Source organism: Alnus glutinosa, chromosome 4, assembly GCF_958979055.1.
Source record: "Alnus glutinosa chromosome 4, dhAlnGlut1.1, whole genome shotgun sequence".
Classification (NCBI taxonomy): domain Eukaryota; kingdom Viridiplantae; phylum Streptophyta; class Magnoliopsida; order Fagales; family Betulaceae; genus Alnus; species Alnus glutinosa.
Window position 1 is genome coordinate 13,019,560 of NC_084889.1, and position 71,208 is coordinate 13,090,767.

At 36.1% G+C, this 71,208-nt stretch overlaps 4 protein-coding genes across 7 annotated transcripts; 3 read left to right on the forward strand and 1 right to left on the reverse strand.

Moving 5' to 3' along the window:
• Positions 1 to 12,192: 12,192 nt before the first annotated feature.
• LOC133866786 (O-fucosyltransferase 7) lies at positions 12,193 to 18,833 on the forward strand. 2 transcript variants are annotated; one of them, XM_062303421.1, is made up of 12 exons: positions 12,193 to 12,628; positions 13,007 to 13,102; positions 13,561 to 13,660; positions 13,746 to 13,813; positions 14,496 to 14,584; positions 14,729 to 14,909; positions 15,055 to 15,183; positions 15,286 to 15,419; positions 15,543 to 15,756; positions 17,070 to 17,254; positions 17,366 to 17,461; positions 18,187 to 18,833. In XM_062303421.1, exons 1-12 carry the CDS (start codon positions 12,473 to 12,475, stop codon positions 18,338 to 18,340), a joined length of 1,602 nt encoding a protein of 533 aa, XP_062159405.1. In that variant the 5' UTR covers positions 12,193 to 12,472; the 3' UTR covers positions 18,341 to 18,833. The 2 variants fall into 2 exon arrangements, with proteins under 2 accessions (XP_062159405.1, XP_062159406.1); XM_062303422.1 differs by having other exon boundaries at positions 12,595 to 12,628; positions 13,552 to 13,660.
• A 2,399-nt stretch (positions 18,834 to 21,232) lies between these two features.
• On the forward strand, positions 21,233 to 28,201 carry LOC133865342 (thylakoid lumenal 29 kDa protein, chloroplastic). Its single transcript, XM_062301734.1, has 11 exons — positions 21,233 to 21,588; positions 21,829 to 21,933; positions 24,566 to 24,650; positions 24,724 to 24,758; positions 24,897 to 24,962; positions 25,068 to 25,108; positions 25,584 to 25,714; positions 25,951 to 26,057; positions 27,144 to 27,281; positions 27,640 to 27,774; positions 27,895 to 28,201. Exons 1-11 carry the CDS (start codon positions 21,481 to 21,483, stop codon positions 28,003 to 28,005), a joined length of 1,062 nt encoding a protein of 353 aa, XP_062157718.1. The 5' UTR covers positions 21,233 to 21,480; the 3' UTR covers positions 28,006 to 28,201.
• Positions 28,202 to 29,036: 835 nt separating this feature from the next.
• LOC133865730 (serine--tRNA ligase, chloroplastic/mitochondrial) lies at positions 29,037 to 33,947 on the reverse strand. 3 transcript variants are annotated; one of them, XM_062302179.1, is made up of 10 exons: positions 33,644 to 33,947; positions 33,381 to 33,529; positions 32,823 to 32,916; positions 32,589 to 32,737; positions 32,395 to 32,487; positions 31,808 to 31,987; positions 31,270 to 31,436; positions 29,765 to 29,899; positions 29,590 to 29,683; positions 29,037 to 29,464 (listed from the first exon to the last, which is right to left on the reverse strand). In XM_062302179.1, exons 1-10 carry the CDS (start codon positions 33,867 to 33,869, stop codon positions 29,189 to 29,191), a joined length of 1,563 nt encoding a protein of 520 aa, XP_062158163.1. In that variant the 5' UTR covers positions 33,870 to 33,947; the 3' UTR covers positions 29,037 to 29,188. The 3 variants fall into 3 exon arrangements, with proteins under 3 accessions (XP_062158163.1, XP_062158164.1, XP_062158165.1); XM_062302180.1 differs by lacking the exon at positions 33,644 to 33,947 and having other exon boundaries at positions 32,823 to 32,923; positions 33,381 to 33,520; XM_062302181.1 differs by lacking the exon at positions 33,644 to 33,947 and having other exon boundaries at positions 32,823 to 32,923; positions 33,306 to 33,433.
• Positions 33,948 to 34,196: 249 nt separating this feature from the next.
• On the forward strand, positions 34,197 to 35,440 carry LOC133865731 (histone H3.3). Its single transcript, XM_062302183.1, has 4 exons — positions 34,197 to 34,356; positions 34,716 to 34,787; positions 34,868 to 34,944; positions 35,047 to 35,440. Exons 2-4 carry the CDS (start codon positions 34,716 to 34,718, stop codon positions 35,306 to 35,308), a joined length of 411 nt encoding a protein of 136 aa, XP_062158167.1. The 5' UTR covers positions 34,197 to 34,356; the 3' UTR covers positions 35,309 to 35,440.
• Positions 35,441 to 71,208: the final 35,768 nt, after the last annotated feature.

A 71,208-nucleotide genomic window follows, 5' to 3' on the forward strand; every position in this document is an offset into this window, starting at 1 on the left:
CGTAACAAGTGAAGTACCTTGATAATATGAAATAGAGGAATCCTAAATACTTAACTTTTATCTCACTGCGTTGATGTGGTATGCCTATTAGCCCTTAAATTTTTTATTTTTTATTTATTAAAGGCCGTTCCCAAGACTAATTAACACTGTCGCATTAGACCAATGAAATAATTTTTTTTATTTTTTATTTTTTATTTTTTTTTACATAACAGTGAGATGGAAGATGAGTATGTGTGGCATTACTTTATGAAATATCAATGAAATCTTGGAGTCAACCCATAGAGGAGAGAAATTCGAGTGAGTAAAAATATTATTTTACACGTTTCTGTTTCCCAAAAAGAAAAAAAAAAATCTATGAACTCACAACTTGGGTCATGAATTTTGAGAACTCATCAGTTTGATCCATCGATTCAAATTGATTTACTAAATTGGGCCTTCTGGGATTGGACCATTTTCAATTTGTTGCTATCTAGGGGTTGGGCCAGTCTCTTGTTTATGTTGGTGGCCGAAACAATTTTTGGAGAGGTGACTCCTACAATCACTACAGCCCGCCCAATTTTTGCTCTGGGCGTTTAAGGAGAGAGATATTTATGCGCCCCCCATGATCCCATCCCCCGGCCTCTTTTTTTTTTTTTTTTTTTTTTTTTTTTTGGGTGGGTTTTTAAATGTGAGGAATGCTTAAAGTAGGATTTTTGTCATTCATTTTATCATCAAAGGTAACGTGACTTTTAAAATAATAATTAAATTAAAATTTAAAAGTGTTCATTATAAATTCTTGTTCCTCTAAAAATTGTGTGGTTTTTAAAATTATCATTGGATTTGGAATGAACAAGAGAGAGACAAAACTCTTCTTTTAAGAATTACTCCAAATTCACTGGTAAGTTTAAAAGCTATATCACTATTAGAGAATAAAATGGGAACAAAAGTCTTACTTCTAGCATTACTCAACAAACCATTATCTGTAAAGAGTAATGAAATATACTATATCTTCATCCCACTTCTATGATTAATATAATCGTGTCTGCCAGTCATTATTTAAAAAAATAAAAAATAAAAAAGGCTGATGATTACTATCAATCCAATAAAATGAGAATGTAGTATATAGCATTACTCACACATAAATAAGTGAAGCTCAAACAACCTAACATTACAAAAATGAGAAACGCTACATACTATACTCACATTTCACTCTCATTCTACAAGGCGATGTCGCAATACCTATTAGTCTTTGCTAAAAATCAAAAATCAAAAGCTGATGAACACGGCCACGTCAATCAATGAGAAGAAGATGTAATCTTACAAAATTAGAATTTGGAAGTAATATTGGAGGGACCCTAAGTGTATTGTTTAGAGAGATAGTAATAATATTATAATAAGGACGTGACTAGTGCTACACTCCAATTAAGTTGTCCTTTATTATAATGTGAATGCAGAATTATTGTAATTGACGAATAGGGCCGTTTGGTCCCGGAAGAGGTTCTCAACGACACTCAATACAAGACACAGGCTACACTATCACAAAAGTGGTTGCCGGACTTGGCCTGGAAATGAAATTGGCCAACCCCACTTCCCATCCTCCAATCACAAACCATGTTCCATGTCTTTTTTGTCCATTTTGTGTTTTATTTTCTTTCTTATTTTGCATTATTTAATGAGTCGTCTAAGTTAGGTGAACTCAGTTTACAGTGGACAATAACTCAAAAACCCCCGATCTCGCAAAGGGCGGAACCAGCATTTGAGATTTGGGAGAGCAAAATTGAAAGAAAAAAAAAAATTGGGAGGATCAAACCCCCAAGGCCCTTAGCAGCTACACCCCTGGATCCCGCCCCGCCTCCGTTAATAATTGACATAACGTACGTATACTGTTAGATACAACAACTTTAAACTATCTATTTTATTTGAAGACGACTGATAATTTTCTTCGCCCTTTCTTGCTATGCACAGCTACTCTTGGACTTATTGAGACCTAAGAGTCTTCTTTTCAATAATCGAAAATGACTAAATTAAGAACGTAGAGTCTGACCCTGAAATTATTGAGACCTCAAAGTCTTCTCTTCAATAAGTTTCATTTTGTCTAATCATAAATCAAACACTACTGACTTTGATGGTGGCAAATTAATGAGTTGATCCACTTTGTAGGTTGCCGCTTATTTAGGGCAGAGAGTGTTATCTGCATTCATTGGAGAGTAGATGAGATTCAGGCAATTTGGTCATACAAGACTATAAAGAGGGGCACATGCCTTTGATTTATGCCGTTAATGGGATGAGTTGATTTTAAAAAATAATATATGCCTTCCACTACCGTGGCTATTAAGTTTTATTTGTGCTTTTTTTTATTAAAGATGAGAGAATTCAGACCCTACCAACCACAGAAACAAAAAGAAAAAAAAATGTAATAGAATTAATAACTTTTATAATCGGACCTTGAAACGCTGGAAGGGCTAATTTGGGTGTATTTTGATGATTTAGAGAATACGAGACAAAATTTTTTTTAAAAAAAATTAAATTAAATTGATAAAACTTTAGGAGAATTTGAATTTAAAAAACTTACCTAAACATGTTTTTAGAAAATAAAAAAAAAAAAAAAAAAAAAAACAAAATGCTACCCAAACATGCATGTTTTTTTCCAAACGGTAATGAAAAATTTGAGAACATAATAGCTAGCAAGCGATGACTTGTTATGATATTAAGTGTCGTACATGGTTTAAGTATCTAATTTTAGCCATGTGTGTATAAATTCTTGGTCACCCTTCCTTTGCAAGCCAATTTTTATGGGTGAGTTCTATCAAAAGTTTGTACTATTTCATATCAGAGTCAAGCACTATGTCACGGGTTCGAGTCTCAGAGAGAGTGACTTCTGAAATAAAGTGAGGTGTTGTAGACATCAATTGTAGAACTACATGTATATAAATTCTTGGACACAAAACACCCTTTTCCTTGCAAGCTAATTTTCAAGAGTGGGTTGAGGGTTCTATTCAATATTTATATGATCATCTTTCTCTTTCTCTTTCTTTTTTTGGCGTTTATGTATATTAATTATGGATCCCAATGAGTGTATAAGCCCTAGGTCTATTTAAGCATATTGTTTTTTCATACAAATATGATGGTGATATGAGCGTGGAGGTTGACCTTTTACCTATCTTGCGTGCTAAGTCACACAAATTTCCAAGTCTTATTGATTTCTGTTTAGTGCTTGATTTCCCAATTTTCCACCACAAAAACTCTTGCCCTAAGTGTTATCAAATGTCGGACATCACCACCAACAATCCAATACTAAAAAATTAATGCCCCATTTCATACCCTATCAAATTTATGCATTATTTAAAACCTAAAGCTCCAATGCTCACGATCAAATCATATAGTAAGAAAAAAAAAATGCTTTTTATTATTATTACTATTATTATTATTATTCTCTTATTCTTCTCCTTTCATTTCATTTTGAAATTCAACTATTTAATTTGTAGGATTTACACGTGGGTCATCTGTGAGTCTGGCAGATTTAATAGTTATTTTTCAAAATGAGTTGAGGGGAGAAAGACCCAAATGTATTAAATAGTTTGTCTCGATCATAAGAGTCGCTGCAAAAAATGGAGTTAGAATGTTTACTAGAGGTGGCTGTTTACGCTGTGGCGGATTTCAGTGGTTCAGATAAAATGTTTTCATATCCAAAAATTATAATATAGCTGAAAAGCATATTTTAAAATGAGAAATGATTCATACACTAATTTCTCACAACAGTCCCACAACAAGCTGACGTGGCTGGTAATATTTTATTATTTTTTTACAAAAAGAAATGAAAACAAAACAAAAAAATAATAAAATATTACCAGCCACGTCAGCTTGTTGTGGAGCTGTTGTGAGAAATGAGTGTAGCGATCATTTCTCTTTAAAAATTCTCGTTGGTTAACTTTAAGTTTATAAGTGAAAAACGAAAAAAAAAAAAATAACATTAATTATACTCATTGCGCTTGATGCTCTTTTAGCAAATAAAAGTTATCAATCACCATATTATATAGACAACTGCAATATGAAATTAAGATGTTGGAACAACATTATACATACAAAAAAAAATAATAATAATAAAATTTAATTTATATGAATTTATGAATTGAAAAATTGAATTTTAGCTTTTAAGAGTTAGTTTTTTAATTATAAAAAAGAAAAAAAATCTAATTTAATTTATATTGATTAAGTGGGTTGATTCGAACATAATTATACAAAACTTTAGTTTATAAAATTAATGTTAAATTTGTAAATTGTGTCAAAAATCGAGAGCAAAATCCTTCACATGCGACCCTAATTGACGTTGATCTATCAAAAAGTTCAATAATTTTCGTACGGTCTATCTTACTAACAAGGGAATAGTATGAAGTGTGAAGGACAAGGGACCCACTGGGTGTTAATTATGTTCATTACAATTTACACAAACGAGGATCGGTAGCCACGTGTGACGGCATACGACTGCGATCACTCCACCGCCACGCGGTTGTTTCACAAATCTGATTAACGTTTGACATGGACAAGACCCATAATCATGAATCCCATTGAAAATGAAATAGTTGCTCAGACAAACAATGACAGTCACTACCCCACTTGACCATAGAGCGCAGGCCACGTAGCTTATGTCAGATGTGATGCCTTACCTAGGATACACGTCAAACTGTGGCAATTTTTTTTAAAAGAAAATGAAATATGTATGAAAGTTCCAATCACGTGTCACCTTTAAAAAGGTTTGGCTAAAGAACTTTTCTCCAGTCATATTAAAGTTATTATTGATTTGCTTTAATTAGGGTTTCAGTTTGTTTATTAAACTGAAAAACATCACAGGATTTACATAGAATCCTTTTCTTAAATTTTATTTATTTTTTTTTTTTTAAAAAAAAAAGTCAAGCATCTCGTATATATAAAACAATTGAAGATAGCGAACAAAAAGGTTTTTTCTCTTCGAAATAACATGTTTTTCGTTAAGAATAAGCGCTTCTTTCGCAGGTTAGTGGGTTGCTTTATTACCATTACGTTTTACATTACCTTTCTATTGTTGTAGATTGACTGCACCTCGAAAATCATCAATGAAAATATCATATGTTCTCAAATTCATGCTTTATGCGTAATGCTTGGAACTATTAGAAGAGCATCACATTTTTTTTAAGGAATAGCTCAATTGGTTGGAGATCACGCTTTATGAAACGGAGGTAATTAGTTTGAATCTCATATTTTCCTCTTGTGTAGACATATAAAAAAAAATAAAAAAATAAAAGAAGAAGAAAGAGTATCACATTTCTATCCTAATCTTCAGAGACCCAACTCACTGATTAAACAAAACGTAATGGCTCCTCGATTAAAAAAAAAAAAATTCATGATTTTTGTTATATATTTTCAAAATAAAACATTAATAAATAACCCAAAAACAAATTACTCTACTTATATTAAATTTAAAAAAAAAAAAAAAAAAAAAAAAAAAAAGCACAAAATACTCTTAAAATATAAAAATAATTTTTACCATTATATCACATTATGACACTTTTTCAAACCAAAAAAATAAAAATAAAAACACTTTGTTAATATCCCAATTCAATTCAAACAATTGATCGTGCCAGATTCAAAACCGTAATAAACAAAACAACTTGAAAGTTCTTTATATATATATATATATATATAGACCTCGGTTTTTAATATAATGAATTTTACATCTGCGTTCCTAATTTGAGACTCCCGTTACGTTTTATTTTTTTTTTCCAAATAAATGATTGCAAAAATTTAAATATACTCCTCATATTAAAAAAAAAAAAAAAAAAAAAAAAAATTGAAAAATCCCAGGCTTTAAAGGCCGGCCAACCTCCATGGCCACGAATGGGAAGAGGTCATAGAGGACCAACTTCCATAGCTATAGCCTATATTCGTGGGTTTTCATGGTCATAGGTCCCACAATCATGTTCTAGGATAACCAAAATGGTAGGTTTGTTACTAAACACGTAACGAAATAATTTGTTAAATTTTAAAAAGATTTAAATCCTTTAAATTTGTTAAAGAAAATTTAAACTTTTTTAAACACAAAGTTTGAGATTAATTTTTTAAGTAATATTTCTTCAACCAAACATTAATTTAAATAGAGTTACAAAATCAAATCACATCAAATCCCTATAGGACCTATAAATACTAATATTACCTAAACTAAAAAAAATAATAGAAAATCTCCCTACTTGTCTAATTGGGCAATTGGAGTATAACTTTCCTTTTGAAATAAGAAATATACTATTATAGACTATTACTCTCCATGGAGAACTGAACTCCATGACTATCGTCATGGTCCGATATGTTACAATTTTTTTTTTTTTTTTGTAATTAAAAAAGAGTTAAAAAAATAATTAATTCCTCTTGCATCCTTTTAAGGTTGATGTAATCCAGTCATAATACTATATTTTTACTTTATTTATTTCTAGTTATACTTAATTATTACATTTTAATATTCAATGTACATAGATATATATTTCAATTTTTGGTTTTGTTGTGTCGTAAGGTCCCACTTTCGTCACGGGAGTCCGAAGTTTATGCTAGTCCTGCATCCTTATTGGCGTTACGAGAAAGCTGTTGACGGCCCACCAGGTTAGAGGTAAGAATGCCCTTTTTTCTCCTTATCAAGGAATAAATATATATAAAATCAAAGAAAAGAAAGAGAGCGGGAGCAAGAAAAAGACGTGTGGGTTAAATCTTGATTGAATTGCATTATATTCTTAATTGTATTATAATGCTCTCAATTTATGAAAAAGATTAGAAGTGATGAACAAATAAACTTATAGTAGACATACACTAATTAGAAAAAGAAATTGAATAAAGGAGAATATAAAAAGGTAGCAAAAGATTTGATTATAATCAAACTTAAATGAAAAATGTTATTATAAGAAAATTATATATATTATAAAAAGAGCATGGGTTCAAAGTTTTCAAATCTCTCAAATATATATATCAAAATTGAGTAATACTATATGTAAGAATTTTATCCCTCCAAATGTGACATGATTTTTAAAATTGTCATTAAATTTAAAATGAATCACTATTAAATTTTGATATAGTAATTATTTTAAAAGTTATGTCACATTTAAAAATAAAAAAAAATGATAATTATGACGTAAGAATTCGTAATTCTTACACGCACGCCAAAAATTTTAACAAATAAAAAAAAATAAGTAAAAAAAAAAAAAAGAAAAATTTACGTGATTCAACAAGACTGTTTACGTTTACATATAGTAACAATTGTATTTTTTTTTTTATTAGTATCTTAAAAAAAAATATTATAAAAGAAGAAGAAGAAGGCTTTAGCATTTTTCAATAGGGCTGATGGCTGCACCAATAGAGAAATGAAATGAGTGTCCTAGCACTGAAGCTCACCCAATCAGAAAACATGGCACCCTGGCACCAACAGTGTACCGATTGATTGACACGTGGGTGGGGACTCTCCAAAATTCACATCTCTCCAATTTTGTGAATGTGACAAACATATTATTATTGAAACCCTGCCAGGACCACCTCAGCAGTCAGCAGCCCTTTTCTTCTCACGGATCGTCACTGGCTCACTGCAGCCAGCCACTTCATGGTAGGTCCGGAAATGTAAGAAAAATCCGTACATCGCGATAGTTCCAAAAAAAAAGAAAAAAAAAAAAATTCATTTCTTTGTCTACTCATCATTTTCTCATCCTTCGACTTTTAAAAATTATTAATAACTTTGTAAAATTTATGGAGATCCTTCATATTAATAAGAAAAATTTTAAAAAAAGAAAATGAGAAAAAGACATAAGAAAAATGTATAGCACGTCTCATTTTTCGTTTTGGTACAAACAACAAAGGCACAAAGAGTAATACAAGGTCTGTTTGAATAATTTAACTCGTTTAGATAAATAAGTCAATTTATAATTAATCTATAAATTCAATTCATGCACAAATACAAATGAATGATGAAGACAAGACACGCAGCCCGCTAGAGAGGTCACACGACATCATTTGGTTAAAATGTTGCTCTCATTAGTGATTACTGACAATAATAAACTGTGTTTTTTTGCTGTCAGCTGTGATCGATTGCACGTATGTATAATGACAATAATATATCACCATCACTTCATGAGGACATTTTAGGTACCCAATTTATTTTAGTGGTATACCTTCGTTTGAGTTCACCTGACGTTTCAAGCCCATGTCACGTGACACCCATCCCCTCTTCTCGATCTCTCTCTCCCAAACACATTATTGTACGTATAAATCATATGTATGTGAGTTGAATGCTGTACGTAGTGAGGGCGGGATCAAGATTTGCGACGAAAGCGACGAAATTATAAAATGAAGATCTTTAAGGGTAAAATAAAATAAAATTTAAGAAAATTTTAAATAAATTTAGAGGTTTTTAAAAGTTTTGGGAGACTTGGGAGGACTTGTGCCCGGAAGCTTAGGGATAGTTTCACCTCTAAATGTAGTGTGCGTGAAGGGACGGAACTAAAAATTTAATTTTAAAGGAGCTAGACTATATTAATGTATTTAATAGCATTACTATATATATTTGTCTTGTATGGCTTACCCCTCTTACAACATATGCGCTATAAATAGGACCTATTTGTAATACAATCAAAGACAAGTCACGTTATATGTCTCGGAATGTTACAGTGCTTTCTAATGTATAGGGAATCAAAAAGGTTTTTCTATTCATTGTTTTAATACAAAATATTTTTCTTTTATCTCTCATCTTTTTGTCTTTTAATGAGAATTGAGTTTTTGAAAAGAAAGGCACAATTTTTAAGTTTAAAACGTAAAAATCACAACTTTTAGTGTTGATGAGGTGAAAATGAGAGCTTGGTTGGAAGAAAAATTTAGAGAAGACAAATTGTCGTTCGAACTTGGGGTATAGGTGTTCTAACGAGGCACGTGTGAATCCCATTCTAACGAGCACACTCATTCGAACGCAGTTTGGATGGGCTATGACATAATGCATAATTTAGGATTTTAAAATGTTAGGGTTGGATTGATAAAAATTTGGGGACCTACATTATGCGCAAGGTATAAAAAGGAGCATGAAACCTTAAAGTAATAATTTTGCAAGCATGACCATTTTTATAAATGATATGAATGTTCATATTCTTACAAGCATGAATTGTTTTGTAATTCCTATATTGTGAACCCCAAAGTTTGGAATGAATTGCACCGACTTTTATGACATTCAATTGCATGATTTACATACATGAAAATGAAATAAAGAGACTTTCATTGACTTAGGGCCTAGGCATTAGAGATATCACTGCCTAAGTCGTAATCTCTCATTACACTTGTCATCCTAATATCCAATTTTTTTCCTAGTCTCTCGAAAACCTTTACTAACTAAAGCATCAGAGATATGCACATCCGACAAGCCTTTGTGCTCATTCTTACTCATTTTTTTTTTTTTTAACAAATCTTCTCGACCTGAACTCGTTTTGATTAAGCAAATCTCTTAATTTTTTTTAACATGTCCACACAAGAGGCAGAGGGAAGATTCGAACTAGTGACTTTCGCTTCATGAGGCGTGGTCTCCGACCGATTGAGCTACCCCTTAGAGATAGTATATCTCTCAATTGATTAGTAAATACTTTTGCAAAATGCCTAATTTCTGCTTCTTTTCATTTCATTTAGAACTTGGGTGTATTTTGAAGAGATGGAAAGTGAAATTAATAGCTATTTAACAATAGTATAAGATAAATAAATAAAATTAGAATCCGATTCTAAGTATGTACGGTGCTCTCGACAGCAATGATCATGTGCACATGCACCCACCCCATCCTTAAAATCAATGAAATTCGTCTTGACTATTCTTGAGATCCACAGCTGGGCACAACTTTTCTGATTTGGTGAGGGTGTCAACCGTCAACCTTTGGGGATTTTTTGCTTGGCCATTCACACATGGGACCGACAACCCAATGGAATTTCATGTTTCAATGGAAGACTAAAGTCCAAGTACGAGAAGTATCTACTGCCCAATCACAACTTAGACAGTTAGACCACAGATTTTGCTGAATTTTTGTTGGGTTATATACTATCATGCCTGGAAGGGTAGGGCTACATCTTTTTAGGCAAAATTTCAAACCTAATATATATATTTATTTATTTTTGTTTTTTTCACTTTTGTTTCACCCCAATCCTAATTTAATGCTTCGGCTTTAAATGTAGTGAAGATTGAGTGGTCTCGTCTGGGAGCGGAGCAAAAAATTCTTATGAGTAGAAGTTAAAGATTAAAATATTTTGTTAGTTGGGGCCGTAACCTATACCCGCCTCCATCATATAATCGTCTCTGGTCTGAGGTCTCATCATTTCATTCGAGAGCTATCTAATCATATTAGGAGAGTGAAATTTAGTGAATTTATGGCTTTGCCATAAACACATTATTTAGTTTGTTGAAGAATTGTCATTTTTCTTTTAATGAATGGATTTATTAAAGTTTGTGATTTTAAAACATTTAGTTTAAAAACACGGTTAAACATTTAGTAATATTACAGTTTGATATTTAAAATTGTGTGTGTTTGTTTGTTTATTTTTTTAACACACCCCTTTGCATGCGATTAAAACATATATATATATATATATATATATATATATATATATATATATATATATATATATATATATATATATATATTATGTTTTTAAACTGTAATTTTTTTTAAAAGCACTCTCTAATAATATAAAAATGTGACAAAATGACGCCTTTTAAGTGCACCGTTGAGTTAATGGATTTTGGGTAACACTTGGATTAACATTATAATCACCACAAGATTAAAAATCATCTTAATGCCCCATTTAAGATACATTTTGTTCCTTTCAGCGCTGGGAAGTCATATCTACCTATTTTCACTTTTAATAACATATATGCATGCCAACTACTAATGTTAGGAATTATATTTTTATGAGAAATATTTGATATCATTTTTTTTTTGTATATTTTTTGTTCATTTTCGTATAAGAGATGTGTAAATTTACCATTGAATTTATGAGACTACATGTGGTTCCACATATTAAACAGTGAATTTGCAAAAAATATGTACACGAGATGTGCAAGAGAAAGACAACAAATACATTTATGTTTTTATCCTACAAAAGTTGACGTGAATTTTAAAAAAGAAATGATATGCATGCATTCTTTATACATCTTTATAGTGATTTTAAAATCTTTCTAAAATTCAATAGTAATTTTAAAAGTCACGTCAACTTTAAAAAAATAAATAAAAAATAGTTCATAACATTTACTCGTTTATCTGTCTTAACAAATGTACAGATTATTCGAGACCTGTTTAAACAAGTAAACCCAATAAAACATAATCATATTTATTATTCCAATTCGGACAGCCAAATGAGTGGAAAAACTCTCAGATATCACGGGAGAGATATTTCCTATTAGAATGTTAGGTGGCAATATAATAAGAGTAATGTTTCTTGCACAATTCTTACATAATTTTTTACAACTCTAACAACATTTTTTTTAAGATCAACCATTGAATACTATGACCCACATATAAGAAAACAAATCCAATGATTGATCATAAAAAAATAAAATAAAATTAGAGTTATGCAAAAGTTGTATAAGAGTTGTGTAAGTGTAACAAACATTACTCATAGAATAATACCTCATTTTACAATTTGTTTTTCAAAGGGAGAACTTTACTTATAAGTCCTGAATTTTCACTCATTTTTAAAGAAGGTACATAAACTTTAAAACGTCTCAATTCGGGATGTTTATTTTTCAGAAAGTTTCAATTTCAGTCATCTATTAAATTTTTTTTATTAAATTCTATCAAAATTTTTAAAATACCACTAGGTTTATTTTTTAAAAAAAAATTTGTAAAATTTTTCAAAGATTCAGGTGTGAGTATTTTTATAACTTTCGTTAAATTCTAACAATTTTTTTTTCTTAAAAAAAATGAGGAATATTTTAAGAATTTTGATAAGATTGAACAAAAAATTTTTAAAAAAAATTGAAATTGAAACTTTCTGAAAAGTAAATACTCTAAATATTTATATACATTTTAAAATTTATATTCCTTCTTTCAAAATAATTAAAAATTTAAGGATTATAAATAAAATTCTACCGTTTTCAAATCAGCTTTCACATTTTGACTGAATTTTCTAATTGAAATTGTACAAGGATCAAAAACCTTCTCTGTCATCCCTGATATTATGAGATCCTGACTGTTGCCAACTAGATAGATACCGTCCAAGACTCCAAGCTGGTAAAGTCGAAAAAGTGCGTTACAAGAAGAGGAGAGAGGCAGGCGAACCCAAAAGCCAAAAGCCAAAAACCACCTCCAGCCGGCCGCACGGAGAGCGGCAGACAACGAGACACCAGAATGAGCCGCAATAGTAACCAGACCGTGTGAATGGCCGAGTCGGCGCCATTGTTCAGTCGCCGAGAGCCTTCCTGAAAGGTGAAAAGATAGAGCCTTTGGTGAGAGAGAGAGAGAGAGAGATGAAGAGGCGCAGGTGGAGGCCCTTGGCGCTACTGCGGAAGCTGCTCACGTGCGCCATCTGCGCAATAGCCCTCGTGGCTCTCCTCTCCGCGCACGTCCACGTTTTCCCTTCCTCCCAAGTCCCTAACTTCTCTGACCCCTACAAGCTCCCCACGGTAAAACACACTCTCTTCGCCACCTTTATTATCCTCTCTTTCTTCCGACAAAATTCTAGGGTTTCCGTTTTCTGATCAGGAAATTTTCGCTCTCCTTCTACAAACTTCTGTGATCTCCAGCTCTTCCAAAATTTATGTTTATGTATTTTGTTTAGTTCATGTTTTTGGTATCGGTGTGATTCGGATTTAGTATATATTCCTTGATTCTGTTTTGAGGTCAGGTATGTATGCTTATTGACTTATAAGCATCAACGTATTAGTAGTAGTCTTGTTTTTCTGGGTCTTATATTTTACGTTTTGTGTTTTGTGGATCAGTGTGTTGGGTACTTAGATTGGGTATTTTTCTGATCTGAGATATTATTTTGTAATATTCTGTAGCAACGTGAATTCAAACAGAGATTGGGCACAGAGCGAAGCTGGACACAAGAGCTCACTCCGCCCCATTTGTCCAAAGCTCCTAGCTCTTCTCGCCAGGTCTACTGTTTCTATCGTTAGTCCTATTATTAAGTTGTTTATGTACTGGGTTTGGTTGCTAATGGAATTTGGATAATATAAGAAATTTCGTGGTTGTAGATTTTAAAGTTTTTATTATCTGGGCTAGAGTGAGACTGTTTAAAGTAATGCCGTTCAGTTGAATGGAATTTTATATTAGGACGACAAGTGCAATGTAGAGCATAACACTCAAAATATCAGTTTTTTTTTTCGTCCAATTTTTTAAGCAACCAAACAAAGGTAGTTTTACTGATGTTTTATTGTTTCCAGAAAAAGAGGAAGTTTTTAATCTCTTTCTAAAATATGGATTTGATTCGTTCTTTGAGTTACCTTAGTGTTGTTCTTACTTACTAGCAGGTCAAGTCTCTCAGGTTTAGGTGTACATGTTGATACGAAGTAGTCATGCATCTTTCATGTTTTCACTCCTTTAGATTTGACAGTTGGGTCGTGCTAGTGGGATTTCGGAGTTGTTCAAGCTATGGAAGCCTCCACCAAATCGTGATTTTGTGCCATGCGCCATGCCTAGCCCTAATTATACATGTAAGGAATGGACCGATCTCAAAATGTGTTGGCGTATGTGAAATCCTTGTGTACTTACTTTCTGATTTTACTATTGTTTATCTAGCTCCTGTAGAGTCGCGAGGTTACCTTCTGGTCCATACAAATGGTGGCCTCAACCAGATGCGTGCTGGGGTCTGTACTACACCCTCTGCCCTTGCCTTTCTCTCTTTGTCTCATTTGATAAAATCGATTGGTATTGTATTTGCAAGAATATTATTTTTGAATTTGTATACATCCTAATAATTTTGAATCTGTCTTTGATTGCTGTGAAGTTGTGAAGTGAGAAACTAGAAATACAACAGCCAGTCTCCAATATGAATTGTTATAATGTCGCACCAAGTTACCATATACCTTTATATCCCATATGAGTCTGGAAGTCCCAATATTAATGTTGGATGTTACAGTGTTTGTTGGGATACACATGCAGAAATAAGGGTATCTGTGGGATGTTGTGGATTAGACTTCCTGCAAGCCTTTTGATTGCAGTGTTAGTAGTGCTTTGCTATAGTCATTAGCAATGACAGTGGTTTCAAAATTGCTTGCCTTTACTGCTCTAGGACTCAATTGAACATATTTCAATTAATTATGAGAAATCCTACTAGTTTTGGTCCTGCTTACAAACCCTTTTCACTGTCTGTTCTTTGGATTAATATGAAAACATTTTATAAGTGATACTCTAGTTGGGTGGTGTTTTTGACAATGTTACAGACATTTGCCAAAATCTACCTGAACGTATCAGTTATAGATATCTTGGTGAATAATTTATCTGGCTACTTTTTGGAGCTTAATAAGGTTACTCATTCTTGAATTGCAGATATGTGACATGGTAGCTGTAGCTCGTATCATAAATGCGACTCTTGTAATTCCAGAACTTGATAAGCGGTCATTTTGGCAAGACTCTAGGTAGAAATCTTTTCTCTCTCTTCCTCTCTCTCTCTCTCTCTCTCAAAAAAAAAAAAAAAAAAAAAAAAAGGAACAAGAAAGAAAATTCTGTGTCATGTTCTACATGAATGATGCAATACTTAGATTTATTTTTGCAATATGCAGCAACTTCTCAGATGTTTTTGATGAAGATCATTTTATTTATGCTCTGGCCAATGATGTAAAAGTTGTAAAAAAGCTTCCTAAGGAACTGGCTACAGCTACTAGAGCAGTGAAGCATTTTAGAAGCTGGTCTAGCATGGATTATTACCAGGAGGAGATAGCTAGCATGTGGGAAGATTATCAGGCATATTCATTTGAATCCTTCTGGTCCTTCTTTTTTTTTAATTGTAAAAAAGAAAAAGAAAATCAAGCATCTTGTTTATTCAGCTCTCTTTGTCAGGTTACTAATATACTTTAATGCAATTGTATTGTAAAATATTTATTATCAGGTTATTCGTGCTGCCAAATCTGATTCTCGTTTAGCAAATAACAATTTACCCCCAGACATCCAGAAATTGCGCTGCCGTGCTTGTTATGAAGCTCTCCGTTTTGCACCTCAAATTGAAGCAATGGGAAAAGTAATTTGACCTAAATGCTCATCTGATTTCTGGAGTGGCTTTATCTATCTCTATTGTGTCCTATGCAACAACCATTATTAATTCTTTTCACCAATGTTCTAGTTGTTGGTCAATCGGATGAGGTCCAATGGTCCTTACATCGCTCTGCATTTACGGTATGAGAAGGACATGCTTGCCTTTAGTGGCTGCACACATGATCTGTCTCCAGATGAAGCTGACGAATTAAGGATGATCAGGTTTGAGATGCTTATTGTTGTTTTTCTGAATAATCAGTTAATTTTCATGAATCCATTTGTAGAACGGCCCATTTTTCTTGATGCCAACACTTTTTATCTATTAATTTTATTCTTAACTTGAAGGGAGAACACTGCACACTGGAAAATAAAGGAGATTGATTCTTCAGAACAGAGAGCCAAAGGTTACTGCCCTTTAACTCCTAAGGAAGTCGGAATTTTTCTCTCTGCTCTTGGATACCCATCAAACACCCCTATATACATTGCTGCTGGAGAGATATATGGGGGTGATTTGCATATGGCTGATCTGCGATCCCGCTATCCCATATTAATGAGCAAGGTATGAACCTGCATTCTCATGCTTGATTTCCTCATATTGAGGAAAAATGTGAGTGTCCTGTTCTTAAAAGAACCATGTAGATCAGTTTTGTCCAACATTTTCGGCGGATCTGTGGTTCACTTTCTTATGCTAATGGTTTCTCAGACTAGTCTCAAAGGGAGTGAAATAACAATTATCATCACAACTGCAAGTTTTGGACGGTATCATGTGCATTTCACATGTTTCCGCTTTGCAAATTGAAATTGTGTACAAAGAAGTGCATTGTTTACAGTGGTAAGCATTGCAAATGGAAACCACTAGGCTCTTATGAGCCTTCTCCTGGGCAGTCGCTTCCAGCATGTACATGCCTTTCAAATTGGTGAACCCATTGCATTTGGGCTTGGGATGTCAAGTGTTTGAGCTTGATGCGAGATTTATGTGTGAGGTCAGGGTTCATACATAAATCCATGCTTTCAAGATAAGTGAATCTGGGTGTCTGCTAAGAAAATCAAAATATGGAGTTATCTGAATTCTTGAACAAGTTATCCGTGTACTTAGGTCAGCCCCAAGAACAAGGAATATCGTTTTAACAATTTACAAGGTTTGCCTTGATAAATATATGACATATGGATAGCGTGTTTTACATGTTGTCCATAAATAGAGTTGGAATCCTAATTTGATTGGATTGTTTGGTCTACCTCTATCTGATGCTTATGCCTAATAATTAGATTATGTCATGTGGAACTTAATTGCTCCATCGAGCTTCTGATGGCTTCATAGCTCTAGTACTCATGGTAAGAACAATATCTATGTTCTATATGCATTTACTCGGTCATAGTTGATTGACATTGAAGAGAGAAGCAAGAAAGTTATAATTTGATGAATTTTCTCATGACAGAGAAGCAAGTTGGGTGACATTTACTTACTTATCAAAAAAAAGTTGGGTGACATTTACTTAAATACATAAACAATGTTACAGAAAAAAGCCAGCTCAAATTCACAAATATCATCAGATACCTAGAAATTAGATACTTGCTACCAATCGTGATGAACGGACCTCATCTAGATTACTTGAATAACTACTTTACTAAACAAAACCCGTGGGACGTTGAAGTTCAAATAACGCTCTTTTTCTTTAATTTCTAGCAATTGTGCTCTCTCTCTATCTCTCTCTCTCTGCTCATTAAATTTGAAAAATATTTTTCTTTTGAATTCTGTTTCCCTTTTATAGTCACCTATACTTATGGGGGAAGGGAGAGGGCTGCTAAGGGCCTAAAAGGGGGGGAAAAAAGAAGAAAAAAGAATGATTTGGAACTAATATGATCCCTTTGCAGGAAAAATTGGCATCTGTTGAGTTGCTTGAGCCTTTTATGGATCATGCCTCTCAACTTGCTGCGCTTGACTGCATTGTATCTGTTGAAAGTGATGTATTTATTCCATCGTACTCCGGGAACATGGCAAGGGCAGTTGAAGGTCATCGTCGTTTTCTTGGGCATAGGAAAACAATATCTCCTGACAGGCAAGACAGTTTCTTTTTAGGAGTTTAGCTAGGATTAAATGACTTTCTATCTAGCATGCATACCCCCATCAGGTAATGTATAATAATGTACTTGTCCTTTTTGTCCATCAGGAAAGCTCTTGTTCGTCTCTTTGACAAAATTGAGCAGGGAACCATGAAAGAAGGCAAAAATTTATCAAATCGAGTTATTGAAATCCATAAAAAACGGTATGTGGTATTGATGAGTTTATAGGTTTTATAACTAGCAGTAGCTACACATTGGACATTGGATATACTATTTGTTATTTTGGTGGGATGTCTTGACTGTCGATCAATAATTCGCCTTTGAGGATTGTTCTAAGCAGTAAGCACCCTTTTGGTACATCTTGCATATATTTCATTTGCAATTTCCTACCTTCAGGCCCTCTTTGAGTTGGTCTTGCATCATTTCCCAGGGTGCTTAAGAGCAGAGGCCCGGAGACTGGCTCTCATTTGCAACTCTCATTGGCTCTCTGTTCTTCCTTTTATCTTTTCTTTCTTTTTCTTTTTCTTTTCTTTTCTTTTCTTTTCCTTTTTTTTTTTTTTTTTTTTTTTTTTTTTTTTTTTTCACTTCACACCAGTTGTGATGATAAAAGAATGATAATTTTGGGCATTTGATGGATTTGCATGGAGAACTTGGTGGGGCTTTTTTGTATTTTGGCCATCACCAGTGGTAGGAGTGACTACCAGTTTCTGGATGACCCTTGAGATGGTCTCCTGCTGTGTCAAAGTGTCATTGACTTGTGCAGCACGTGTTTCAGGGTTACGGCGGGGAATTCTTTTTGTTTCCCCATGGTTAAAAGTTATGGTGGAGAATTAATTTTTCCAGTTTCTTAGTAGTTTATGTTATGATAAATCATATGGCAACCTTATATACTTCGATTTGGTTTTTGTTTGTTACTTTGGTTGCACAGGCAAGGATCTCCAAGGAAGAGAAAAGGCCCCATTTCAGGAACCAAGGGCATGGATAGGTTTCGTTCAGAAGAGGCCTTTTACGTAAACCCTTTACCGGATTGTTTATGTCGGATGGAATCACCAAATATAAACGCCTCACACGATATCAAGTAGATTAGGAATGCAGAACAATTCCCCTTGAAAACGGTTCCTGTGTTGGTTGGGTGTTGGCATATTGCACACTCAACACAATTTTTTGAAGCAATACAAGGTGGTTGTGCTGCTGCCATTATACACAAGCTGGTTGTGCTGCTGCCATTATTCAATCGTAATTTGTTGAAGCATTACAATTTGGTTGTGCGACTGCCATTATACGCATTGAGTTGTGGTGTTTATATTCTGAGCCTAAAGAAAGCTGGGGCGGATGTAGGAAATAGATGAAGAGGAGAATTGCGTTATAGTGCAGGGCAGGAATGGGATCACCACGGACGGGGCCTTCCATGCTATTTTTACGCTTGAAGTTGGCCAGGTTTGAAAGAGCTGCATAGGAAATTCATCGGGGATACCATACTGTATTTCTGCTTTGTTAGGAATCTGTACACCATGTATGTAGTATTTCATTCCTAGGTCATTGAATGCAATAAAATTGAAAATCAGTTTTTTCCTTCGTTCTTTTATTTACTCGAATTCTACCGTTCTTTTCTTCTTTCCTGGTGCTCGGTCTGGTTTAGATGATGCTGTCTTTTAGGGCTTGTTTGATTTGTGAAATATATTATTGGAATAGAATGACTATTCTTTTGGAATAATCATTCTTTATTTAGAAGGGACCTATTCTTAGGAATTAGGGCCGGCAAAATAGGTCTGCGGGTTGACCCGTTTAAGCTAGACTCAAATACAACCCGTTTATGTTAACGGGTTAGGGTTCTAGACACGACAATTTTAAGGGTTACCCGACATGAACCGTAAAACCTGTTTAGCATAATGGGTCGTATCGGGTTGACATGACCCTTTTGGCCTGTTTAGACTTCTAAGACTCAAATGAACTACTACTTCATCATTCATGGTATAAAAGGAAAGAAAATTTCTAGTCCACTGGACTACCGTTTTGCAGGGAAGGAAAAGTGTTGAATGACAACTAATTAGATAAGCGAACAACAAACAATAGGTTACAAATAATGAACGTGAAAGTTGGAAACCACTCCTAGAATAGCAGAATTCCACCAACCAGCAAAAAACATTTTGCAAGAGTTAGGGACCAAACAGTTAATTAACACATAAATGAATTAACTAAAAAAACATATGCTTAAACTGCTCAGAAAAAAAGAAAAAGAAAAAGGAGGGAAATAAGAAGAAGATTAACATATCGGCGGTACCGGATGTGATATCAGCGAAATAGAGAGAGAGAGAGAGCGGCAGAGCGACGTTGGTAGCGTAGCAAAGAGACAGGGAGGGCTGCTCCGAGCGGAGAGCAGGGAGAGAGAGCGTCGAGCGGGAGGAAGAAGAAGGGGCGCAGCCGGCGTTGAAAAAGAAGAAAATGGAAGAAGAAGAAGAGGGGCAACGCTGATTGCTAAAGGAAAAAGAAAAGAAGTAACGAAGTTAGGGTTTTTGTTTTTTGTGTGTTTTCTGCTAATAGTAAATAGTAAATTAGTAATAATCCAATATTTTCATTTCCTTTTTCTTAAAAAATAAAAAAATAAAAAACTTAATCGTGTTTGGCGGGTCACCCACAGGTGACCCGTGACACGACCCGTCAGACCGAGCTAAATGGGTCGACCCATTTATGACCCAAACCCGTTTAAAGTAAACTCAAACCCGTTAATTTTGTGTCGAGTCATGTCAAAATTGTTAGCCCTACTAGGAATAGCTATTCCTTTCTAAAATATGAGAGGAATAGTTATTCATGAGGGATAAACAACATTTTCAAAAAAAAAAAAAAATCCTTTAATTTTGTTCATACTAAACTTAAAAAAACAAATAAATAAATAAATTAAGAACACATTCATTCCATGGGTGTCTGGCCACCCACTGGAAACCACAGGTGTGGCTAAGACCACCCACGATGGGATTCGGGGGTGATTACGGCCACCCCTGTTGCTTGTTGAGGATGGTCTTGGCTACCCACGATGACATCGAGAGTGGCTGCAACACCCCTGGAGGACCTCACAGGTCCAACACGAGGTACTTCGGGTGTGCTGAGACCATCTTTGGGGTTTCCTATAGGTGGCCAACCACCCACAGATTTAACGTCGTCATCTTATTTTTATTTTTTATTTTTTAAGATTTCAGTTTTAGAAAAATAAGAAATCATGTGGGTTTTTTTTAGTAATTTTGGTTCAATTTTCAATTATGGTATGTATTGTCACTAAATTAAAGAATATGAATAACTATTCAATTCCATCATTCTTTATTTCTAGTAATAAATATTCATTTTCCTAATGGAATATTCATTCTATGTATCAAACGAGACCTTAGTCTTGAGTTTTGCAACAATTCTTCGACAGTTAAGACTGATAATTTTTTATACGATTTACTAACCTGACACGAAATTAGTGGGTTAAGATTGAAAAATCTGATCTGTTTAATTAAATGAGACAGGTTAGGATTGACTTATATAATTTTATATTCATATGTTGATATGACTTGAACCTAACATCAAACATAAATTAATACTCTAGGCCACGTTTGGTATGCAAAATAGCCGACTAGAATGGAATGGGTCGCACACTAGGCATTGAAATAGCCATTCTCATGGGAGTGACCATTTCTTAAATTGAGGAATACTCATTCTTTTAAAAAAAATAGAAGAATAAATATTCATAGGAATAAAATGGGTTTTTAAAAAACCCATGATTTTTTTTATTATTTTTGTAAACCTAAAATTAAAAAAAAAAAAAACAAAAAAATCGAAATACTATATGGCCAGCCTATATATATATATATATATATATATATATATATATATATATATATATATATATTAATTATTATTTTTGTTTTTAAATTTTGGGTATTTTAATAAGTTTGATCAATTTCAAATGAGTTGTATCATCAATCTTGTGTTGTCTGTTACCCTAAATTTGGGAGAGAGGATTGCACAATCAGAATCCTTTCCCGGTGACAAGCTAGTCGATTAAAAGCGCCGGTGTCGGTTTGTCGATATCCGATTGAAGATATTTTCGGATCCCACTTGACATGACAGCGTACTTGGATAACAAAAGATAGGATATCGGATATCATGAACTCAATTGCGCACTCCACACAACATAAACTGCTCGAGAATTTTCTCAGAAGACAGAGAGACACAGAAAGAAGCAATGGGGGTCTCCTTCCTCTCAACTTTCACTCCTTTGCTTTCCCTTGTTCCTGTCCCATCTCACAGGACAGCTACCATTGCTGCTGCCACCAGATATCCCTCTCATGCAGTAAGTTTGCCATATCTATACGAGAGTGCGTGTTTGAAACAGTACAAATATAAAAAAAAAAAAATTCTCTACATTTTCTCTAACTGTGTTAAAGGTATCATTTCCATTTCTGTGAGAAATGGGCTTCAGTTAAATTCCGTAACAGGATTCTTGTTACTTAGCTCTGTGTGAATCAAGATGTTTGAAGCCATACCATGCCATTTGCTTGCTTATCATGATAGTTGCTTTGCGAAATGTCAGGTTACAATTTGTTGTTACAAAATGGAAACTGATGTTACTGCTGAGGATGAGGATCGGTTCCGTAGGAGGGACATTCTTAAATGTTTTGGTGTTACCATTGGCATGGTGAGAACATTCCTTCATTTACTTAAACATAAATTATGTTTTAGCAATTTCACTTTTTAATTTCAAAGAAGAGGAAGGGCCCTTGTTTCTGAGGTGGACATTGATTCTGTCTACTTACCATGGCATTAAGTGGTCACAGATCCTTGAAGTAGATATTGACTGAACTTATATGTCTATTCCATTACCAGTGTGAGTAAACACTCAGAAAAATGTATAATTTGTGCATTTGATCCGTCCAATCATTGGTAGGTTGTAACCTTATGTGCAACCTTCCACGTTTCTTCGAATATAAGCTGAATGTAAAGTTTTAAAATTGTTAAAATTTTTACCATTTTTTTTTTTACATGTCATATCATGAGTTAAATTTGTGTAACTTGAAGAAGAGGAGAGGAAAAGAGAGAACGGAGAAAGAAGGAATTGTATTCTTCCTTATACATCTAACATGCAACATCTACATGTGTTTAAATATAAAAGTAATACAAATTGTTAGGAACAATAGTAATGACAATAAAAATCAAAGAATAATGGCAACAAACTCAAAGGATCAAATCAGATAAGAAATTAACTAAGTTTTCTTCTTCAGCATTCCCCCTTGAGCTAAGACAAAGATATCTCACAATCCCATCTTGCATAAGGCTATATGAAGAACAGTGTTGGACACTCCCTTCGTTAAAATATTGGCAGGTTGTTCTCTAGTCTTCATATACGGTGTACAAATTAATTCGTATGCAATTTTTCCTTATCAACTTCAATGTGTTTAGTTTTTAACCCCGCTCAAGTGGTAAGGGCCTTGGTCTTGGTGACATTTTCATCAGGTCTAAAGTTTGAATCCTCTTAGGTGCAAACATTTCTTTGGGGCCAGTCCGTCGGCAAAGCTGGAGTATTTCCCGATTCGTGTGGAGGGGGCGCTTTGCACGGGTTTGAGTTTATCCGAAATGGGTGGGTACACGAACCGGATTATCAGGTCTAAAGTTTGAATCCTCTTAGGTGCAAACATTTCCTTGGGGCTAGCCCACGGGCAAAGCTGGAGTATTACCCAATTCGTATGGAGGGGGCACTTTGCACGGGTCTGAGTTTATCCGAAATGGGTGGGTACACGAAATAGCTTTGCTTTGGAGGGGTTCCTCGTCATAAAAAAAGAAAAAAAGAAAGAAAAAAAAAAGTGTTTAGTTTGGTTATGTTGAACCGGATTATGAGCAGTATTAATTGTAGCCTTATTTTCGCAATATAATCTCATAGGATCCTTATAATCATATCCAAGTTCTTTCTTCAATAGTATCTTCATTCACAATAATTCACATACCTTGTGTGCCATGGCTCGAAATTCAGCTTCTACACTTGATCTGGTAACCACTGATTGTCTATTAGTACGTCAGGTAACTAGATTTCCTCCTACAAAAGTGCAATATCATGGAGTGGATCTCCATTCCGTGACTGACCCAACCCAATCCGCATTTGTAGAGGACTATTTTCAAGTGATCATGTTGGGAGAACAACTCCTTACCTAGTGAAGATTTCATATAACAAAGAATTCTGTAAACTGCTTCTATATGAGACTCCTATGGTGAATGTATAAATTGGCTTACTACATTAATTGCATAGACAATGTTTGGACGAGTGTGGGACAAATGGACTAACTTGCCAACTAGTTGTTGATATCTGCTTTTATTCACCTAGGACTCTCATCACTCTCTCCTAACTTCTTATTTTGCTTTATTGGGTTGTCAACTCCCTTTTAACCGGGCATTCCTGTTTCCTTGAGTAGATCAAGAACATGTTTCCTCTGAGAGATGAATATACCATGTCTTGATCTAGCAACCTTAATGTCCGGAAAATATTTTAAGCTTCCTAAGAGCACTCACAATGGCCTCTTCATATTTAGCTTATCTCTACATTTTTAACAAAAACCACAAAAATGCCCATAAAACAAACTCTTTAGCAAATGTTAAACTTAAAAAAGAACATTTGTCAGATTTTCTCTTTAGATTTAAAGAGCTAAAAAGACAATGTTATAATTTTTTTAATACTATTTGCAAACCGTGCCAACCTTTTCCCTCTTGGCACCACAAATATATTCATGGTAGTTATTTTTGTGATAAAAAAAATATTATTTATTTGAAGTAGAGAAACATTTAGAGAGTTAACTTTTTTAAGAGTTTTAAAAAGTGACTAGCTAAATCAATAAAAGTAGTTTTTTAGAGTTAGATTTGGAGAAATTATGAAGAGGTCATTGTGAGTGCTCCAAGTCTTTTATCTCAAACTCATTGACAAGATATTTTCTTAACTAGTGCATTTTTTTTTTTCATCATTTTCGGTCAGTACTATGTCATCCAAATAAACAATGAGTAGTTACCTTTCCTTTTTAAAAAAACGTTTGATGAAAAATGTGTGATCAGCTTCATTCAACTCAACAAAGCCTCTTATCCCCCCACAGTGGATTGCAGTTGAAAAAAAAATGACATTGCCCAAAACAATGGTGCTTCTAATAGATTTCAAATATCTGAATTAGAAACTCTTTTCTCAGTCGAATCATGTATGTGCACACACACAAGCACATATTTAAATAAATATACAATGCTTTGGCATAGAATGATGTTTTGATGAGTTTCTTCCTATTGTGATCTTCTTTTAGGAATTAATGGCAAGCTCTGGATTATTTGTGGAAAAAGCTAGTGCTGCTGATTTGATACAACTAAGACAGCGTTCTGAATTTCTTTGTGAGTTCTTCAAACACTACTTTTTCATGCTGAAATGAGCTATTGATCCATATTCACAGCTCCTTCTTTACAGCTAGTATCAAGAGGACCCTGTCTACGGCTATAAAGGTAAGTCCCGTTAGCATGCACCATGTTTAATTAAAATTGTTGCAGTATTTTTACAATTAGACTATTTATAGATTGAAGATGATACTGTCATACCCTTTTTTAGGATGTTGTCACTTTTTCTATCTATTGCTGTTTCAGGGAAGTCCAGACCTTATTCCACCCATATTAACTTTGGCACTGAATGATGCCGTGACTTATGATAAGGTCAGATAAAATCTCTACTTGAAATTTTACATGGATGCTGGATAATTCCTTTACTTTGGTAAGCAAGAGGAAAGGACAATACTGATGTACTTCTGAATTTTGTAGGCAACAAAATCTGGGGGCCCAAATGCATCCATACGGTTCAGGTTCATGTTACTAATGGCACTATCTCTTTTAAGTCCAAGAATAAAACTTCAGAGTTCTGCCTCCTGTAATCTAAAAGTAAAATTCTGGTGTGGGTATGGAAGCTTAAACTGGTCCTAGTATGTGAATCCCACTGAAGAGTTAGAAATATATGCTCTGTCCAAACCTACCTGTCAGCTGCAGATATGACATTTTAGAATGCTTAGCCATGCCAGTTTTTGGGCTCTTTAAGTGTCCATCTACTAATTTACTTTGTTACTGAAGCGTCAAGGATTTTAGCAGTTTAGGTGTTATGTGGGTGGGAAGACCTAAAAATGCACATATAATTCTGAGTTGTTAATGATTTATTTAAGTACATTTGGACATTAAGTTACTTTAGCATCCTAACCTTTCCTTTTCTTCACTTAAAAGCTTTCGTAGTTTAGCTTCTTGAAAATTTACCTTAATTTTCTTCTCCATGTTTTTTCTTGCCTGAAGTTCAGAGTTAAGTAGGCCTGAAAACAAAGGGCTTTCTGCTGCTTTGAATTTATTAGAGGAAGCAAAGAAAGAGATAGATTCATATTCCAAGGGTGGACCGATTTCCTATACAGATCTCATCCAATATGCAGGTTTCATTTTAACTATTGCCAAGTTCAAACTACGAACCATAGATATGACAAACATTCTATGTATTGCTTGTGCAGAGGTACTGTACAATAGCCAATATAATAGGTTCTTAAACATCCTTTCATTACGTCTATCTAGCATGAGCTAGTATGGAAGATGAACAGAGTGTGGAGTGCATGTGTCTATGCCTGTGCATGTGTGCTTTTGCCCCTGACTCAGGTACCTTCATTCTATGTAGCGCAAGGTGCCCTCAAGGCTACATTCCTAGCTTCTGCCATTCGTAAATGTGGTGGGAATGAAGAGAAAGGGAACTTGTTATATACTGCATATGGTTCAAGTGGGCAGGTTTGTTTCTCAATTCTTGTTGTGTCATTGCTGGGATATTCAGTGTCGTTCTTAACTCATGCATTTATGTTTCTTTATATGGATATCCCCAACATCAGCTTTATGCTCTCATTCGATTACTAAATGCCATTTTTAAAGCTTTAACTGGTTATTGTGTATTCATGGCCAATTTCAACTTTGAGTAGTGGTTAACAAGATAGTGACACTACTGAAGTTCTGTTTATCTTTCTGATTTGTGTTAGTTGGAATCATTGTATTTTCCTTTGGGTTTCTGGACTTAAGTTTGTGTGTCAGCAAGTGCATAATAGCAGCACTTGTGCAAGCACTCTGATTATGTCACGAGGGAAGATAAAATCTGTCATGTGCATTTTAGGAAAAACGAAAGAAATACCTTTGAATGTTTTCATGTCTGTTCAGAATGACAAGAAGTGTGCAGCTAGGATGCAGGCCAAGGGGTTTGTTCACTAATTGACTTATCATATTTTCTTACATGTCAAGCTTACTCACTTTCACAAGCTCTCTCTTTCTCCCCTTTCCCTTGCACACTGGTAAACATCTTACATAAGTAGTTGACAATTAGAGCAATTCTGTTTAACTTGATGTGGATGATTAAAAGAGAAATTAATGTTTGCCTCAATTTCTTTTGGAAGCTTTACCTTCCAAAAGAAATTTCCTTGATGTTCCTTATTGAAGTTTCAAGTCTCTTTATCTTCACGTGTGTCTTTGAGTTTGTTTCTCACTTGCATAGAATTAGATTATGAGAATCTTAAGGATGTATCATAATCAAAATTTATTAAATAAATGTGTTTTCTCATTTGTAATCGTTTTAATTGGTGCAAACTAGTCTAATTCTTTAATTTTGAATGAGACGTATCATTATCCCCCCAAGTAAGATCCAAACCTACAACCATTTAATTAACAGCCGTCTGCTCTGCTACTGAGCTACTGAGGAACAACAAGAGATTAAGTCTCATAAAGTTCAAACCATCATAGTCTTTGTGAATTGTGATGAAGTAACTGGATATTAGTTGAAAGAATTGGATCTGTAAATTGATCGTTTAGTCACACAACCGTTATTGCGTACAGTGGGCGTTGTTCGACAAGCAATTTGGAAGGGCAGATGCCCAAGAGCCAGATCCAGAGGGAAGGGTTCCCCAATGGCAGAAAGCGAGTGTTAAGGAAATTAAAGACAAGTTCTCAGCTATTGGCTTTGGTCCACGCCAGGTATTTTTGTCAACTGTGATACTTTTGCTGCACCAATTATATTTCAGGTCTCGTTTCTTTCCCAACAATTATGTGTACTAGTAACCTATGACCAAAACAAATAACCCCAGAATGCACAGCCCACTGCCAAATGTACAAAATTTAAATAAAGAGTAGTTTCTTTGCTGATTGAAATTTTGGATGCGTTGTACTTTCTGCATCCAAGAATAATCCATGTCAGTTTAAGCTTTCTTTTCAATAAACAATTCAAAGGATGAAACACAAAAAGGGCTAAAAAATGAAATAAACAAGAACAACATTGTTCCTTTTAATGAAAAGCCGTTAGTACTAACTGATATTTGTTTGCTTGTGTGGCCAGGTAGCTGTGATGTCTGCATTCATGGCTCCAGATCAGGCTGCAACTGAGGCCTTCTTGGCCACTGATCCGGATGTTTCTCCATGGGTTCAGAAATATCAACGGAGCAGAGAAACCGTATCTCAGACGGATTATGAGGTCAGTGACATTTTCTTGCATGTATTTCCAAAAGGGAAAAAAGGATTTTACTTGGATCTGATGGTAGTGATTCAGTAATCGAGCAAAAATGATGTAAAATGCAAATTGATTCTCTTTCAGGTTGATCTGATAACGGCGCTCACAAAAATGAGTTGCTTGGGTCAGCAAATCAATTACGAGGCATATACATATCCCGTGAAAAAAGTTGATTTGGGCAAACTCAAATTATAGAGGATGCAAATAGCCTGTGCAAAGTAGCACCGCCGCCAAGGAAGGAACTTATTTGTTTGAAACATGTTATGCTGAAACATCCGCTAGCCTTCAGTTTTTGTGGGATCCTTTTGCAAAACGGTTTGTTTTTGAGATCAAAAGTGGGAAAATCAGGCAATCAAGTGTTTCTTATTTCTAATGAATGCTTCAATCCTAACATTTGCCAAACTAGATAAGCAAAAGCAGAGAAATAAGCATGACGGACTGACAAAAGTTCTTAGCATCTGAACTACCTGACCGCCTTAGCACTTTTTGTCTTATATGGTATACCATTATTAGATTTTGATTTAATAATAATTTTAAGAGCTACATTAATTTTGGGTGGACAAAAGGAGGACACAAGGGTAATATATAGTATTATTCTATTTCCCTTTCATCTATAAGGGATGGCCGAGAGTTACCCGGTTTTTTTTTTTTTGTTTTAAAAAAGTAGTTAGAAATAATGGAAAGGAAAGAGTATTTACATTTTCTGTGTCATTTTTGTATTTCTTGGAAGGATAAGTGAAGGAAAAATAGATAGAAGTCTTAAATTTAAAATCTTCGAAAACTCGAATATTAAATTAACCCAATTGAAAGCTAAGGTCTAAAAGGGAATTAAAAAAATTACAGGTGTTTTTTTTCTTCCCCTTCAATATTTTTGATAATTTCAATATATCAACCCATAAAGTCGATGTATTTCTTTTTTTTTTTTTTTTTTTTTTTTTTTTTTTTTTTTTTAAAGTTTGCAAAATTCGAATTTTTTCAAAATTTTTGTCGATTATGGTCCATGTTTTGAGGTTAAATCCGATATATCAACTTACATATTTCTAAATAATATTTTAAGACATCAAAATCTTGGTGATATTTTAAACTACGTTGCCAGGAGCTGTGGATCAATTACTGTTTGGTATTCGACATACTTCCGCCAGAATTAGAGACGATTGCATCTACAAACCATTACGAGTGAGCATGCATATCATTATATAGCAGGTGGTACTTGTTTCAAGCAAACATTCCGAAAAGGAGGATTCTCTTCTTTTCTTTTCTTTTTGTCACTTTATATTTTCTCTTTTTACTGGCTACATTTGTTAACTCGCAAAAGTTACCAGCAAAAGACGATCCTACAACTACAATACATGAATCAAAAAATAACCTTTCCATCATCCTATCCGGATTTAGGAGCTATAATCCCAAGCCCACCCATGAAGGGCCTCAATGGCTCAGGGATAATAACAGAGCCGTCTTCTTGCTGGTAATTCTCAAGCAAGCAAACAATCATCCGTGGCACTGCACAGGCAGTCGCATTTAATGTGTGAACAAACTTTGGCGGAGCAAGGTTTCCTTTACCCCTTTTAGGGATATTCGATGACGGTTCTGATGGGCGATACCGGATTCCCAGTCGTCGACTTTGATAGTCTGTACAATTTGATGCACTTGATATCTGTTCATCATATTACATCTTTTGTGAGATTTAATAAATAGCTAATTAGTGGTACCCTTATCTCACATATTCTTGCTTTTCTCAATAAGCAACAGCATTTTCAGTGAGGGAGAGTAAATCCATACCTCGCCAAATCGTTCTAAACCAGGCATCCATGCCTCCACGTCAAATTTACGATAAGCAGGTGCACCTAAATCCCCTGATGCCATATCCAAAGTTCTGCAAAGAAATTCAAAATTACCATATGATTAGTTAGTACAACCATTTTACAAATTAATAAAGGCTGTTGAAAGTCCTTACTTATAGTGCAGTCCAAGTGATGCAAAGAGGTCTTCTTCAATTTTAATCAGCTCCTCATGATAGGATTCGCTCTCCTCTGGTCGGCAAAAGATAAACATCTCCACCTTGCTGAACTGGTGGACTCGATATAGCCCCCTGCCCAGTATTTCCAACAGCTTATCATAAGACTCGATATAGCAATTATAAAGAGCACGACTTATACCTGAACCCTAAGATCACCAACCATCCTTCCAAAGGACTATAGCGGATATATGGCATAAGTTTAGTGACAATATGGAGACAATGTAATGTTTTTTCAAGCACAAAGCATGAAAAGCAAATGATTTTGGACCACTTTTTTTAAAAAGCTTACAAAAGACACTAAAAGATTTCTAGTTTATTAGATGACATAACAAAACTAAAAGGTCAAAGACATCAGATCATGCCAAATCTTTAAATTGCACATTATCTATCATGGAACACATTTATTGTTTGGTTTCAATCCATATCAAACAAAAGCTGATGCCTTAATAACAGACAATCATGGTCACCAAACCCTGATGGCTTCATCAGGTCTCTCTCAACCCTGCAGTGAGCAGGGTCAGAAATATATAATGCATGGTTGTTACACAGAATGGCAGTAGCTGTACTACACCCAATTCTACAGTGTAAACCAGGAACTCTAACAGATTTTTCATTTTCTTTTCTTCTTCTTATATATATATATAAGTAATTGGCCCCAAGGGGAGGAGCACTCTACTAGATTTGTATTTGAGTTCCCATTTTTGGGGTATGGTAGATTCATATTGAGCTTGTTTTGGAGTCATTGATTTGGATATTCTGCCCATTCACAGCTGAGGATATTCTGCCTCCTCACAGCAGTCTAGATTTTGGGATTCTGTTTTGAATTTGGAGATGCGTGCATACCTGTGGTATTTATTGTATTTGATGGTTTTTCATAATGTCATTTGGAGAGAATTTTGTATGCTCTGAAAATTAAGAAGTAGAATGTACAGGTTTAATTTTGGTTCGTGTTAATATCTGGCTAAGCTTGGAATTTGACATGCCACTCATGTATGCAAATCCGGATTAGGGTTTTGAATTGTGACAGTTGTGGTATCATGACTTTGATGTTCATTGTTTCAAACAAGGCTATTTCTTCAGCACTGGATCGAAGAAAAGTTAAAAACATTATCATACTTGTCATGTCAGCATATTTCAATGCTTATGGGCATAGAATGTTGGCAGCACCTTGCACCTTTAACAGTGTAATGTGAGTATTTCATAAATATTAACTAAAATATTGGATCATATCTCAATATCAAATGGAACAAGTGATTTGCAATCAAAACTTGGTGAAATAGTTAGGCTACTGTATTGTTGTTGGGACAGTTGCATTCAGTTGAGGATTTATGATCAAATGATTTAGTAGAGGCATTATTTAAGTGCACAGAAGATAGTGAGAACAGAAAATGCTGAAATGAAATTTCAAGGTAGCTAATAAGAGAAGTATGCTAACAATTTACCTTGTTGCTGTGCCTGCAGCACCAGCTTCAGTTCTGAAGCAATGGGAAAATGCCGCATACTTCAACGGTAACAATGACTCAGCAAGCATAGAATCCATATGAATTCCCCCCACTGGAATCTCTGCAGTGCCAATGAGGCACTGGTCACTATTTTCAATAGAATAAACCTAATGAATGTTTGGCAAGAGTATTAGCAAGTCTATACATCAATTACAATGAACTTAAACTATCCCAAATCTCAGAAAATTAAGTTGCCCTTTCTTCAACAAAAAACACTTAAAAAAAATGAAAGACTGGCCTACATATAAGAAGAAATACACAGGTTTAACACCTCAAGTGCGATTCTCGCCAATTTAAGCCCAAACCAATTCATAGGTTTAGCTGACCTCAAAACTTGTTCAATTTTTCAAAACAATTAAAAGATAAAGTTTGTCATCAACTTAATATCTGATGGCCCACCACATGAAGCCCAAGATTGAAGACAACACACTAAGGCAGCATTTTCATATCTGGACAAAGGAATAAAAAGCATACAAACCTGGGTATTTGCTCCACGAGGTTGGAAACCACATTTTTCAACAACAGAAGACCTTACGATCTCTGGAGTTGTCAAAGGTGTGAAGCCCTTCTTCATGACTTCTGAGAGTGTCCAATTAATAAGGGCCATTTCTAACATAACTGCTTCATTCTTCAGGTAGTAGAATTTTGATCCACTGACCTGTACACAAAAAGCAGAATATTAGATACTGATTAGAAAGAAAACCAACCATGAAGTGGTCCAAAGCTAACAAACCCAATTATTTGGGACTTAGAATTCCAGATTTGGTATAAAGACAACCTAAATTGTGGACAAAATTTTCAAATTTATCCAAGAACTGTAAAGTTGATTCATACATGAATTAGACCAGTGGTTCTGTAATTAGATATTGATGGAGCCACACCAAGACTAACAAGCCTCGGTCCCAACTAAATGTCAATAGAGATCAGGTCAACATTGAACTCACTTTGGCCATCTTAATTTACCAGATAACAGTATGGAATAGACTCTAAACATTCAAATAAAAACCCTATAGCAACAAACTAAGAGAAACACATAATACCTTATAGATTAAACAGAAAGAGTACCTCAGCAGCAGCATCGAAATCAAAAAGATCAAGTTCCTTCCCCAGTTGAAGGTGATCCTTGACAGGGAAGCTAAACTGGGGTGGGTTACCAACCTACAAAAGCAAATAGAAAATAAGAAAAGTAAGCTTTATGAGGCTGGACTACAACATGCATCCCTTCTTAGACAGAGAATGAGTCAAAAGAAACTAGATACCGTCTTTCTTATCACAGAACAGTCCTCTCCTCCAATCGGAACATCAGGATGAGTTATATTTGGAATACACTGCGCTTCCTGCTGAAGCTCGTCAGTAAGTTTAAGCAGGTCTTCTTCCAAGGTAACAAGTCCTTCCTTCAGATTCTTTCCTATATGCATAAATAAAATAGGTCTAAAGAATACATTTGAAATCAGAGCAACGCTATATGAATAATATAGTATTCCCGCTAATACCTTCCTCTATGAGTCTCTGACGCTCGGATGGTTCTAGTTTCCCTTTCATCTTGTTTGCCACCACATTCCTTTCTCCCCGAAGCCGCTCAACTTCCTGCTATCTGTGAGTAACAATTAGCAATGAAAATTGAGCAGAAAACAGTTTGAACTCTTCCTATTGTCATCGTACTTTAGATACAATCTTAACAAAGAACCCATGTACATTATAGCTCAAAGCACCACCCACTTGGACTCTAAATCAAAATTCGCAACCAAAACTATATCAAAAGGCTCTATTTATCCTCCATACGTTTACTATACTACTATTACAGCAACATACTAAGCAACAAAGGAGATGGGAATTATAAAAAGCTAATTTTTGAACACAACGTGTTACAATTCACATTAGGTGAGTGGAGGTGAAGGCGTTACATGGTGCTAAGTCTCATTCCTTACCAGGTGAAACTAGACGTTATAAGTAATTTTAGGAAAGTTCAATTGTACCTTTGATTAGTCCAAATTTAGAGCTTTTCTGTGTCGTGATCTTTCGAAATTCTAAAGACAAAAGGCGAATATAACCTTTTGAAGATTGGACATTTGGTCATAGAGTTGAAGCACAGCTTCCAAATTAGCAATGGAGTTCCTGTTCTTTATGTTGGCAGCAATCGCATCCTTGTTCTCCCTTATCCACTTGAAATCTATCGCTGCTTTCCACTGAGGTTTCGCAACTTGGTCACCAAAAACACACTCAAAATCAAAATCAACCATAACAACCTAGTAAAACTGAAACAGTTCAAAAGCTCTGTTTCGCTGCTAAGAATGGCGAAGTTTGAACCACTCACCCTTTTCCCCTGGAGGCGTCGCGGTCTGGAAGGCCATGGCCGGGGCCGAGAGAGCTCTGGCGAGGACTGGAAATGGGGGCCTCCGAGCACGGGCAATGCGGGAATGGAAGAACAAGTCTAGGGTTAGGGTTTTCGGCTGTGCGAAGCGCGAAGAAGACAATGTCGGAATTGAAGCGAGCTTCAGGGTTTGTAAGGTCGTCCCGCTCACACACCATTGCAAACCCATTTCCTCTGCTTCGGGAAATCTCCGGTAAAGAGAGCGAGCTTCAGACGTCTATATATGTTAGGCCCATTTATCCTCAAACAACTCCTTTTTGTGGCAAACGAAAAAGAAAGAGAATAATCAGCTGCTTTACGAAATAGTGCAATTGCTTTCACCAGCTAATGATTGCGAGACACGTGTTAACTTCTTGGTGTTTCAATTCAGGCCTTAAACGGCGGGAGGGAAGGAACTTACAATCCGAAGCGCAGTCGAATATGCAGATCTTAGCCGTTCATTGAGGACATAAGAAACACAATGGCACCAACGTTTGACCGTCCGATCGAGCACCCGGAAAACACGACAGAAGTGCCTGTGAACCGGCCCTATATAAAGGGGTACGACCTTCCGTTCTTCTCACACTGCTTCTGTCTCTGCGATTAGAGCTTTCCTTTCTCTCCGATTGTCAGTCAATTCTTTTGCAGCTGTTTCGTCCCACGCACGCAACTTCGAGGTAAAGCAATCGTGTCTCTCTTTCTTTTCTCTTTTCTCTCTCGCTGTTTCCTCTGCTTTTTGTTTTGTTCTTTGTCTCTTCGAGTTTTCAAGAATTGCTTGCCTGCTTTGGTGATTAGGGTTAGGGTTTACATTATTTGAGGATTTTGCTTGGGGTTTTCTTCGTAGTAGATGTAGTTTCTCGCTCAGCCTTAGATTTTTATTTGCTGGTTTGTTTTGATGTTCGTTCCCTCACCCGGACTTTTTCCCCAAAGTTTTTCGAAATTAGGGTTTTATGGCGGTCGTTACTTCATGAATATCTGATTGCGAATATAAGAATTAGATGTAAAAGATTGTAACTTGGAGCGCTTGATTTTACAGATGGCCCGTACAAAGCAGACTGCCCGCAAGTCCACTGGTGGCAAGGCTCCTAGGAAACAGCTCGCTACCAAGGTTTGTTTGAATGCTTTTGGGTTTTCCTGTTTGTTCGTTGTTCGTTTTCTGAACAAATTTTTTTTTGTGAATTGTTTCAGGCTGCTCGCAAATCAGCCCCGACTACGGGAGGGGTGAAGAAGCCCCACAGATACCGCCCCGGAACTGTTGCTCTTCGGTAAGTTATCGTTCTTTTTATGGGTTTCCTCGCAAGCATCGTGACAATGGATTTCAAGTTTCGTGGGTGTTAATTGCGGTGTGTATTGTATATATGATGCAGAGAAATCCGCAAGTACCAGAAGAGTACCGAACTTCTGATCAGGAAGCTCCCATTCCAGAGGCTGGTCCGTGAGATTGCTCAGGATTTCAAGACTGACCTGCGTTTCCAGAGCCACGCGGTCCTGGCGTTGCAGGAGGCGGCGGAGGCGTACCTGGTTGGTTTGTTCGAAGACACTAACCTCTGTGCCATCCATGCCAAGCGCGTTACCATCATGCCCAAGGACATTCAACTTGCTAGGAGGATCAGGGGCGAGAGGGCTTAAGGAGGATTTGTCTGTTTGCTACTACTAGCTAGGGTTCTCATTTTGTTCACTTGTATTAACTTGGGTTGCTTTTGTTCTGTGTTTCCAAGGGATTTAGTGTCAATGACAATGATGAATCGTTTCTGATCTCAATGAATGATTTTTTTTTTATTTTTTTATTTTTTTATTTTTTATTTTTTTTTTTCTTTTTATCGGCAGATGAACGATTTTGTTAAACAAAGTATGGTTCTTTTTTAACAAAATTTTACGAGAAAATCTTCTGTCAAGCTAAGATTAATATGATATTTCTATGAGTGGGAAGACTAAATTGGTTTGTCCCTTCTTCCTTGTGATTGGAGAAAAATGTCATGGCAAAGCAATAATAGCAGGAAAAATTCAAAAGAAGAGCAACTAAACGACCATGAAAGAAAAGATCTATTTAGTGAAACAGCATAATTTTTAAGAACTTGGAAAGCAAATATAATTCTAGTCAGTTGGCACCGCAATTAAGGTTTTGCCGTTTGTACCTACAACTAACACAATAAGACGTAGTATGCAAGAGGTCAACTGTCTTTTAAGTAGATTTAAGTATAGGGGCAAATCAATCATTGAATATGTGAGATCACGTGTTAATTCCATGGGATTAACATGTGATCTCACAAATTTAATGATGGTCATCATGAATTTATAGAAGAGATGGATAAAAGATAGGCAATAGATAGATGTGTAAAATCTATTTTTTTTTTTGATAAGTAATGTGTAAAATTTCTCTTAAAAGATATCATATCACTTTATAAGATTTGAATGGTTATTGAATAATTTTTTCGGTTTCTTAAATTTTTAACGGTGCTGAGTCGTGGTCATTAAGCTTTGTTATGTATAATAAAAAGAGATGTGACCAAATGATCTAGCTAGGTTGCCACATCATTGACACGTTTGTTGTTGGATAGAGGTGTACAAGCAGTTATGGTTACGATTATTTTCTCTTAACTGCGACCGCTTTAGGCGGTTATCACTTTTAATAAACCATAACTGCTCTGCTAGGGCCGATTAGCGATTAACCGGAAGTTATGTGGTTATTGAAAGCCAAAAAGCAACAACTAAAAATAACCGCTAACCGTCCATAACTGCTAACCGTATAACCGCAAAACCGTTAAAACCGTCTAAAAAACCCGTAACCGGTAACCACCCTACAAAGGCGGTTAGCGGTTCCTTTGTTATTATATATATATATTTTATATAAATGAAACACGCCACCAACTGCGGTTAGATTTCCTAAGACTAACCTTCACCCTCCTTTCTCATTAAATGGTCCCAATTCCCAAGTGCTTCACATTTCTCAAGTATTAGATTTTTCTTACCTAATCTCAACTGTCCAACCCTTCCGCCACATTAACTATCGCCAACTACTCAGTAACGTGTCATGCATTAAGCCCCTCTAGAACCGCGCTCTTCATCCTTATCCGTCCGATCTATGGGTTTGAATCAAACCGTTCATTGCCCTTAGTAATTTTCGCCCCTCTTTCAGACTCTTCATTTCTCAAGTTTCCAATCAAATCCCTAACTTCTCTCTCTGATAGCAGATTGTGAAAGCGGAAAAGAAGAGCCAGTGACCATGAACCAGGTCGCCATGAGCCCCATCAACACTGTCTTCAGTGAGATTTGAATATTTTTTTTGATAAGTTCTTAGATCTAAATATTTGTGCCTTGATTTGTTATTCTAGGTCTTAGATTTGAATGTTTGTGGTTGACGATATAAAATCTGCTATTTTTTTTTGTATGATCGGCAATCGACAAGCAGTAAAAAGGGCCGGAATTTTTTTTTAAAAAATAAAACCGGTTGCAGGTTGCCGGACAATCGGCGGTTATGAAATAACCGCCAACCCTATAGGCGGTTGGCGGAGGCGGTTTCCATATTTTTGATAACCGCTAGGCGGTTACGGTTAGCGGTTTTGGCCAATAACCATTAACCGGAACCGCCTTTTCACCCCTACATATTTTATACTATTTGAGTCTGTTTTAGTGTTTCAAACATTAGAATCCATGGACTTAAGTATTAACAATAATAAAACATAGCCTAATGACAATAATAAATTTGGCCATCCTTTATCTAAATCATTTAACTAACCATAAAATTAACCCCTTCCTCCTCCCCCCCCCCCCCCCCCCCCCCCAAAAAAAAAGTGATTGAAAAACATATGAAAGTTGGGTCCCATGTTTATTTTTACAAACCTGAAATATGTTTGACTATTGAAAAAATCACTAGCAACACTAAAACCGCTATATAATTATTTTTAATATATATTATATATAAGAGTATGTGGTTTGCAGTTACTAACCGCTTTTGCATATCCCTAAAACCGCTAATAGTAACTGCTCTAGGCGGTTTTGCAGTTATTAGTTGTTAATAACCACTTTGATTGTATACACCTATTGCTGGAGACCCACCACGAAGTTTATTTGAATTTGTGACTGTAATACCCAAACATTTAATTTGCGATAAGTATGCTTTAATTGGTATAATTAAGTATGGAGATTGTTAAAAGTGTTTAGAGGTAGAGTTTTTGAACTTTTAAGATTTTTTTTGTGAAGGCCGAATGTTCGAGTGGGACATTGAATGCTCGATGATGAGTGTTTGAGTTGGATCTAGAACGATCGAATGTGACGTAAAACGTTCGAGTTGGATCTCGAATGATCGAGTGGGATGCCGAACGTTCGACGTTGGATCCCGAATGTTCGATGCGTGTCTGGAAGTATTTTTTTTAAAAAAAACCTTGGATAACTCAGTCCTATTGCACGACCATGAGAGGTCTATAAATTCATCCTTACTTCCAACCCTCCCATTTTGGTTGCCCTTTTTACCTCAAAACCCTAGAGTGAGAAAGAGAAGAAGGTTTGGGAGAGAGAATGCAGATATCTTGGGTTTATTCCTTTCGAGAGGTAACATCATAACTGTTAGTATTTTATATTGGCAACATTCTGGTTGACAAAAATACTTTATGTAAAGGTTGCATTTTAACAAAATATCGGTTCTATTCAGACTCTTCAAGTAATATGGACAATGTCTCAATTCATGCCATGTGTCTAGTCACAAGATTTTAGAAGATGTCCATGAAGATTCCATGCAATTTCCAAGTCAGAACAGTCGGTTCCTGTGCAACCGTCTGGACAGGCCTTTGAAGACGTCCGGACGCCCCGTAGTGTTTAGAAGCTTCAGTCGTTGCGGCTCTCCGGATGCTAGGTCAAGCTACTCCGAGTTCTACACGGATTTGGATTTCACAAGACACTATTTGGGAGGTTTTGCCAGACGTCCGAACGATGTGGCAACACGTCCAGACGCTACCTAGTATTCCAGAATATTCTGGGTCTCCTTTATGGATGCGGAAAGGAGTGACAGCGTTGACGGTTCGAACGCTCGGTTAAGCCGTCTGGACGCGGTCCTGTTTTGGGAAGAATATCGCTATTCTGGAAAGGCGGTCTCAGAAGACCGTCTGGACGCAGCTAAATGACCGCCCGGACGCTACTCGCTAGAGTCTGAATTTGATCAGAATTAGGATTTCTGTAAGCCTATAAATAGATGGTTCTAGACTTGTATCTAGTAAGAATTCAATATAGAATTCCATAGTGCTTAGAGAGGGTGTTTAAGGAAATTGAAGATCCGCTAGCCCTCTAGCCGTTGCCAGTGTGTGCTTAACTGTTCGTGTGAAGTCTATCTTAGGGGTTGGCCCTAAGGTAAATGATTCCATTAAAGACCCCTTCAAGTAGGAGACTTGATTGGGAAACGTTCACGATGGGTTTCGTGTCAGAGTCATAGGGACTATCGCTGCATTGGAGTATGTGAGTGTTAATTTCTATATACTAGCTTTGTCTTTTGAATAGTGGATATCCTGTGTTTGGCTGCCCCAGAGTGATTTTTCTCTTAATTGAGTTTCCACTTTGTCAACAAAATATTTGTCTCTTTTAAATTCCGCAATTTAAATATTTTGTTGCACACTATCACACACTTGGTAAATTAGAAGTCAAATTTATTTTTCAATAACCTTTTAACTTGATGACCCAGAGCAGCGTTGAGCAATGCTCTCTGGTACACTCTGGTTAAGATTTAATTATTGAGTGTGATCTCTTGACTTCTACTTCTCTTCTTTTATTTTTATCATGTCTCAAAATCTTAATTCTGTTCCGCCCTTTGATGGGACGAACTATGGTTATTGAAAAGCCTACATGCTCTTCTTTTTAAAATCAATTGACGTCTAAAAAATTGTTAAAATTGGTTGGATTAAACCAGAGGATACAGACGAAATTACTATTACTCAAACAAGCGTACGGCTCTCCAATGACAAAGCCCTCCATGCTCTATGTCAAGCACTTTCACCATTTGAATTCGCAAGAATTTCAAATTGTGAAATTGCTAAAGATGCATGGCAAATTCTAGAAACAACGTATGAAGGCACGAAACTTGTTAAATCTGCCAAGTTTCAAATGTTGATTTCTAAATTTGAAGAATTAAGATGCTCGAAGAAGAGACATTTGGAGAGTTTTACACCAAGATTAGCGACTTAAGAAACTTGATGGTCAGTCTTTGGAAGTCAATCTCGGATGTAAAACTCATCCGAAAGATACTAAGATCTTGGTTGTTTGAACCCGCCGCATATGGTTCAACGCGCCATTGCGCGTGGTGGCACGCGCCACCGCCTTTAGTGTTTTTTTTTTTCCTGTAACTTTTGCTTTTCTTTTGTATTTCGGGTTTGTTTTATATTATGGGTTTGCATTTCAGTTGTATTTTGGGTTTGTTTTGTATTTGGATTGTTTTTCTGCTGTTTTTTGGTTTTGTGGAAGGGCTATTCAGTTTCCTCGTGGGTTTTGAAGGTTTGTTCAGTTGGGGTGCTTTTGGGCAGCTTTGGTTGTTCCTTGTGGGCAAAGTTGGGTGTTCCTTGTGGGTTATAGGGTTGGGTGGGTTGTGGGTGCTTCTTGTGGGTGCTTCTTGTGGGTTTTAGGATTGGTATTGTGTTTTGAGTTTTATTGTATTATGAGGGGTTCTATTGTATCTTGGGTGTTTTATGGGGGGTTTCTATTGAATCTTGGGTTTTATTGTATTATGGGTAGTTACTTTATATCTTGGGTGTTTGATGGGGTATCTTTTGTATCTTGGGTTTTATTGTATTATGAGGGTTACTTTGTATCTTGGTTGTTTGATGGGGGTTTTCTATTGTATCTTAGGTGTTTGTTGGGGGCTTTTTTTGTATTTTGGGTTTCATGTGGGTTTTGGATGTTGTGGGTATGTAATTTCTTGTGGGTTTTCTTATGGGCTAGCTGAGTCGCTCCTGTGTATACTTCCTGTGTACTTAGGGGCGCTTTACGCTTTTTTAATGAAATTTTCTTATTAAAAAAAAAAAAAGATCTTTGCCTAAGTGTTTCAGGATTAAGGTGATTGAAAATTAAAGGACTTCTAATTTTAGCAAGTGTGTGCAAAAGAGTGCAACAAAATATCACAATGCGGAAATTAAAGAGACAGATATTTTGTTGACGAAGTGGAAACTCAATTAAGAGAAAAACCACTTCGGGGCAGGATATCTACTATTCAGAAGACAAAGCTAGTTACAAAGCAGTAACACTCACATACCCTTATGCAGTGGTCGTACATTGAACTCTGACGTGTAACCCAACACGAACGCTTCCCAACCAAGTCTCCTACTTGAAGGGGTCTTCAATGAAATCTTTTACCTTAGGGCCAACCCTTAAAATAGACTTTAGTTCAGCACAACAATAACACTTGGCAATGGCTTTTAGAGAGACTAACTCAGCACAATAACTCTCTAAGCATTACGGAATTCAATACCGAATTCTTACAATTCTCAAGCCTAGGGGCTTCTATTTATAGGTTGCAGGTTCAAATGAGTGTCTAACTTGAAATACCTAGGCACTGTCCGGACGGTAGACATAAGGTGTCTGAACAGACAACTGTGCAATCGACTTTCCAAATTTCGCTGAAATTCTTTCCTGAATTGAGCTGCGTTCGGACGGTGTTGCCTTAGCGTCCAGATAGTCGCACTTTAGCTACACGTAATTTCCATATCAAGGCTTGGTACGTCCGGACCATAAAGACTAATGTCTGGACGTCTGGATTTTGAATGCACGACTTGCCTTATGAATGAGCGCGTCCGGACGGGAACCCACATCGTTCGGACAGTTGTAGCTGTCTTTCCATATTTGTGTTTTGAAAAGAAACCATAGCTGATCGAACACTGGATGGCGTCCAGACGTGTTGGTAAGACGTCCGGACGGATGCAAGCTGCAGCAGTTCGAAGCTTCTCGACACAGAGAAAGGTCCAGACGGAAAGTTCTCGTCGTTCGGATGGATGATGCTTAGACAGTTGAGCATCCGGATGGAATATCACGTCGTCCAGACGGATGCAAGGGATCCGATTTCTCTGACTTGTAAACTGTGCAGAATCTTCTAGAAAAACTCTGAATAATTGAATCCATGTTTAAAAGCATCATTACATGGAAGTGATTTTGTCTAATAGAATGTAGCCAATCACAAACTAACAAACTCCCCCTTTGGCCATTCTGGGACAAAAATCACTTGACCGGTTAAAAGTACAACCCAGTCCAAACAAAAGTTACTCTCCCTTTTTATCACAAAAGGACAAAGGGTAAAACAGAGTAAGGAGAAAAACCATACGTAAATTGGAGCCCTAAATGCCTCAAAAGGACAAGGGTAAACAGAGTAATAATATCCAGGAGTTCTAAAATGTGTAACATAATATCCAAAAAAGAATATTATAAGGTCTCAAAAAGCAACCAAGCAAAAAAAAATCAAGATGCATCAGCCATTGGCGCATCGTCCTCATCATCACTGCTGGACGGATGATGATGCTTGAGACACTTCTGGATGTCCAGCTGGCTCTGCTCGACACAGAGGTTGATCGAGTGAACCTCCTGCTGTAGAGATGAAAGTGTCAACTACATAGAGCTCATGTCGCCCTGAAGTGCAGCCAAGGCCTCCAAAATCTGAGCATAGCTGGCATCCTGCTGTGGAGGAGCAGTCTAAGAAGAGGATGCCATATTCGGAACTGCTACATGGATAGGAGGTGGCTGAGGATCATCATCCAGATCGTCGCGCCGCAACTGAGCATTGGACTTCATCAGCGTCTGCTTGTTGATGGGGTTCTGAATCTTCATCTTGGGCTCACCAGTGACACCAATGCCTGACTGTAAAATGATCTGAGTGAGCAAGCAGCCAAAAGGGAGACCGGTATTGCCCTCATTACGGGCCTCCAAGATAACCCCCAAAATATGCTTGCACAAGCAGAAAGACAAGCGTAAGCAAACGGCATAAACAAACTGTGCCTTCTTCAGGATGAGGTCACTGCGCCTAGTCACAGGCCATATATTATGCAGGATGATCTTGGAGAGCATGGGGTGCGGAGCAGACAAAGCACCGATCCTGATAGAAGTGGCACGCTCCTCACCCTGAGGGACAGCCTAAAAGAACTCTCTTAGATCATCCAGAGAAGGAGGCAAGACGACTTCATTGTATGGGCTGGCAGGCAGCTGGAGCATGGGTATCCCAATGATCTAGCTGATAACCTGAGGATCAACCATAATAATATGACCGTCCACAGAGGAATGATGAACCAATCCGCGGTCATCATCTTGCACGACCTCAAGATTGGCATAAAACAGGCGGACCAATCTGGTGAGGACTACACAGGCATAGTTGTGGAGTTAGCCCTAGTGATAAGTTTGGATGATATCATGGATGCTGTCTAGAGGGGCCACCATAATGTATGCACGAACCACATTTCGTTCGGCAATGATAGCTCTGTTCATGATTTTGGCTCTCAAGGCTACCAATTCTCCATCTGTCCTCTGTCAGACTCTGTGTTGTGGACTGCCAGCAGACATGTTTCTGCAAAAATAACCAACAAGATTTTCCAAAAATATTCTCAAAAGAATAGATTCTTGTTAGTTTCAAAAGAAAATCCAACATTATAACGGCAGTAAAAAGGACTTTTTCAAAAGTTACAATCAGCAAATATCATAATACAGTCCAATATAATACTGAAACACAAAGTCCCAACATAGTAGATATCACAAATATGCATTTTATAATCTCAAAACATTCCCCAAAAGATAAAATATTCCAACAGTTAACAAAACACTAAAAGGAATAATACGAGCTGAAAAAGTACATGGAGAGACGAGATGAATGCACAAATGGACAAAATAGGTTGAGGTTATGTAAAAACTCGCGAGAAAACACAACTAGAAGCCAAAAAGTGAAGAAAAACTGAATGGGGACAAATGGGAATGCAGCGGCTAGGGTTAAAAAATCGATTTATAACCAGTGGGGTCCCCGTCCGGACGGCTCACTAACCCGTCCGGACTCGTGTTGCCACATAAGCATGTGACAGGCCACGCATGCTTATATGGCAACGCGCGTCCGGATGTGTAACCATACTGTCCAACCGTCTAAGCCGCACCCGTCCGGACGCTTCACACTGAAAAACAGAAACTGAAGGAAAATTTGCGAAAAATATTTTTCCTAATGTCAGCTTCAGAACATGCATGTATAATCAACTGATAAAGCAATCAAATAGCATCTCAAAACCATGCAGAGATATAAAAGAGAGTTCAGAGTTCAATCAGTACAAAATTTTCTTGTAGACAGAAAATTTAAATAGATTACTCAACTTATGCAATGCGTGTGTGTGTGTGACGACTTTCTCAATAAGGTATAAAGTTTGCTAGTATGACAAAGAGCCACTGGATTTTCTAGACAAGTGAGAAAATCAAAGAGAGATTAGTCAAAAGTCAAACCTTATGATTTACTAGGGCCTAGCCACCCTCATCTGATACACTTCTCCTAAGATGCAGCACCTAATTGTTTTACTTGTACCATAAAGGACAAGACGAAAAGCTAATTCAGCATAGAGGTAGTGAATATAGACATATAGCACAGAAAACTGAAGTATTACTGCTTGATTCTTGTTGGTGCTGCAACTTAGAGAGAATGCTGAATTTTTAGGCTCTAGGTTCAACTAGCATGTTGGTCAATTTGACCATCTTATCAAAAACCTCTCTCTTATTTAGAATTTCCAGAAGCAAAGAGTCAGAGAGGAAAATATGTATCTTAGGAGAGTCCTGAATAGTGCACATTTTCATCGTATGAGGAAAGTAACTATCCAGCTTTTACAATCATGGGAAAAACTTGGCAGATATATAGTCATAAACTCTCAATCATATCTAAGCAAAGTCAATTAATGCATATTGAACTGAGATATCAGGCAAAAATACACCAATATCTGACAAGCCAAGGAAAGAAAAAATAAAATTCCCTACATTTTCTCCCCCAATTTTTTTTTTTTTTTTAAATTTTAAAAACAAAAACAAAAACATGCTATATGGAAAAAAAATCATAAAATAAGCATGCAAGGTAAGATCAAACCTGTGAAGGCTCAAAGTTGCCAATACAGAAAAACAGTCGCCCGACATGCTTTTTCTGTCTTCCCCAGATAGTACCTGCAATATTCTCTTAAGAGAAATAGGGGGCAAATAATAGAGGTTTCAAGATTGCATAACAAGTATAAGATATAACAAATAAAAGATCACGCAATCAATACCTTCATGAATACCTTCACCTACTAGGTGAGTCCATTCCCCCTCATGGGATGAATGTCTTCCTTCTTCTTGACCCAAGCCTACCTTCCTATGGGTAGTTGTTGGTAGGACTTCATCTGCTGATCTATCCACAACATCATGCTTCGCATCCAAATAAGTGGCTCCCTGTACTATGAATCATCCTCCACCTTCTGCGGCTTTTTGAAGTCCTTGGATTTGTTGAACTTGGATTTGCCACTATGATTGGCAGGTACAAATTGTTGCTGAGGTCGTTGGTGCTGAGGAGCTTGGCACCTTGGGGCATGATGCCTTGGGTCTTGATGCCATGGGGCTTGATAAGGAGCCTGATGCCTTGGAGTCTGATGCTGGGCCAGAGGTCTTGTGCCGTAATTTGCTTATCTGGGCACTTATTTCTTGACCTTTGCTCTTTGAGCTTTGAGGAAGGAGCATTGGGGTCGGACATGCCCACTTAGTCCGCAATGATGGCATATGTGAGATTTTCTGACGGTAGGGGGCTTTTGAGTACTTGGAACATCTCAATTAATTTTGTCCTTCCCTTTATCCTCAACAGTGGGTGGAGGCTCTGGGATTGTAGGCTTAACAAAGACAGTCCTGGAAGTAGAGGGAATATCAAAAGGAGGAGCTACATACTCGAGATCGGTTTTGTCAGTTGGGTTCTTTTGGATTGATAGCATGTGAGTAAGCTTTCATCGGTGACTCTCTCCAATTGTAGCTGTGTCTTTAGCAGCTTCTCCTCTAGCCCCTGTATCTTGAGCAGCAGTGAGCTTTTCTTTGTCTGTAGACTGTTCAGCTCATGAATGTGCTGCTTGCGAGCTTCTCTTAGCTTTTCGAACTCTATATAGAGGTTTTTGTAAGCCTCATTGAGTTCTTCTATATCTTCATCACTGTGCTTTGAGTAGTAAGAATCCTTCTTTTCTACAAGTGGAGCCACAAAGGCTAGAAATTTTTCTTGTTCAGGAGCTTCTTCTTCTTCGGACTCATCACTGAGAGTCACATTGTATGCTTTCCATTTGCCCTTCTTGAGGTTCCCACAGTCAGCCCGTATATGCTCAAATCATGAGCATTCAAAACATCTTGGGCCTTTGGGATCTTTCTTTTCAGCTTCCTCAGGTTCAGATTCTCTGGGGGCCTTCTTTATTTTTTTCGGAAAACTTCTTCTTGAATCGCTCATTCCTCATTAATCTTTTGAAATTTTTGGCCAGTATGGCCACAACTTTTTCTTCATCCTCAGAGTCGTCTTCAGATGAGATTTCGACCTTCTTTTTGGAAGCTTTTAGGGCAATGGTCTTCATTTTCTTGATCGGAGGTAGAGACAGCTCATAAGTTTGAAGAGATCCCATCAATTCTTCAATCTTCATTTCTTCCGAGTCTTTGCTTTCTTCAATAGTTGTTACCTTGATTCTGAAACGCTCAGGCAAAGATCTTAGAATTTTACGGATGGGTTTTACATCCGAGACGGGTTTCCCAAGACTCACCATTGAGTTTCATAGGTCGCTCATTTTGGAGTAAAACTCTTCGAATGTCTCTTTTTCCAACATCTTAATTTCTTCAAATCTGGAAATCAACATTTGAAGTTTGGCAGATTTAACAAGTTTAGTGCCTTCATATGTTGTTTCCAAGATTTGCCATGCATCTTTAGCAGAGTCACAGTTTGAGATTCTTGCGAATTCGGACGGTGAGAGTGCTTGACATAGAGCATGGAGGGCTTTATCATTAGCAAGTCGGGTGTTTTCCTCGGTGACTGCTTCAGGAGTTGCATCTGCTGGCTTAGTCCAACCAGTTTGAACAATTTTCTAGCAGTCAATGGATTTTAAAAAGAATTGCATACGAGCTTTTCAATAGTCATAGTTCGTACCATCAAAGGCAGGTATATTATTAAGATTTAGAGACATTATAAAACAAACTAGAAGTCAAAAGAACAAAATAACACTCAAGAATTGAATCTTAACCAGAGTGTACCAAGCTCTGATACCAAATGAAAAAAAAAAAAAAAGACTTCTAATATAAACAAGTGTGTACAAAAATGTGTGCAACAAAATATCAAAATGCGGAATTAAAGGAGACAAATATTTTGTTGACGAAATGGAAACTCAGTTAAGAGAAAAACCACTCTGGGGTAGCCAAACCTCGGATATCCACTATTCAGAAGACAAGACTAGTTACAAAGCAATAGCACTCACATAACCTTATGAAGTGGTCGTACCTTGAACTCTGACGTATAACCTAACACGAACGCCTCTCAACCAGGTCTCCTACTTGAAGGGGTCTTCAATGAAATCTTTTACCTTAAGGACAATCCCTAAGGTAGACTTTAAATCAGCGCATCAACTGCACAAAACAACAACGGCTTGAGATAGACTAACTCAGCACAATAACTCTAAAAATACAACTCTCTAAGCACTACAGAATTCAGTACCGAATTCTTACAATTCTTAAGCCTAGGGACCTCTATTTATAGGCTGCAGGTTCAAATGAGTGTCTAGCTTGAAATACCTAGGCGCCGTTCGGACGGGAGACATAAGGCATCCGGACGGACAACTGTGCGATCAGGTTTCCAAATTTCACAGAAATTCTTTCCTGAATTGAGCTGCGATCGGACGGTGTTGCCTTGTCGTTCGGACAGTCGCACTTTAGCTGCACGCAATTTCAATATCAAGGCTTGGCGTGTCCGGACCATAGGATATGTTGTCCGGACGGTTGATCTGATGCACACAATATTCATATATGAGGCTTGCGCTTTTGGACCATGAAGATCGTCGTCCGGACGTTTGAATTTTGAATGCGTGACTTGCCTTATGGATGAGCTCGTCCGGACGGAAATCCACATCCTTCAGACGGTTGCAGCTGTCTTCCCATATATGTGTTTTGAAAAGAAATCTCATAGCTGATCGAACACTGAGTGGCGTCCGGACGTGTTGCTGAAACATTCGGAAGGATGCAAGCTGGAACAGGTCGAAGCTTCTTGACACAGAGGAAGGTCTGGACGGAAAGTTCTCGTCATTCGGACAGATGATGCTTTGGATAGTTGGGCGTCTGGAGGTATGTCACGTCGTCCGGACGGCTGCAAGGGATCCGATTTTTCTGACTAGTAGACTGTGCAAACTCTTCTAGAAGAACTCAAATCCCTGTTTAAATGCATCATTACATAGAAGTGATTTTGTCCAACAGAATGTAGCCAATTACAAACTAACAGATGCCATCAAACAAATTCCATCATATGCTAAATTTTTGAAAGATCGTTGCAATGTAAAGCGAAAGCTTTTTTGTGAACAAGAATGCATTTTTAACAGAGCAGGTAAGTGCTATAATTTAGCAGAAATATCCATTGAAGCATAAAGATCCAGAATCCTCTACTATCCCATCCATTATAGGAGATTCAAAAATTGACAAAGCATTGGTTAATTTAGGAGCTGGTGTAAATTAGTTACCTTACTTGGTTTTTGAACAGTTAGGTCTTGGTGAATTAAAACCCAACAAAGTTGTTCTTCAACTTGCCAACCAATCTATTGTTATACCAAGAGGGATAGTAGAGTATGTTTTAGTACAAGTGGATAAATTTTACTTTTATGTGGATTTCATTGTTTTAGATACAAAGCCTGTTACACATTCTAGCACTGATATTTCTATCATTTTGGGACGACCATTTTTAGCTGCTTTTAATGCTTTGATTAACTGCAGGAATGGAATCATGAAGCTTACATTTAGAAATATGACCGTTGAGTTGAGCATCTTCAACATTTGTAAGCAACCTGTCAATGATGAGGATGAGGAAATTTATGATGCAGACATGATCCAAAATTTGGTGGAAGGTAAATTTGATCATTCTATGATTTCTGATCCTATAGAGGCATGTTTACTGAATCCCAACATTGATGATATAGAATTGGACATAGTTAATGATGTTTTGGATGCAAATCCAGTGATGGACACTAATGGATGGAACCCATGTTTTGAGGACTTGTATATTCCCATTAAAACTCATCCAATTAAGGATCCAAAATTTCTAGCTTTTACTGCTTAACATAATGATCCTGAAGAGTCTAAGTCATATTATACTAAGAGTAGTGATGAAAAAGACCTTAAAGAGGCTTACAAAACCTTGTTCATCAAGTTCATGAAACTAAGGGAGGTAAACCAAAAGAATTTGCTGGAGCTGAGCATGTTGCAGACAAAGAGAAGCACATTAATACAAAAGATTAAGGGTTTAGAAGATAAACTGGTTGAAGCTCAGTTGCAGTTAGAGAAGTTCATTGATAATAAGCTAGCTCAGATGCTGACAGGGCAACAGTGCTCTTCTTATAAGACTGGCTTAGGTTTTCATAAAATTGCTTCTATTTCAATTGCTTCTAACATTGCTTCTTCTTCTAAAACTGTTTTTGTGAAGCCTGAAATTGCAAAGCCTTAGAATGCTTGTGTGGACAAAGGTAAGGGTATAATTGTTTGTGAGAATGCTAACAAAGTGTCTGCAGAGCCTGTCAAGAAGCATTCCAACAAAAAATAAACCTACCTACCTGCCATCATTGTGGTATCATCCGTGACACCTCAAATTTGAGCCTGCAAATTCGTAAGCAGAAACCTTCGGTTTCCATGTGACATTACTACATCAGAGATAAACTGTTGCAGTGGAATATTTTTTTTTTTTTTTTTTTTTTTTTTAATAGTATTAGGAATTGATAGCATAACACATTAGAGCTGACTGAAATACCTCGATACATTTATTAAAAGTTACTTAGGTTTATCTGTACATGCTATATGCACACTAGGTGCATCAAAATTAGTGCCACAGATGGCACATAAGCATACAACATAAAACATGCCAAACATGACATCGTTATAAATATTTACATGTCATAAAACAAAACACACATAAATACAACTAGTAATTTCTAAGCTAGCACATAATAGTTCGTTGATGGTTTCAAAAACCATCAAAACTAGCATATGGGTCCATGCCTTCATTCTCCAAATCTGCATCAGTAACTATGGAAATATGATGTCATCATATTTACATAGACAAACAAGTGAGTCATCCATTTTCATAACTAAGCTACCATCAGATTAATAACAGTTCATAAAGAATACAAATGCAAAGGTTATATGAATATGCATTGTAGTAACCATTTAGTCTGTGTTTTATGATCATCTTTCTTCAGACCTCTCGTTCTAGGTTATCTGAACCCATTCATGTCCGTTGCCTCACACTTAAAGTCTTACCCGTTTTGTACTGGAATCCTACCAGTCCCAGCATTAGTTATATATTAGGCCTTCGGACACCCCTGGGTCACTTTGAACCCTTCGGGTCCATTGATTAGCCTTCCTTCCACTTGCTACTACATCAGATTGTTGATGGCTATCTCCTCAACCATTTTATTAATTGGACACAACATGAAATGCATAAACAACCACCCATGCAATGAACACACACCACACAATCCTAATGAAACATATAATCATCCTCAGTAAGTACATCATACTTACTCTCCTTGGTGTAGTTTCTTAGCTCATTTTCTGTAACAAATATATACAAAGAAGATAATATATTCATCAGTCATTTTTCCAAGATTAAATGTGTATATTTTTACATCACTTTACTCATCGTTTTTAGTCATCAATTAAAATGTGATTACTTATAAATCTTTTGATGTTTAAGCTTTATGTTCAAACACCGAAACGTGGTGACATAATGTTTAAACATAAGTCTTTAAGTTGAAGCACTTTAATAAGTATTTTTAGAGTAATTATAATTATCCAAAAGAATTGCAAGTACTAAAATAAGACAATAACATGAGAATATAAATACTACAACGATTCATGTTTAAGCACCGGAACATAGTATAGTGCTCTCGGTGACATAATATTTAAACATGAATCTTAACAGGATATGTATAATGATACTATGATGCAAGGGGTAGGGTAATTAGGTGGCAGAGCCTTCTTGCAGGAATGCAAATGCTAAGATAAATATGCAAAGAGATAGGAAAATCAAGTGGCAGAGCCTCTTTGCAGGAATGCAAATGCTAAGATAAACATGCAAATAGATAGGGAAATCAGGTGGCAGAGCCTCCTTCCAGGAATGCAAATGCTAAGATAAATATGCAAAGGGATAGGGAAATCAGACGGCAGAGCCGCCTTGCAGGAATGCAATAATGATGAAATAGGTAAATATATATATATTAACACGAATATATTCACTATTTTACAAAAATCATTAAATTAATTAAAATCATTTCTTCGATTCATGGTTGAGCACCGAAACGTGGTGACATAATGCTTAAACATGAATCTTAAAAATTAAGATGCAATGTTATATAATAAATACATAAGTAATAAAAATTACCTATGATGATCCAAGATCATCACAAGGCTAAAATAAAACAAGAATAATATACATATATAGCCACAATTTCATAAACTTCACAATAATATCAAATAAGATCAAAGAGAGGTATATGTGTTCTTTTAGGTCATTTTCTTGAATTCTTTTTGTTTTTCAACCTTATTTATTTTGTGTCCTATTTTTTAGACATCATATTAACATCAAATATATCTTATAAATCACTTATGGAACACTTAAACACATAGAAAACTTACCAAACAATTCTTGAAACAAAAATCCTCTTTTAAGCCCAAAGTGGCCAGTTTTGGAGTTGCTAGTGCTGTTTTGGTTTCTAATCTTGGTTCTATAAGTCTAGGCCATGAAAGAGCAAGGTAAGAGGTATATCTAGCTCCTATATGGCTGCTGGACAGAAATACAAAAGAGAGAAACAGAAAAGTTTCACTCAATCTCCACCTTAGCCGAGTAGTAAAGTTTTAGGGCTGATTCAGTTTCTGATTTTTCTCTATACCTTAGGCTATGAAAGAGGAGGGAAAGGGATGATATTAAGCCTTCTAAAGGTGCTGGACAATAGCTTGAACCAAAGGGATAGTAGCTTAAAGCAAAACAGAAAAGTTCCACTTTTTTCTCAAGTTAGCCGTGTAACTCTCCTAGGAAACATCTCTCTCTTTTGCATGGATTTTCTGAAATAAACTAAAGGCCAGCATGCTCTCTATTTATATAATACCAAAGGGGTGGGGTTTGGTGAAGAGATCAAGCCACGTAGAGGGGAAGAAGGCTGCTGGAAAAGAAAAGAAAAGAAAGGATAGCCTCCAATGTTGTCAAAAAAAAAGTCTCTTTTACACTCAAAAGTCTAACTTTTTGTCTAACTAGACTTAGTTGGTCTGGAGATTTTAATTAATTTCTGCTAAAAATTCGATAATTAGATTAATTAGGCACCGGTTTTGGCCAAAAAGTCAACTGTCGCTAAATTAAATTCTGACCTAATAGGATTCAAGTATAAACTTTATATATACTATATTGAGTAATTATAAGCCATAGAAACATATTTATCAAGCCTAAATTTAGAGGTCAAAGTTCAACCAAAAGTGCCACTTGGCACCTAAATAGTCAACTATAAAAATTCAAAAGTTAACCAGTGGACTTTTCACCAAATTTTACCATGTGATAGATATTTCTATTGTGAACACAACAGTTTTTGAATCAACTAAATCTGAGTCCGTTTGACCTGTTTTCGGTTCAATTAAAATTTTAAAGCTTAAATGTTACTTTTAGTTTTTTTAAGGGTTTTTAGGTTTTGGTTTTTAAGTTTTCAAAACAACTTTAGGTTTTCTTATAAAAACCTATGGATATTGTCGACTCAACAATATCAATGATTTCTTAAGAGCTTGAAATTACTGGGTGTCACATCATCGATCACATCCGACCCCATTGCCCACAGATCTATGCTCAAAAGCCTAAGGTTAAGAAGCAAGAGCCAAAGAAATCAAAATCAGGTGCTGAAGCTCCCAAGGCACATCATGCTCATTGGCAACAATGAAAACAACCCCACAGATTTGTTTGTGGCAAGACTGGTCACAACAAATCTAGGTGCTTCAAGTCAAAGCCCCGTGAGCCCAACAATAACCATATCTATGAGGGGTTATTAAGCATGATGAAGAATGTCCTGAGCAGATTGGACGAATTGGACAAGGCCTACAACCCTGCTCCTAGGATCAATAAGGTATGGGTAAGGAAGAATGAGATCATTCACTCCTTGAAGGGGAGTGGACTCACCTAGTAGGTGAGTATATGACATCCATAGGATCATGGTTCCTAATCCTAGAGCATGTTGGGATTTATGCATTGCATCTTGTTTTTATTGCCATATATTACTTATGCTTTGCATTCTTGTGTGGAACTATTTTTTATCCTCATGTTTCTCTTGTTGTTTTAAGAGAACCTTATGCAGGTACTTATGAGAATGATAGAAAAAGCACGTCGGACAACTGCTTTTCTCTCTTGGTAAATTCAAACCTCTCTATGAGGACGTGTTTGTTTTTATCTTACATGGTAGAATTAGATTTTATCTTCTTCTCTTAAAATCGTGTTTTTGTTATTTTTCTGTTGTTTTTTTTTTTCAAAAAAAAAGGGAGAAAGATGCAATATTTTTTTTTCCTTCTTTTGTTAACTTTTCAGATATTGCATGTACTTTTACTTGATATCTCATTCATTGTGCATTGACGAAATATGGTTATATATAATTGAGATTTTTATCCCAATATTTGTTGAGTTTCTCTGCTGCATCTAAATGCTAAATAGTATATTCATCTCAAGCGATGGATTTGTGCACTATCCAAAGCTCTCTTAAGGTAACCTTTCTCTCTCTCTCTCTCTCTCTCTCTCTCTCTCTCTCTCTGGTTTTTAACTTCTAGAAATTCTTTTGAGAGATGTGTTTTTGTGAAGATGGACAAATTGACCAACTCTCTAGTTGAATCTAGAACCTAAAAATTCTTGCATTCTTTTTAGGTTGCAGTACAAACAAGAAAAAACATTAAATTCTCAAAAAATCTAGATATATAAGATCCACTATTGAATGTGCTGTTAAATAAATTCTTGCATTTGTCCCTATAGAAATAGTCAGTGACAAATCATTGCGGAAATAGACGGTCACTAACGGATTAAGTAAAAGAAAAAAGTGCTGCTTCTTAGGAAGAGTGTATCAGATGAGGGTGGCTAGACCCTAGTAAGATAAGGTTCGACTTTTGGCTAATCTAACATAAAATTTTCTCTCATTAAGAAAATTAAGTTGTTTTAAACCTAATTAGTGAACATCTTGCCTTAGTGAGAAAGCTTTCACACATGACACGCATAACATGAGTTGAGTAAACTGTTTAAAATTTCTATCTGCAGAGAAATTTGTGCTCATAAATTACTTAACTCTCAATTATGTGTTTGCATATTTTTTATTTGCTATTTGACTGTTTTATTAGTTTTAAATTTATGCGTGTTTTGAAGCTAACATTGGAAGAAAATTTACTCTGCTCTTTTTCCTAATTTTTTTTCCTGGAAGACTGTTTAGTGTGTTAGTTTTTGAAACTGCCCATTTCCTTCATTGGCTTGTTTTTATTTGATAAACAATTTTTGTTATTTTTCTAGACTATTGAACTATTTTTTTTTTTTTTTTGGGATAATTGTGATTTTTTTTCTCTGTTTGCCCTTTGTCCGTCTGTAACAAAAAAGGGGAGAAATTTTATTTTTTGGCCGTAATCATTTCTGTCCCAAAATGGCCAAAGGGGGAGTTTCTTGGATACTGGATCTTGGTTTTGCAATATTCATGTTTGCATATCACATGTTCTACTATTCATGGTATTGGATTTCATGCATGGGTCATTGATTAAATTGTTTTTATTATTAGCCACTGTGTTTGATCTTTTTTTTTGGGATCCTTTGTCATTTTGTGACAAAAAGGGGGGAGAATGTGTTAATTACTTTGATAGGGGGAGTAATTACTTTGATTGATCAACAAAGTGCTAATGTGTTTAATGATCCATCTTTATGGTAATTTGAGTTTTGCTACTTCAAATCTCCATGCATTTAATGATTTGTTCATGTTTTAGAGAAAATGTTAGAATCAGAGATTGACAGTTTATGTTGAGCCTTGAAATTTAATTGTTCTTAACTTGAGCTTATTGTTATAATTAGTTTTAGGGTTAAATACCTTATTGGTACCTGAGTTTTGGAAACTTTATTTTCTGGTAACTGAGTTTCAATTCGCATCACAGATGGTACCTCAGTTTTAGGAAAATACCTAATTGGTACCTTAGTCAAGTTTTCCGTCCAAAAACTAATGGCCCACCACGTCACTGCCACTTAGCTCCACTAGGAACACAACACTTGTCCCTTGGGACATATCAGCACTCCCATAATTGTCAAATCACCCAAATACTTCCACATTACGTACCCACGTCATTTTCAGATTTTGGGGGGAAATTATTTTATGTAATTATTAGTCAAGTTTTAATTTAACAAAAAAAAAAATTGAAAAAGAGAAGAAAAAAAGGTGGCTGAGCCACCACCCCCCTTGGCCGCCATGGGGGTGGTTAAGCGTCTCCTTCCCCATAAGTTGGTGGTACTACAGTGGACGCATGTGTGGGTATAACGGTTGATAGGGATGGGGGTATTTTGGGAAGGAAAAATCATTTAAACGGTCACGTGCAATGCACGTGATTGACTTTCCGTCCAAACTGACAGGTGAGTGGAAGGATTTTTAAACTTGACACATGTTGGCAAGTCGGGGGGGGGGGGGGGGGGGAGTGATCTACCAAATTTTGTACACTAAATCGCCAAAGGTGAATACTTCATGAGGTAAAAAGTAATTTCCTCGTAGGAAAACTAATGCAAAGGGGGAAAAAACATAAAAAACGAGAAGGATTTTCGTTAGGCAAGGTCGAAAATTATTCAATTTAGTAGCAAGTAGTCCATATGAGAACAAAATTCATAGCTGACAGCATCCAAATTTACAGAATGATTGAAATTCAGGATAGGAAATTTAAAACCCATACCAATGAATTTATAGCTAGGGATGTAAAATGAACAATGTACGTAGTTCGTCAATGTGAGATATCATTGTAAAAATTGAAGGCATTATTCAACCAACCTGAGCATTTCTTTATTTTTGAAAAACTGCACACATGATGTACCCAAAATGGAAAGCTTTTCTCCTATTTTTGGATCTTCATCGATATTAATTTCAACAATTTCAGGGATTTTAATCCATGTTGAATGTTATATATACCAAAAAGTGGTATTTTTTTTTAACAGAAATTCCATCTTCATAGAAAACACTAGAGGACCAAATTACAGTGATCAGAAAGACTTCCTAAAAAGACTCCCTAAACACAAAGCTAGAAACTGACTTGAGACCAGCTACCAAAACAAATACAAGGATTACAATTACAACATTGAAGAACATCTCTTTACAATGAAGCTTACTAAAAAACTAAGAGAGGACAGATCTAAGTTAAAAAAGCCAAAAAAACCAGTAATCCTTGAACATGAAACAAGCAAACTACGAGATCTAACCTAAAAAAGCAAAAAACAAGACAATAATAAAACCCAACAACAGAGGTTCGGTTAGGGGAGGGGAGGGGGTGTCGCCATCAAGAAAACGTCGGATCCACCAAAAGATGCAGCCAGCCGAGGTGGGGGGAAGACGAGGAGGTGTCGCGTGGCCACCACGGGCCAAAACAGATCCTGGTGTGTGCGTGCCATGGGCCGGTGTGTTGGGGTCGGTTGGGGGCACGCTAGCCAGCGGAAGACTCGGAGGAGTCCGGCGAACCTAATGGTGAAGCCCGTGTTGTGAGATACTAGATCCAAAGATTTCGATTTAACAACCCTCTAAAAAACAACACAAAACACGGTTAAAAAAGGGGACCACCGGTGAGCTCATTGTTGAGAAGGAAAGAGGAGCCTCCGAAACGGCAGTTGGTACAAAAAGATGAGGGAGGTGAGGGAGGTGAAGCTTCGCTCCCATAGCCTAAAACCAGGGGAGTCCTATAGAGGAGGAGCTTCAATTCTCTCTCTAAAACGTCTAGGTTTGGCTTACTTCCAAAAGGGGGGGATATGGTTGAAAACGGGTTTCAGGAGAGAGAGCGAGTTTAGGAAAAGTTTTATAAAACTGGTCACAACAAATCTAGGTGCTTCAAGTCAAAGCCCCGTGAGCCCAACAATAACCATATCTATGAGGGGTTATTAAGCATGATGCAGAATGTCCTGAGCAGACTGGACAAATTGGACAAGGCCTATAACCCTGCTCTTAGGATCAATAAGGTATGGGTAAAGAAGAATGAGATCATTCACCCCTTGAAGGGGAGTGGACTCACCTAGTAGGTGAGTATATGGCATCCCTAGGATCATGGTTCCTAATCCTAGAGCATGTCGGGATTTATGCATTGCATCTTGTTTTTATTGCCATATATTACTTATGCTTTGCATTCTTGTGTGGAACTATTTTTTATCCTCATGTTTCTCTTGTTGTTTTAAGAGAACCTTATGCAGGTACTTATGAGAATGATAGAAAAAGCACGTCGGACCACTGCTTTTCTCTCTTGGTAAATTCAAACCTCTCTATGAGGACGTGTTTGTTTTTATCTTACATGGTAGAATTAGATTTTATCTTCTTCTCTTAAAATCATGTTTTTGTTATTTTTCTGTTGTTTTTTTTTTTCAAAAAAAAAAGGGAGAAAGATGCAGTATTTTTTTTTTTTTTTTTACTTCTTTTGTTAACTTTTCAGATATTGCATGTACTTTTACTTGATATCTCATTCATTGTGCATTGACGAAATATGGTTATATATAATTGAGATTTTTAGCCCGATATTTGCTGAGTTTCTCTGCTGCATCTAAATGCTAAATAGTATATTTATCTCAAGCGATGGATTTGTGCACTATCCAAAGCTCTCTTAAGGTAACCTTTCTCTCTCTCTCTCTCTCTCTCTCTCTCTCTGGTTTTTAACTTCTAGAAATTCTTGTGAGAGATGTGTTTTTGTGAAGATGGACAAATTGACCAACTCGCATGTTGAACCTAGAACCTAAAAATTCTTGCATTCTTTTTAGGTTGCAGTACAAACAAGAAAAAAAATTAAATTCTCAGAAAATCTAGATATATAAGATCCACTATTGAATGTGCTGTTAAATAAATTCTTACATTTGTCCCTATAGAAATAGTCAGTGACCAAATCATTGCGGAAATAGACGGTCACTAACGAACTAAGTAAAAGAAAAAAGTGCTGCTTATTAGGAAGAGTGTATCAGATGAGGGTGGCTAGGCCCTAGTAAGATAAAGTTTGACTTTTGGCTAATCTAACATAAAATTTCTCTCATTAAGAAAATTTAGTTGTTTTGAACCTTATTAGTGAACATCTTGCCTTAGAGCATCCACATCAAGCTTTCCATAATTTTCTCCAAATTTACTTAAATAATCTACTTTTTTGATTTTATCTCTCACTTTTAAAACACTTACTACATCAAACTCTCTAAATATTTCTCTATTTTAATTAAATATTGTTTTTTTTATTGATTTGAAGAGCAACCACTTTAACGGTCATGAAAATCAAAGTTTCCTACTCAAAGCGACACCTGGAAGTGCATGAAACGCACATGACACCTTACTCTTACGCACCGTTTTGAACGCCCAAGTGCTTCCCAGCTGTGTCGCACGTATTCCTTCTACTCAAGCTCCTTCTGCCGTGTGGCACCACAGACCATCCACTTCTTATCTACTCACTTCTAAACTTCTCTTTGTGTTTCTTCTATTCTCTCCATTTCTGCAACTTTCAAGCTTTCACCTTTCTATGTTAACCCATGACACATCACACTAAACCTGAAGAGAATGGCAGGCCAGCGGTGACTCAGTGAGAGGGAATGCCTTGGGAACCCGAGAAGACAGGTTCATGCCGAAGACGCACCCGAGAAGACAAGCCAAATGGAAAGGAAAAGGGGCGCCGAGGAAGAGAGGGAAGAAGCGGGAAAGGAAAAAAAAAATTATAAAAAAATAGATGGCATAGAGAATTGTGGAGCTAAATTTAGAGTGAGTTTCTGACATAACTTATTTTGGAGAAATTTTGAAGAGTTTGATGCACGGAGGAAATTTGGGTTTTTCTCTAAAATTTGGTTAAACTTTTAAATTGGAGAGCTCAATATTGATGCTCTTAGTGAGAAAGCTTTCACACATGACACGCATAGCATGAGTTGAGTAAACTGTTTAAAATTTTTATCTGCAGAGTAATTTGTGCTCATAAATTACTAAACTCTCAATTATGTGTTTGCATATTTTTTTATTTGCTATTTGACTGTTTTATCAGTTTTAAATCTATGCGTGTTTTGAAGCTAACATTGGAAAAAAATTTGCTCTGCTCTTTTTCCTAATTTTTTTTTCCTGGAAGACTGTTTAGTGTATTAGTTTTTGTTTAAACTGCCCATTTCCCTCATTGGCTTGTTTTTATTTGATAAACAATTTTTGTTATTTTTCTAGACTATTGAACTATTCTGTTTTTTTTTTCTTTTTTTTTTTTTGGGATAATTGTGTTTTTTTTTTTTTTTTTCTCTGTTTGCCCTTTGTCCGTGTGTAACAAAAAGGGGGAGAAATTTTATTTTTTGACCGTAATCATTTCTGTCCCAGAATGGCCAAAAGGGGAGTTTCTTGAATACTGGATCTTGGTTTTGCAATATTCATGTTTGCATATCACATGTTCTACTATTCATGGTATTGGATTTCATGCATGGGTCATTGATTAAATCGTTTTTATTATTAGCCACTGTGTTTGATCTTTTCTTTTGGGATCCTTTGTCATTTTGTGACAAAAAGGGGGGAGAATGTGTTAATTACTTTGATAGGTGGAGTAATTACTTTGATTGATCCACAAAGTGCTAATGTGTTCAATGATCCATCTTTATGGTAATCTGAGTTTTGCTACTTCAAATCTCTATGCGTTTAATGATTTGTTCATGTTTTAGAGAAAATGTTAGACTCAGAGATTGACAGTTTATGTTGAGCCTTGAAATTTAATTGTTCTTAACTTGAGCTTATTGTTATAATTAGTTTTAGGGTTAAATACCTTATTGGTACCTGAGTTTTGGAAACTTTATTTTTTGGTAACTGAGTTTCAATTCGCATCACAGATGGTACTTCAGTTTTGGGAAAATACCTAATTGGTACCTCAGTCAAGTTTTTCGTCTAAAAACTAACGGCCCGCCACATCACTGCCATTTAGCACCACTAGGAACACAACACTTGTCCCTTGCGACATGTCAGCACCCACATAATTGTCAAATCACCCAAACACTTCCACATTACGTGCCCACGTCATTTTCAGATTTTTGGGGGAAATTATTATTTGTAATTATTAGTCAAGTTTTAATTTAACAAAAAAAAAAATTGAAAAAGAGAAGAAAAAAAGGTGGCTGAGCCACCACCCCCTTTGGCCGCCATGGGGGTGGTTAAGCGTCTCCTTCCCCATAAGTTGGTGGTACTACAGTGGACGCATGTGTGGGTATAACGGCTGATGGGGATGGGGGTATTTTGGAAAGGAAAAATCACTTAAACGGTCACGTGCAATGCACGAGATTGACTTTCCGTCCAAACTGACAGGTGAGTGGAAGGATTTTTAAACATGTCGGGGGGGGGGGGGGGGGGAGTGATCTACCAAATTTTGTACACCAAATCACCAAGGGTGAATACTTCATGAGGTAAAAAGTAATTTCCTCGTAGGAAAACTAATGCAAAGGGGGAAAAAAAAAAAAAAAACGAGAAGGATTTTCATTAGGCAAGGTCAAAAATTATTCAATTTAGTAGCAAGTAGTCCATATGAGAACAAAATTCATAGCTGACAGCAACCAAATTTACAGAATGATTGAAATTCAAGATAGGAAATTTAAAACCCATACCAATGAATTTATAGCTAGGGATGTAAAATGAACAATGTAGTTCGTTAATGTGAGATATCATTGTAAAAATTGAAGGCATTATTCAACCAACCTAAGCATTTCTTTATTTTTGAAAAAATGCACACATGATATAACCAAAATGGAAAGCTCTTCTCCTATTTCTGGATCTTCATCAATATTAATTTCAACAATTTTGGGGATTTTAATCCATGTTGAATGTTATATATACCAAAAAGTGGTATTTTGTTTTTAACAGAAATTCCATCTTCATAGAAAACCACAAAGGACCAAATTACAGTGATCAGAAAGACTTCCTAAAAAGACTCCCTAAACATAAAGTCAGAAACTGACTTGAGAGCAGCTACCAAAACAAATACAAGGATTACAATTACAACATTAAAGAACATCTCTTTACAATGAAACTTACTAAAAAACTAAGAGAGAGTAGATCTAAGTTAAAAAAAAGCCAAAAAAACCAGTAATTCTTGAACATGCGACAGGCAAACTGCGAGATCTAACCTAAAAAAGCAAAAAACAAGATAATAATAAAACCCAACAATAGAGGTTCGGTCAGGGGAGGGGAGGGGGTGCCGCTATCAAGAAAACGTCGGATCCACCAAAAGATGCGGCCAGCTGAGGTGGGGGGAAGACGAGGAGGTGGCGCGTGGCCACCACGCGCCAAAACAGATCCTGGTGTGTACGTGCCACGGGCCGGTGTGTTGGGGTCGATTGGGGGCACGCTAGCCAGCGGAAGACTCGGAGTAGTCCGGCGAACCCAATGGTGAGGCCTGTGTTGTGAGATACTAGATCCAAATATTTCGATTTAACAACCCTCTCAAAAACAGCACAAAACACGGTTAAAAAAGGGGACCACCGGTGAGCTCATTGTTGAAAAGGAAAGAGGAGTCTCCGAAAAGGCCGTTGGTACAAAAAGATGAGGGAGGTGAAGCTTCCCTCCCATAGCCGAAAACCAGTGGAGCCCTATAGCGAAGGAGCTTCAATTCTCTCTCTAAAACGTCCAGGTTTGGCTTACTTCCAAAAGGTGGGATATGGTTAAAAACGGGTTTCAGGAGAGAGAGCGAGTTTAGGAAAAGTTTTATAAAAATGAACTCCGCACTTAATGGTCTAGTTCTAAATGAGGTGCATACGCTTTACAAAAGTTCTCGCACCTCTGAAACCTCCTTTTCCGGTATTGCCCTTGGCCTTTTCGCGTCCCAATCTATTTCTTTTCCGTTGTATAATTATTATGCATTTTTGTCGACATGTCAAGAAAATAATATTTTCTCTTTCATTGATTTTTCGCGTCCCCAACGTGGTGTTTCCATTCGTTCGTGAAGTGCACAACATGAGTCTTTTTCCTTCTTGCCCGCTACCTTCAACCTTCCCAAACACTCTGAAACTTGTTAAAGAGAGAGTCCTCTTCACCTATGGCGGTGCTTCGTTACGTTGCTGTTCTCGTCTTTCTTGCCCTTTTCCATGCTGTCCACGTCGCCAGTAAGTCTATAATTTATCTTCAGTTTAATGTCGATCTTTGTCTGAATACTTGGTTTTCTTGGAGAGCTAGGATAAAAAAGGAGACCAGCTGATTCATAGTCTTTTGATAAATCACCTGCTGATGCTGTGCTCCTTAAGCAGTCAATTCTTCAATTTAAGCTTTTTAAACGTAACGGCTTCTTTGAAAATTGACCTTGCCAGACCAAAGGAGAAAAAAAAAGAAGAAGTAACGCTCTGTTTGGTAGCTAAGAAATCACAGGAAAGAAAGAAAATGAAAAGGAGAAAGAATCAAACCCAATTCTGTTCCTCTCTTTTTTTACATTTTTTTTTTTGGCCATAATGGTGTAATCTTCTTTGTGCAGACTCGCAATCATTCATCGGCGTGAACTATGGGCAAGTCGCCAACAACCTCCCGCCACCGCGAAGCTTCTCCAATCCACCTCAATACAAAAGGTCCGAATGTACGGATCCGACCCGGCCATAATCAAAGCACTGATAAAGTTTATCTAGGTTAACTTAGAACTAGCTACTCAAAGACCCTAATTAGGAGTTCGTCGTCTCCAACACAACCTTTCTGACCATTCCACCTATTAAAAGAGATTTCTTTCTTCTTCTTCTTCTTTTTTAATTAAAAATAATAAAAAGAAAAATTTTAAAAAAATTTATTTTAATTAATAATAATAATCAATTTTAAATTATTTTAATTAATTTTTTTTTTTAAAGAATCTCAAAATTATTTTTATGGGGGTTTGGGTCAAGAATTGCCAATTTAGACATTCTCCTAACTAGGTTAAGCATTAAGGTCCAAAACTCACTAAATGGGTCCAAACTAGTGTTCTTCACTTAAACTACTTGGCGTATTGGTCCAAAACACATCTAAAGCATTTCACTTAACAAATTTTTGATCAAACACCCATTTAAACATGCCATGGAAATAAATTTTTCAGATTAAATCAGAGCTTTTCTTGGATGAAATAACATATATGAGAAATAACATATTTTCTTCAAATAGTTTTGACATCACTTTAAGTGTTAATATTTAGAAATAATTTATCTCTCAAAAGTACCATACTATAAGACTTTTTGGTTATAAAAGATTATGACATAATCTAAAATCCAACTCACTACTCATTTTTAAAACCATTTTTCACATCATTTTACAACTATGGACTTTTAGTATGATTCCTACGTCATTTCCACGAAGAATATTATTAAAGGTGGTATTCATAAGCTCATACACTTGGTCATTTACAAAACTCTTGGTCTTCTAGGATAAGGTAGATGTGATTTAAGAAAATAAAGCATAAGGTACAAAGGTTTGGTTACAACACGTAAAAATTATTCGACTTCTAATTTATCAAGTGCGTGCAATAGTGTGCAACAAAATATCACAATGCGAAAAATAAAGAGACATATATTTTGCTGACGAAGTGGAAACTCAATTAAGAGAAAAACCACTCCGGGGCAGCCAAACCCAGGATATCCACTATTCAGAAGACAAAGCTAGTTACAAAGCAGTAGCACTCATATACCCTTATGCAGTGGTCGTACCTTGAACTCTAACGTGTAACCCAACATGAACGCCTCCTAACCAAATCACCTACTTGAAGGGGTCTTCAATTGAATCTTTTACATTAGAGCCAACCCCTAAGATAGACTTCAATTCAGCGTAGTAACAGCACACAACAACAACGGCTTGAGAGAGATCAACTCAGCAAAACAACTCTAAAATATAACTCTCTAAGCACTATGGAATTCAATACCGAATTCTTACAATTTTCAAGCTTATGGACCTCTATTTATAGGCTGCAGGTTCAAATGAGCGTCTGGCTTGAAATACCTAGGTGCCGTTTGGACGGTAGACATAAGTCGTCCAGATAGACAACTGTGCGATCAGCTTTCCAAATTTCGCAGAAATTCTTTCCTGAATTGGGCCGCGTCCGGACGGTGTTGCCCTATCGTCCGGACGGTCGCACCTTAGCTGCACGCAATTTTCATATCAAGGCTTCGCACGTCTAGACCATAAAACATGTTGTCCGAACGGTTTATCTGATGCACGCAATTTCCATATATGTAGCTCGTGCGTCCGGACCATGAAGACTGTCGTCTGGACGTCTGAATTTTGAATGCGCGACTTCCCTTATGGATGAGCTCGTCCGGACAGGAATCCACATCATCCGGACGGTTGCATCTGTCTTCCCATATTTGTGTTTTGGAAAGAAATCCCATAGCTGATCAAACACTGAGTGGCGTCCGGACGGTTTTACCACATCGTCCGGATGGATGCACTTGAACGCTGGATTCTTCTTGAACTCTGAATAGCGGCCGGACTATTTGCCATTACGTCCAGATAGATGTAATCTTGAACAGTTCGAAGCTTCTAGACACAGAGGGATGTTTGAAAGGAAAGTTTTCATCATCTGGACGGATGATGCTTTGATAGATGAGCGTCCGAACGGAATACCACATCGTCTAGATGGATGCAAGGGAACTGAACTGATTGTTTTGAATTCTGCACAAAGTTTTCTTGAAGCTCATAACTGAAGTGTAGACTCTGAATAAAATAACATCCCTGTATAATAAGCATCATTCATAAAAGTGATTTTGTCTAACAGAATGTAGCCAGCACAAAAACTAACAACATGCTTTTATGAGGTCTTCTTACATGTGTTTTCATGGTATAAAAAGAAATTTAACAATATATGGGTTAAGTTACCTAATAAAATAGTATAGTCACATTTTCATGGTTTAAACAAAGATTTATACAACATAAACACAATATCTCATGTAGGTTGAAACATGATATTGCATGGTTTTAAATACCCAAATAAATTATGACATACAAGTTAAAGCATAACATAAATGATAGTATTGAAAGATGAGAGGATGGGTTACTAACAAAGTTAAGGCAAAATCACACTAAAACTCAAAGGCTTATCTAATGAAGAAGGGGTGGGATGAGCACTTGGAGGAGTTGAGATGTGAGGAAAAATGAAAGAGTAGATGGGTGAAATGAGATGGGGGATGGACGTTTGTAATGAGGGAATTGGAGGTAAGGAACAAGCTTCCTTACTTTGGGGAAGTCAAAAAGGAGTCTTGCTCTTCCAAATGAAGAAAAATTGCTTCTATTAACTAGTCCATCCCATGTAAAGGGTACTTTTCTTTTTACCTAGGTGGTCTTATGCATGGAGTGGTTTGTGATTCCAATACAACTTAATTAATAAGGGTCATCTATAATTAAACACGATTGAAAGTAGTTAATGTACATAATTAAAAGATGCCATGTTACATTAAAATCATAAGATTTTATTTTATATTGTTCTATATGGCATATGTTATAAATTAATCCTTAATTTATGAAATCAATTATTTTCCATTATCTCTTTTAAAGGGCATGATCAAATCTTTATGATGAGTACCAAATATTGTATATTTGGACCCCTTAATTTGCATGTGCTAAACCTTTAGCTTTGTTATCATATGATTTTTTTTGTTAGTTTTGATGTTTTAGTGTTTTGCAGGTTGTTGAGAGAAAATAACGATTTTTATGTGGAATTGCAAAGAAACTAGAAAACAAGTACATTCTAATCTGTTGGCCGAGCACATCTCTGCCCAAGACGCTCGAGCGAATTCCAAAAAGAAAAGAAAAATAAAAAGGAAGAAGCCATTTTGTAGAAGACCAAAAAGAAATGAAAGAAGAGGAAATAAAAAATTTGAAGAAAGTCAACGTGCGTGGGAACAAATAAAAGAAAAGTTGGAAAAGGAAAAGAAGGGCGTAGAGGTGCAAGTGGGGCCAATTCGTTTATGAAGGAATTGAGAAAAGGTAAAAGAAAAATAAGGGAAGTGAGGGTAGACGCGTCATTTTTTGTTTTTTGTTTCTAACCCTAACAGTACCATATAAAAAATGAGCTTTTCTTTTGTAAAAAGAGAGAGTACTGCGTGTGGGGTGAGAGGCGCAAGCCAGCCACCACTACCAAGAGCAGGTCTTTGTCTTTGTATATTTTCTTTTTCTTTGTAAGACTTTTAGTTTTATTTTTTAGTTTTTTTTTTATAATGTTTTTAATAAAGTTTAGCATGTTATTTTTAGTCATGAGAGGCTAAATCCTCAACTAAGGTTGAAAATGAAACCTCGTCATTGATAACACTCATTCTTGTTATTTTATTTATACAATTCTGATGTTTATCAAAATATTATTCATTGCCAAATTCAATTAATTGATTTATGTTTTTTGGTTGAATAATTATTTGTTAAAAGTTGGATATTTGATGTGTTTTAACCAATGGATACATCAAATCATTTGATTGAAAGAGGATATCCATTGTGATTTGTTTATCAAACAAATACATTGGATAATTTGATTTCATTTGGATATTCATTGTGATTTGTTATTGAGTTGGATTCATTGAATGATTTAATATGTTTTTTTTTTTTTTATGGAACTTTAAACAATGAATAAGGCTTATTTGTTTGTCGGGTGTATAAGTAAAATACAAGAATGTGTTATTTGATTTGGCGAGGTGGATTCTGAAAACCTTAGTACTTTTTACCTATTGTTTTTAATCAATTTTAATTTAGTTATTATTGTGCATGAAAAATTCCAAAATCCAAAACTAGGTTGAAATAGAATTAGTTTAAATAGAAATTAATTTTTCGCAACGCAATTCCCTGTGGATTCGACCTCGCACTTGCACATACACTATATTGCAAACGATTCGTACGCTTGCGAGTAATTTGAAACTCAAAACAAGTTTTTGACGCTGTTGTTGGGGAATTTGATGATTTGTGAAAATTGATTTTTGTTTGAATTGATTTTATTTTTCTATTAATTTAGGTAGATTTTTATTTTTATTTATTTTTTATTTTTATATCATTGTTTTGCAGTTGTGCCGAAACTTCATTCGCACATCAACACACATACACTCGAGCACTCTCGTGGTCAAGGCAGCAGCAGCAGCAGACGGATCAGCGCGCCTGTACTCGATCTCACCCATCTTGCGCACGAGCGCACATCCACAGACTGCATCAAAACGGATCAGTACCTGAAATTTTACCAAACTTATTTTTGGTCCGTTTTGTGAGTTTTTAAATTTTAGTTTTCAATTTTTGGTTTTGTTTTGTTTTATGCTTCTGTTTTAGTTTTCATTTTTTATTTTATATTATTTATTTTGATTTTACCTTTTTTTTTTTTTTCTTAAAAAAAAAAATGGTTTATGTTTTAGGTGAGATATTTGCATGCTAACCAGTGAGGGCGAAACATGAATTGTTACGCATATGGACCATGTTCATATTGCTCCTATCCTTATCATAATTCTAGTAATTGTACATCCTATGGACAATTATGTAATTTTTCATATGAGCAAATGAACACCAATTTCTTAAACCCAGGATTTGAATCAAATTCAAATTTTTACAATCCAGACTGGAGCAACCATCCTGATTTCTCGTGGCAAGCTCTAGCTATGGGAAATTGTACTCCCCAATTTCATGAACTTCACCATCCTGAATATCCACAGTTCGAAACCCAAGTCCTCCATCCTTCATCATATGATCTTCTTCCTAAAAAATCTTCATTGGAAGACACGCTAAAGGTATTTATAGAGAGAACTGGCCAATCCACCATTCAATTGCCACAACCAGAGTCATCATTAGAAGACACTGTCAAGGTCTTCATGCATCTCATAGGCCAATCTATTAGTGACATGAAGAATGCCACTATGGCCAACACTCCATCGATTGAAAGGTTGGAAGGACATCTTGATCGTCTGGTTGCTGAGTTAAACAGAATGGAGGAAGAAGAGCTTCAGAGTCAGTTGATGGCTGAAAGGCACTACATGATTGATGAGGATGATTCCAACAATCTTCATCATGAGCATGTCCAAGCCACCACCACACTTGGGAGTGAAGAAGTTGTTTGAGGAAATTGTTAATGAGCCAAGTTTGGAAGATCCATTGGAAGAGAGCTTTGCTCAATTTGAATTTGATTTGGACCTTGTCATAATAAGTGAGCAAGCTGAGGCCTTATTGGATTCCACTCTTGAGATATGACCTGAGAATGGGGAAACCACTAAAATATCATATCTTCATTAACAGTTAAGGAGGAAGAGAAAGAAGAGCACTTGAAGTCTGTTGAGCACCTAGAGCAAATTGAGCCCTTGTCAACTCCAAATTTGTCCAATGATAAGGAAGTGAGTACTAAAGCTCTTTCCTTCATCACAACCCCTCTTAAGACACCTCATGAGCTCAAAGCTTCAATTCTTCAATGTCTCAAAGAGCCATCTTATGTCAAGATACTCAAGGACTTATGCACACGAGCGCGCAAATCTAAGAATCGTTGTCGTAAGAAGCTCCTTCGAAGCAAGCAAGTTGGTTACCTAAGATGGCAAAACATCCTTTCAGAGTGCTATCAAGTTTTAAGGAAGAAATGGTGGAAGAGATTTGTTGAACATCCAAATGATCAAGGAAAGTATGGTAATTTTTCTTTTTTATTTTCTGCATTTAATTTCTGAGTTCTTTTTCCTTATTCATTTAATTTCTTGTCATTTTTTTTTTCTGACAGCAATTAATTTTTTGATGTTTGTTTCTATGAGAAAATATTGATGTTACTATTGTTGATAGGTGTTTTGGTTTAAGTCTGGGGGATGCCCTGCCATTTTTCACACCTTGATATTTTCTTACTTCTGGTAATGTATTTCTATACTATACATTGAGGGTAATGTGTGATTCAAGTTTGGAGGTGTGAAAAAACACTTTGTTTGTTTATTTTATTTGTCTTTTTGTGCTATAAAATCTTCAAAAAAAAAAAAAAAAAATTCTGTCTGTTTGTTTGTTTATTTTTATTTGTCCTTTTGTTATAGAAAATCTTAAAAAAAGAAAAAAAGAAAAAAGAAATTTGTGTTATGTTTTTGATTGAGCATGATTACATCGCAATTGTGATTTGCATATTATTGGTTTGTTTAACATCTTGAACAGTGCATGTCATTAGAAATCTGATTTTTTTTTTTTTACTCACTTGTTGGATTAGAGAGACTTCACTTGTTTGAATTGATTTTCACAAGCACATTAACATTGGTTCTTTGAGATATGAGATTTCAATTGAGGAATATGTATCTTGAGATTTGTTAATGAAAACTTGGCTTAAAAAAAAAAAGAAAAAAAAAGAATAATATCATCAATTTGAGTTCTCATTGAGTAGCTGGGCATCTTGGCTCACTAAGCATTGAACATTCACGTCAAAATATGAGAAATTCAATTTGGTTGGTTGTATGGCTAGTTTGGCTTTGTAGCCTTTTTGACTTGAGTAATTAAGCCCTTAGATATGTTTTTACATCTAATGTCATAAAACCATCTGGCTTGGAAGTCACTGGCCCAACACTCGTTATATAAGTCAATTAGAAAGTTTAATGGAGTCAGGCATTGCACAGCCTACAAAAAAAAAAAAGTAAAAAAAAAAAAATTAATTGCATATTTTGATTTAAGCTTTGGTTCTTTTTATCAGATAGAATTCCTATGAATTTTGGGGTATACAAGCTTTGAGAAAAATTAAAACCCCATGAATCTATGTTATTCTCACTTTGCACTTATTGGAACATGTGTTATCTCAATTTTTCAACTATGAGTTGATTGATTTTTGATGTCCTAATGATGTGATTGTGATGTTCACCTTGTTAAACCTACTCATGATTTATGAACCATGTGTTCGTGTGGAAGTCATTGTTTGTCAACAACATAGTGCATGCTTTAAAATGTTTATGGGTATCATTTCTGGCAAACCCTCATGAGACTTCACTCGTCCACTAGGGAGTCCTAAGGGTTTCTTGTTGCATATGCTAAATGCAATCGTCTCTCCCACGACAACGGACTTATGTTTCATGTTTTGATTTTGTTTTGCCAAGGGACTAGCAAAATATAAGTTTAAGGGTATTTGATGAGTATTGTATATTTGGACCCTTTAATTTGCATGTGCTAAACCTTTAACTTTGTTATTTTATGATTTTTTTTGATAGTTTTGGTGTTTTAGTGTTTTGCAGGTCATTGAAAAAAAATAACGATTTTTATGTGGAATTGCAAAGAAACGGGAAAACAAATACATTCTGATCTGTTGGCTCAAGCACATCTCTACCCAAGACGCTCGAGCGAATTCCAAAAAGAAAAGAAAAATAAAAAGGAAGAAGCTATTTCGTAGATAACCAAAAAGAAATGAAAGAAGAAGAAAAAAAAATTGAAGAAAGCCAACGTGCATGGGAACAAATAAAAGAAAAGAAGAAAAGAAAAGTGGGAAAAGGAAAAGAAGGGTGTAGAGATGTAAGTGGGGCCAATTCGTTTATGAAGGAATTGAGAAAAGGTAAAAGAAAAATAAGGGAAGTGAGGGTAGAGGCGTCATTTTTTGTCTTTTGTTTCTAACCCTAGCAGCACCATATAAAAATGGAGTTTTCTTTTGTAAAAAGAGAGTGTGTGTGGGGTGAGAGGCGCAAGCCAACCGCCACTACTGAGAGCAGGTCTTCGTCTTTGTATGTTTTCTTTTTCTTTGTATTTTTTTTTTTTAATGTTTTTAATAAAGTTTAGCATGTTATTTTTAGTCATGAGAGGCTAAATCCTCAACTAAGGTTGAAGATGAAACCTCGTCATTAATAACAGTCTCATTCTTGTTATTTATTTATACAATTCCGGTGTTTATCAAAATATTGTTCAAGTCCAAATTCAATTAATTGATTTCTGATGGATACATCGAATCATTTGATTGAAAGATGATATCCATTGTGATTTGTTTATCAAACGGATGCAAGGGATGATTTGATTTCAATTGGATATTTGTTATGATTTGTTATTGAGTTGGATTCATGAAATAATTTAATTTTTTTTTAAGGAACTTTGAACAGTGAATAAGGCTTATTTGTTTATCGGGTGTATGAGTAAAATACAAGAATGTGTTGTTTGATTTGGTGAGGTGGATTTTGAAAACCTTAGTGCTTTTTACCTATTGTTTTTAATCAATTTTAATTTAGTTTATTATTGTGCATAGAA

Excerpts from the sequence above, each read along its gene's own strand:
- LOC133866786 (XM_062303421.1), top strand. The coding sequence starts at position 12,473 with ATGAAGAGGCGCAGGTGGAGGCCCTTGGCGCTACTGCGGAAGCTGCTC. Across the intron at positions 15,420-15,542 it reads GACGAATTAAGGATGATCAG|GGAGAACACTGCACACTGGA; the intron begins GTTTGAGATGCT and ends CTTAACTTGAAG. Across the intron at positions 17,255-17,365 it reads AAAACAATATCTCCTGACAG|GAAAGCTCTTGTTCGTCTCT; the intron begins GCAAGACAGTTT and ends TTTGTCCATCAG.
- LOC133865342 (XM_062301734.1), top strand. The coding sequence starts at position 21,481 with ATGGGGGTCTCCTTCCTCTCAACTTTCACTCCTTTGCTTTCCCTTGTT. Across the intron at positions 21,589-21,828 it reads CCAGATATCCCTCTCATGCA|GTTACAATTTGTTGTTACAA; the intron begins GTAAGTTTGCCA and ends GCGAAATGTCAG. Across the intron at positions 27,282-27,639 it reads TTGGCTTTGGTCCACGCCAG|GTAGCTGTGATGTCTGCATT; the intron begins GTATTTTTGTCA and ends TTGTGTGGCCAG.
- LOC133865730 (XM_062302179.1), bottom strand. The coding sequence starts at position 33,869 with ATGGGTTTGCAATGGTGTGTGAGCGGGACGACCTTACAAACCCTGAAG. Across the intron at positions 32,917-33,380 it reads AAATGTCCAATCTTCAAAAG|GAAGTTGAGCGGCTTCGGGG; the intron begins GTTATATTCGCC and ends CACAGATAGCAG. Across the intron at positions 31,437-31,807 it reads CTCGTGGAGCAAATACCCAG|GTTTATTCTATTGAAAATAG; the intron begins GTTTGTATGCTT and ends AACATTCATTAG.
- LOC133865731 (XM_062302183.1), top strand. The coding sequence starts at position 34,716 with ATGGCCCGTACAAAGCAGACTGCCCGCAAGTCCACTGGTGGCAAGGCT. Across the intron at positions 34,788-34,867 it reads GGAAACAGCTCGCTACCAAG|GCTGCTCGCAAATCAGCCCC; the intron begins GTTTGTTTGAAT and ends GAATTGTTTCAG. Across the intron at positions 34,945-35,046 it reads CCCGGAACTGTTGCTCTTCG|AGAAATCCGCAAGTACCAGA; the intron begins GTAAGTTATCGT and ends TATATGATGCAG.